Here is a 67,053-nt window from a genome sequence, read left to right as displayed (position 1 = left end):
GCTGGTGATGTGGACATAATGAGAGCATACAAAAATAAAACTCAGTCTTCTGACTGAATTGTAGATCCAGACCATTACCATCCTTTGGGAGTCAGTCAGTGATTCTTTGCCAAAGCTGCTGGTGTGAGTAATTTTTCATGGCAGTACTTCAAAGTCATCAAAGTCTGACACCAAAGGACACCTTGTGCGTGAGGCTCATATGCATAAGCAGCATCTGACAAAGTGGTGTTATAGTTTGTTGGTTGTTCCTAAAAGTGACATTTTGAATAAAGCATCTGCTTCACCTGGAATATTTGAATCTTTGACACTTATGTTATTGCGCCAATTTTGGGCACTATTCATAATATAAAATCAATACTGAACAATACATTTCAGTCTGTGATTGATTGGTGGCCCGTCTTCGGTGTCTCTGTTTGTCCTTTCTTTTGGTTTTCTGATGAGGACAGTCTCCCCAGAGACCTATTTCATGTGTGTGTCTTTCATAAACCTTTCACAAAGGGCCACTTTATGGTGATTGAAGTTGTGTTTACTAATGAATGCCAGACTGAATGTTCACCCACCAGCTCATGAATATGCAATGATGTCAAACCGGCGCTAACACCCATGAGTTGTCTTTACTATTAACCGCGACAGGAGGAGAAAACTGGAGCCCAGCTAAGAGTCTGAGAATTACGGGAGAAGCAGGAAGGAAGGAAAGGAAGAAAGTGAATGAGAGATGTAGATGCAGCATTGGCTCAGAGCGAAGCCGCTGAGATTTTTAATGTGTGTCTCTGAGAGTGTGTATGTCCCATAGAGCAGTATGTTTATAAATCACAGAGTCAGGCAGTGTGTGTCTTGCAGGGCCGGTGTTTCCTGCAGTGTAATCTGAGTCTCTGGTGGAATGTGTGAACCACATCCGACTCCACTCCACTCAAGCCCCCGACTCACTCAATATCCCACTGTAAACAACATGGCTTTGCCAGGGATTCTTGAACAGGACAGGTAGAGTCGCTATATCTCCCAAAAATAACAGAGTGCAGGAAATGCTTCAAAATAAGAGCATATTGGGCCCTGCAGTCAGCGAAAGTCACCCCTGAAAAGTGATATTAAACTTTTATTCACTGTGTTTTCAATGAACCTATGACTTCTTTATTGTGTGTGTGCATGTGTGTGTGTGTGAGTGAGAGAGAGGTTTAGACTAAGAGGTTAATTGTAGTGTGACCTCCCTAATGTCTTTCCCTGGCTGGTTATCTTGATTGGGTAATTAATTCTGGGGCCGCTCTCTTCAGGCGACCCAGTATTCACACACTCACAAGTCTCTCTTTCTCATACACACACTTTTTTTGAACTCTCCTGAACTCCAGCACCACTACTTTCCCTTAACCCTAAGGCTGTTCTATTGTTTTACTGTTACCTTTTCTCTTTATTTCCTCGCTTACTCGTTCTCTCACTCCCGCTCATGTCTTTCTCTTTTTCATTCAGTCATTCTCAGAGCTGGCTCATCTGATATTTTATTCTCAATCCTTCCTCACAGCTTGAACCCTCAGAGAACTGACTGAAGTTAAAGTAGCTGCACAGTATCAATACAGCAAAATGTACTGCAAAAAGTTGCAATTTAGGCTTTACTGTTGTAGCTTCAAACAAGTAGTTCTGTCTGCTTCACATTTCATACTTGCTTAGGCCTCGGTCACACAGGCCTAGTGACCGGTTAGCAAGCCCCGGTCTGGTCACTAGTGTGTTTTCCCCAGCCCATCGGCGAGAGGTTGTGGGAGGCTGCTGGTTCTCACTAGGTGAAATCAGTTGCAAAGAGGGTGCTGTACCAAAAACCTCACCGTGATTGTTTGGTTGCTAGCAGATTGGAGAGGTTATCCATAGTTTAAAGGAAGACACCAACTGAGCGGAACATTAAAAAGGTGTGATGCAACAGAGAAGCAGCCAGTGTTTTCAAAGTAAAGATTTTTCCTTACTGCTAAAAACAACTTGTAGTAAAAGGTGCAATTTTTACCTTGAGAGTAAATCTCCGTTTCTGGATTACATTACACCAGTGATTCTCAAAGTGTGAGCCGAGACCACCTGCTGAAGGTACTGCAGGTAGATACCACAAATTCAATTAGAAATCACTCAAAGTGTGTACAGCTACACTTTTATATGACTTGTATGATTTATATGAATGTATTTATTTATATGACAATTAAATTAAAACTGATAACAAGAGGTGGTTACTTTGAAATACTACTCATTACTGTGATCCAGATTTACTGCTCTTGTATTGAAGTTTGTGTCCCAGTGGCGCACACATTGGCCTTAACACTTTGCATATGACTGCGTAACAGTTTATAGCCGACAGCCTGTGTTGTTTATGTTTTTGAGTAAATTTTAAAGGATAAACATCACTTTCTCTTGTTTTTCGATTAGAGTGAAGATTTCAGACTGTAAATGTTTTTAGTTACTTTGAGGAAGCTTGCACTTCCTCCCCTCTTTCTGAATCCATAGTTTTGGAGTATGCTCAGTCTTCTGGACTGAGCGACCACTTCCTCTAAGTGGCAGACAGCTCACTGTTTTCTTCACCTTATCACTCTATCACCAGCTAACAGACACAGAAAGAGAGAGTTAGAGGACGAGAGAGCAAGCAAAGGAGCTCCTTTTTGCTCTCTCTCTTTCTCTCTCCTGTGCACTCTTTCAGGTTTGGCTCTCCCTGTTTGGGCACGATGAGAACAGCAGATTATTGGAGCTGATAAGATGAGGAATGCTGCTTAGAGAGGAAACGCCATTCTGGATGAGATGTAGCCTATAGAAGACTGTTCCCCTGTCCACGACATGTCATCCAACACCGCCACTGGCCTTTTCCTATCCTTCGTGTTATAGAGGCAGGATAGACATAAGGGAAGTGAGCCAGGATTGAAATCTATTGACCCAAAGCAGATGAGCATGTCCTTCAAGCCGCCCTTTTCCTCCTGCTTGCCCTCTGTCTGCCTCTGTCTGCTCCTGTTGTTTTGACTTCATTTCTCTTGAATAATAATAAATTCAGAAGTGCGTACCAGTGGCCTAAAAAATTTCAGTAAACTGTTGTCATTAGAACAAGTTTGTACCGAGAAAATGTGTTAATGGAGCAGTATGTGGAGTATCTAGAGAGATACTTTTGTCAAATTTAGTTTTTTACTGTATATGTGCTTGTTTAAGAAATGAAAAAAATCTTTAAAAATTCATCTCAAAGGGAGTGGAAGGTGGAAGTCTTTTGGTTTGTTCAGATGCAACTTTGTAGACCTAAGCTGTGCTGCCATGAGAGAAGAGGTTTTCTCTTGGAAACCCTTCCAAACAGCTCATATTGGTCAGTCTTTTTTCTAATTGTACTGTTATGAACTCTAGCATTTAACATTCCTACTGAGTCCTGTAGAGTCTGAGGTGTACAGCTTGGTTTATTTGCACTTTATCTGAGCGTTCCACATGTGGACTTTGGGCTGAATTTGGTTGGACATTTATTCCTGGGAAGACTGACAGGTGTATTTAACATTTTCTGCTTGTGAATCATTTTCTCACTGTAGAATAATAGACTTTAAATTGTTTGGAAATGGCATTATTACACATTCGCAGAAACAATTGTTTCGCTAAAATGATTGATGTCTTTCCTTGGCATTGCACTAAGACATACTTGGATACTCTAGACCAGCAACCTGCCAAAACGTCTGCTTAAATCAAAGTGTTCACACTTACTGCTCATCAATTAATCAGGTAATTTTGATTAACGTATTTATTATATCATATATTTATATGATATGATAAATATTATATATTTATAAAATATATTTGATTTGATTATTTTTTATTTAACATTTGAGTTGCCCACTTAATCCTATGGAATTAGTAACTGCATAAGACCTTTTTTTTCACATGACTGTAACATATTATCTATACTGAACTTATGAAATTAAATTAAAGTTATTTTTTTTCTAGAAGCTGGATTAAAAACTTCAGCTGTCTTGCCAGTGTTCTCTACTGCACCACGGTAAAACATTTACCTGCTGCATTTTGCAGAATCTGAGTTGTGAATTGTGGCCACTTGTTGAAGTTTTAAACCCTTGTAGATTCCTTATTGTGGTGCTTATCCTACTTTTTTTTTTTTAATTTTCAATAACCGATATTCCAATGTGGAAATTTTCCTTCCTCCCAGTGTTTAATGTTCATATAATACAAAGAATACTAGAAGAGTCTGAAAGAAAAACTATTTGTTTATTAATTTCTCATGATTTTCTTAGCACCACTGATCTACCTAAAACAGTGAAATGGCAGTTTGTGATCAAAAATAAAAAATATGTAATATGTTAATGTCTTTGATCATATTTTATTACAATCTTTGATGAAATTGTCCACTTGCACACATGCATGATACAAAGAAAAGCCCAGTATTCCTCTTGAACCAGAGCAAACCTGATTACATCCAGAAAGTGAGCAATGGCTGGTGAGAGTCACGGAGGAGAGACAAGGTTGTGTGTTAGCAGGTTCAGAGAGCGGCTGAGGTGAAAAACGGAGAAGGGGAGAAGGAAAGAGCAAGAGACTAATAAATAGTGTGCTGGGAGTTGAAAACTGCAGACAGAAGTTTTTGTGTGCGACTGCCTCGCTTAACCTCAACGCCACTGAAAGTTCAGCCAGGGCCTGAATTAGATCACATCAAGGGATCATCTCACTCTGTGTGCATGTGTATGCTAAAGTGTGTGTGTACCACATCCTTCAGCCAAAACTCACCTGTTGATCTTCATCCCACATAGCTGACATCTATGTCACCCGTACTAAAACAGCTCCCAAAATGAGGGCAGATATGTAACCTATACACGCTTGATGTGTGTGTTTGTATACTGTGAGGCCGAACTAAAAGTAGATTGTTTGTGTGATAGAGGCCAAGGCAGGAGAGAAGTTAGACGTTTTTGGTTTTGGCTCGTCAAACCATAATTTAATTTTGTTACCACTGGGCATATAATAACAGATCTGGACATCGGTAATAACAAAATTGTACTCATGCTAAAAGCTAAGATCTAGAACAAAGTCAAACAGGGCAAGAAATACAAGTTAGACTGTCAGACAGGTTTCAAACCCACATGTTTGCCAACATCACTTGTTCCCAGCACTGAACAGTGAAACGATCACACAAAAACTGGCTGACTTCTTGGTTCAGCTGTGACCTACCAGTCAGTCCTCCCGTACAATGAGGGATTACGCCATCGTTTCAGGTGTACTGACTTTCTGCTTTACCTCAAAATATGTTGGGTTACATAATCTGCCTAAACTTTTGGTTGGTTGAAAATCTGCCTGAATGTCTGACTTGTGGTTTTTTGTAGAAATTAGTAGAAATGACGCTGCCATGCTCTCAGCAATTATTTTGCTATGCACAGTGTTAAGCAATTGCACAAGCCTTCCAAAATAAGACCAAGGTTATAATTTGGTGTGTGTTTTTTGGGGGAAAAAAGACAACAGCAACACTTATGTGAAGTTGTGCAAGAAAACAAGTAAACCACCGTGCCCATGACTCCCACATTTAATCAGTTGAGGCTGTGATGTTATAATCATAGATAAGAATGCTGATTGTGCAGCTAGAAGACAATGCCTGCACAGTCCGGGAATGCAGGCAAAATCCAGTAAGCCAAACACAAATCTTTTTCTATATATTGTTCCAATACTAATTTTATATTGCATGTAGTCTTATTATGTTTTAGAATACCAATAATTGGGGTTGTTACTAAAAAAAAAGGTAGTGTTACACATTACACGTTACGCTTCTTAAAAGTTATACAGTAAGTTACTTAATTAGATGCCAGAGAATCTAATTTGTTACATTATTTCTCATTACTCCATAAAATAACCGTGCATTGTCACATATTTACCAGTTAACAATATAAAACGCTGGCTACAGTTCCCCACATGAACTGAAATCCCTAATGAGCACACACATAAGAGCTTTCCTTTTAGTGTTATGTATGAAAACAAAGCCGACTACAAAAAGCAAAGATGACAACCAGTCCAGATTTGAATTCGATTGCCACAGTGATTCTGCTGTAGAAACATGTACATGTAGTAGAACTGGAGGCTAAAATGTTGCAAGCCTGACTGTTCATCAGGTTTATCGTCAGCCTGCGTTCTTGGCTAGCTTTGTATTAGTATTCTGTCTGTGCAGGGGCTTCCAAAGAGCCAAAGATATATTAGTAGCATAATTGTTTCTATCCTGGATGCAGATTGCACTTTACCATCACGCTCTTGTCCTGTTGTGCAATAAAAAAGTATAAAAAGCAATGCCCATGTCTCTGCTGCAGGCTGCTCCACCAGCTTCCTCCTCCCGCACACCATCTGAAATCAGCTCATTGTGTTACAAGTGCGCAGGAAGAAAAAAGCATGTTGTCATTTGCAACACGTAGCAGTTGGCTCAGTCCATTCTGCTTCCTAAGTGAAAGGGCCTTTAGCTGTTTTCTTACTGTAGCAGATATGGCATGTCTCATTAGTACCATACGGTTTATGGAGATAGCTTGCTCATTATTTAAAACTCCAAATATTTTCATTTCTGCCTCCGAAACATCAGTAATAATTACATTGAACCTTCAAAAACCAGTGGGGGACATCTAGGGGTGGGTACCAAATTCAGCATTGATAAGGGTGCCAACTGAGCTTACTCTGGTAATACTGAGTACAGTTTTACACTAAATCACTGGGTGCCACTGTTGTTATCAGTTCATATCTGGGTTTAGCTGTTCCCACCTGTTCTTGTCACCCTTGCTAATGTTAGTGTGTGCCAAAAGTTACACATAATTGTTGGTGTGCAAAATGCAAAGCTGGCCATGCAAACCACATCTCATCAGAGAAAAAATCTGGTCAAAGCAGAGAGATTTGGTTTTGTGTTGTGTGTAAAGTGTTTCAAAGAGGTAAAATGTTTCAGTGGAGAAGTATAGACTCAAGAGAAAATTTTTAATTTATTATTTCGTTTTGAGCAAAGTCCAGAAAAACAGTTGTTATTCACTTCTGGTACCAAATACAGGTACCTGTACTGATACCAGTGTGTTTTAAATGAAAGGTACCCAGTCGTAGTAACGTCACAGTGCTTTTGTCCATCTTTTATATATAGTCTTCAATTTTAATGTGTAGGCTTGGGGTCTTAATGTTAATCTGCCTGTTACCAATGTCCTCTATACGCATCAAAGCTGTATCTAATGTTAGCAGTGTAGCTGTTACTTTAATCCATTTCAATTGTTGCCATATCAATCATATTAATTGGACCCAGACTTTCCTTCAGCATGGAGAATATAGAAACTACTTAACAGTCATCATCTGTACCAAAACACTGAGGCTGGGTGTCAAAGCCTAGACAAACCCCTCGATGCTTAACTGAGATTACTCAACAATTAAGATAAGAGAGGATGAGATTTTCCTCTCCCCTCAGTCTCTCACCCTCTCTCACTCAATCTTGCGCTCTCTCCCTCCTTTTTTAAGTATGATTGTAAAGAATGTTGTTTAAAGAAGGGAAATTAAGTTTGCCTTTGATGTCTTCTGAAATATGAAACAGCCAGACGCTTATAGAAATGTTAAACACTCACCACACACACGCTCACACTGACACACACCAGCTGATTTCACTGGAAGCCGCTGCCTCACCCAAACTTTATTATACAAATGCCCAAACAGACACTTACTTACTTTTCACTGGAAATTACTTAACTGCACAGTTTCAGTTTGACCTCAGTGGAAGTGAGCAGTCACCTGAGCCACCCCCCACCCCCTCACCCTCGCCTCCCGTAGTCTTTTCCCTCCCTCCACCTCTCACTCTCTCCCTCTCTCCCTCTGCTGCTTTCTGCTGACTCCTGGAATTATGATCTGTTTCCCGTCCACGGGAATAATAGAATACAGGAGGAAGAGGGGGGTCGGCAGCAGCTCTGTGGAACAGTAGTGAGGAGTCCAGCTCCACTGTGGTTGCATTCTGTGTGTGTGTGTGTGTGTGTGTGTGTGTGTGTGTGTGTGTGTGTGTGTGTGTGTGTGTGTGTGTGTGTGTCTGCAAATGCATTTATATCCAGATGTGCTAATGTGCGATGTTTTCCTCTTCATTTCCATAAACTTCACACATTAAAGGATTATCCTCGGACACGGACACACACATAGAAGCAGAACTTAAACTCCATTAATGCTCATAAATCTTAACCGTCCTCCCATTATCTTGACAGTAAACGCCTCATGTATACAACCACGCGGCAGGCAGTGGGTCTCCACTCTCTACCAGAGCCTCCAGGCACTTAACACTATCGGCAGTCAGATCCAGCCACTCCAGTGTGTTTGGAGTGTGTGTGGAGTGTGTCCTCAGCCGCATAAATATTTATCACACGGCTACCCCAGGAATTTTAATGAGCACTGATGGAGAGCAATCAACACAGTAGAGCCAGTAGAGAGAGAGAGAGGCGAGAAGATGACATGAAGTTAGAGTTTGTGATATTTTAGCTTTTAAATATTAACATGACTTTCACTGTTTTCCCGAGGAGATTCACACCCTCCTGTTTTTCTACTGATTTAGTTTTTGTGTGTGTGTGTGTGTGTGTGTGTGTGTGTGTGTGTGTGTGTGTGTGTGTGTGTGTGTGTGTTCACATGTGCAGTGTAGTATTGTACATACTCATCAAGGTGACAGGGCCACCCCTTAGAGGTCACTTAACACATTGTGTGCAGGCCAAGCTGCATGGGGAGTGAGGGAAGGAAACCTGAGCTGTAACTCACACAGCTCACTCGCTCTCCCCCGCAGACACAAGCGCATACATACAATAAGACACGCTGGACCTGGCCTTTGACATCTGGCTGGGAGCGGCTAATAACTGTCTTGGATTCCTAAAGACGCAGCAGCTCGGAGTTCATTGAAATTTACTGCAGTGATGCTTTATTGACTTGAGGAAACAATAAATATGAAATCACTGATTTGTGTTGCCACAGAGTGGCACAAATGAAACCCACAGGTCTTCGTTTCTTCTGCTCAAGATTCCAGGATTTCATAAGATGCCAGATAAATTACACTAAATAGAAAGTATGTCAGTTTGAAGGAGTAGTGCAGACAGAGGTAACCTACGTTTTTTTATGACTCTGGTTTCCATATTTTGTTCCAGTGTAAACAACATATTGTGTCAAAAAGAGCTAAAATAAGCGGGTGCAATCATGCAGACAATATTTCTTCTTCAAATGTTAAGTAACTGAAAGGAAAATATATGAGGAAAATTTTTAGATTTTAAGTTGTTTAAAATGTTTAACCCCCTACCATATAATAGTAAATCCCTCGTAATACTATTTTTAGTTTATTTAAAGCAATAAAGTAATAACTTAAAATATTCTGTATAATCGAACCTGTTGGCCTGAATTTCCGTCACTTTATTACATTCTCTTTTCAGTTCAGTCACAGTTATGTCTGCTAATGTAAGATCTGTGTATGTTTAACTTATCTTACTAATCACTTTGAAACCCACCTTAGCGATCCTGAGCCTCAGCCCCAGGCTGAGAAGCACAAGCTACTGTGCTTGAACAGATACTTCATGTCAGAGTCAACTTTTTGTATCACTAGAATTAAGTTATTAATTAAGTTATTACCAAGTTATTACAAGATTATGATGTACTGTGAATTTAATTAGAAAAATAAATTTTGAATGTAAAGCACTTAAAGAGCACCTTTTTAACATTCAGCAATCAAACTCTCAGCCATGTGATTTGTGGACAGCTCGCTCTCACACCTGAGCCATTAAAACAGAGACAACTGCTGTTGTACAAATTACTGCATCGGTCTCCGATTTCATCCCTCCCTCCTTCTTCCCTTCCCTTTACTTGAAACTGAGGGTCTTTTGTGCTTTAAAGGAAGTGATAAGTTGAGGCGATGCTGGCGGAGGTGCGTTAGAAATTGACCAGTGACAGATTTGTGACTGTAGGTCCAAGCAACACTGAAACGATGAAACTCACGGTTTTTGCCACAAGTATGTCCCCACCTGCACAGACACACACACAAATGCAGACGGCGACTCACACACCTGTGCACATTGTGTATGCATTAACTTTCATGTTTCTGCAGGCAGGCTAGGTATCAGTCTGCTCCTTCCTCATTGTCCCGCCTTCATGTCCCTGTCATTGTCCGCGCAGTAATTCATCCCGGGTTTAAAAGCCCTGGATCAGGGATGACTTCTTCCATCAAAATCCCACCGAGGTCAAAGATCAGAACATCTGGGTCTGGTTGGAACATCTGGGTCTGCTGGGGACATGGAGACCGTGGGCTCCAGACTCTCACAGCGTTCTCGGCCCCTTTATCTAATTTCCTTTGAAGTATTTGCAGCCTCATGTCCACTACTGTACAAATACCAGAGACACTACTGGACTTCCAAAACCACATCATAGTCTCCCAGCATGCAATCCTCAGAGCAAGAGAGAGGAAAGAGAATCGGTTTCTTGAAAATGTTTGATCTGGGTAGGTTTGCAGTCGGAAGAAAAATAAATGCAGCTTAGGGACATTTAGCATTTTTTAATCTATCCTGACAATTGTACTTGGTGTGTGTGTGTGTGTGTGTGTGTGTGTGTGTGTGTGTGTGTGTGCGTGCATATTCACACATCGCTGCCTGTTAGTGTGTATGTGCCCTTATGTGGGGGTCAGCCCGTGTGCTGTGTGATTTATTGAAAGGCCTTGTAGTGATACCAGATTCCTTTGCGTTAAATGCCTGCTCTGAGGGCCTCTTACTGGCTGTGTGCTTTATGGACCATGATCACACCCTATTTGTCTCTCACTTTTACATTTCTAAGGATTAATTTTATGGCTTCTCATCTTTATTAGACTGGATAGTGTAAGAAAAAGGGCAAAAGAGCAGAATGAGCAAGGGAAGGTCAGACCGCATACTTGAGGACATGTCAGGCTTTTTGTATTACGAGTGATTATTAGATTGTTTGACTGTATAGGTTACAGTTATATTTTGAGTCTTTTCAATAGTCATACTGCTTTTGTTTTATCTGATGTTTCGGTCTAGTCCAAAAGTACTTTTTTAATGAACAGAAAACTGTAGGAAGATGTTGTGGCTTTTAGATTGTCCAGTTAAGTTCCATTTATTTCCAGTCATTACCAGTACAGCTGATCAGATAAACTGAGCTGATCAGGAGAGGAAAGGACCACCGAGTGCTAAAATCATCAACTTCTATGCATTACCAAAGCATATTCCAATACAGCTGGGCATCGAATCCTAGGCAGGCATGTGATGAAAATCCTTTTACATCCCAGTCTCATAACTATTGCTTTGGAGCTAATATTAGATAAAAACTGGGGATGTTGTGGTTTTATTTCAATCTGCAATTTGAGTCTGTTCTTTTTCGCTTTCAAATTTTGGATCAATCTGGGATCGGTTCAGCCACTACAATGACTCCATTTGTTCCTGAGGAAGGTTTCTGGCTGGTGTGTTCCACAAACCAATTACTTGTGGCAGTGTTCATCGCATAATCAGGACAGAAAATCGTCTCAGAAACAAAGATCTGTTTTTTAATGCTTAGTTAAGGTTTTTAATTCAGAAACTTATAGGAATAACTTTGCAGCCATGAGCTGATGATCAGAATTGACCAAAATGATGTTGCCTTATTTGCACAACGCATTGTAAATAATAAATGTGACCCTCTTTTTACTCGTCTGACTAAATGAACTTCTTTCCTAATTCTTTGATGCTACTCACCTCAGTGCCCTTTCATACGCTTTAACTTAGTCTCGGTTGATGAGCGGGTGTAGATCATATTGTTATTCAACTTGTGAGAGCCACATTTTGTCACGGCTAATTTTTATTTTATTTTTTTAGATTTGTGCTGCTTAATTGTGTTATTGTGACTGCTACATATTTGCAGACACGGACAGAACGCTGAGTTAAACAGGACGTACCAAGCTGTTGGGTTTGGTTCCAAATCGGATCCATATGAAGATTATATTGTGCCCCCATCTGTTAGTAGTTCATGTTGAATTATTCGCTACATGCTCTGTTTGGGTGAATTCACTTGGCCACAGAACGCTCTTGTTAGCAGTTTGGACTCAGCTTTTATTTCACTGAGTGGTACTCTGCAGTATGAGCTCTGATGGTGAGGTTGTCTGTCACCTGTAGAAATCCTGGTTGACAAAGACCAGACGCTGGATTAACTTCCTGGATGCTGAACCGTGTGGTTACGTGCTAAGAAGGCAGACTTAGCAGACAAGAGTCTGATTTCAGCAGATGTTTTCCTGCCAAACTCAGATGGAGATTTCAAGCCTAACAGTGGTGGTGACAAAAATGCTGATTTAAATACAAGGAATGGCTCTGCCTTCTTCCTCCCAGCTTCATGTGTTGTTGGATTTACATGTATATATCATGATATTTCAAGAAAATTCACAGAATGATATTTCTGAAAAAACAAAATACTGAGCAGTCTCTAAACTGAATAGTCTCTCCTTCCTTGTAGCCTGGTTGTACTCGATGATGTGTTTTTTGCCTCAAGTGATCAAAAAAGTGCATCCACCTTTAGCAAGAACCGTTCTCCGAGGTTGTTACAGTAGTTTTACTTTATTAAATCCTCATTGGAGGCTTTGGTCATTGTGGCTGTCACTGCTGTAGCAGTGATATCGCAATATAACACTTTAATATCTCCAAAAAAAGAATAATTTCACCAGTATTATCGTGGATCGCGCACACCCCTCATTTAAATCCCACTCTGCTCTGTGCTTTAGAGCTTTCACTGTCTTAGTGAAGTTACTATTCAACAGAAAATATACAGGCGGAGAAAAAACAAGAGTACGAATACTTGCTCTAAAGATACATTCATCTTTGCAGATGTGTAGCTGGTTAACACATCAACTGGAATCCAACCATTTTTGACATCACATAAACTTGGAACATGCTTTAATAGGTCCTTTCCATTAGCAGTAAGTAAGGATTTATGTTGTCTGTTTTGGCACAGATCCTGCAAGAATTTCTTCTTTAATATTTAGATAAATTATTTAAACTCACAACCTTACGGTTACTTTAGCTTCCAGTCATATAAAACCACAAAACGATGTGATCTCTTGATGCGTAATACATATTAAGCACCACCACCGTGGACTGTAAATAGGGTATGAGAGAGATGTCCGTCATGCGTGTTACCCTTTGAAAGGAAAACAAAGTCAAAGAAGTAAAAAGTGTGCCATGTGTGGTCAAGGTTCACTTATAAAATTACCTCTCCTGACCATTAACAGCACTGTCAGGCCATCTATCAGTCACACCGAATGGCAGTAAAGGAGCTTGTATTAAGCTCCTTATGCAAAATGCTGCAGCTGGAAGTTTGGAGTCTCGCTGCTCTGCATTTCCATCACCCTCCTCAGTTTCCCTCACAGTTAATTTTGTGGTTCTAAAACTTGGTTTGCAAAGACGTATATAACCTGTGTTGTTGCTAGCCTGCATTACTGTTTCTACAGTGTTTGTAAGAGTGCTGTGATTTACCAGATAAGAAGAAGCTCAGGTTAAAGTACAAAGACCTCTCCATCTCCAGATGTGACATTATGTTAAGAAAACGCCGTCTGTTTTGGACTTTCGGGTAAATTTGCTGGTCAAAGCTGCTGGTCAAACCTGTACCTGTAAGGCAGTCGCAGGCTTTGGGAGCTCGCCTCTAAACTGCAGGTGCATGGATGAATTTGTCACTTGTCTCATTTAACAGAACGCAGACACAGTGACTCTTTAAAGATGGAGTCTGCGCTCCAGGTTCAGTCCATTGAGTTCAGGGGCAGGGGCAGCAGGTGTTGCAACTTCATATTTATTTCACTTCATTTGAACTACGTATGCATGCAGACAGAATCTAAACAAAAGGCAACTTCGGGATTTTTTTTCCCTGCAGGTCAAACTTCCTGCATTTGTTTACTTTCCCTTTTCAAGCATCTGTCTCCGAAACACTCACATCAGATTAGACTTAACTATCCTGCTGTTTAGCAAACCATCACTAACAAAGGTATAAACCATGTGAGTCTCCCTGATGTATAGAAATTATAAAGGAGGTGCAGTTGCTACTTGTTAATGTCAGCTTACCGCTTTTCTCTAAACCAGTTCGTGACTAGACCAGTTGATGTTTCTTTTATGCCAGCTATGAAATGTTCTCCATTACAAACCCTAATCAATATAATTATGAAGCAAGTGGATTATTTAATATAATTGTGGAGTAAGTCGCCCTATAATAATTACATTCAGCCTCATGATAAATTATGTCTCATTGCTGCAGGTAATTAGTCTGAAAATGTTTCCAGTTATGGCTTTGAGTGCCAAAAACGTTTGTGAGTAATGTACAGAGCTGCTCACATGAGAAAGAGCTGTTTGTCCTGCTGTTACAGACGGAGGAGAAAATGGGCTGAAGCTTTCATCTGCTCGGCTGTATATAGACCATGCAGAGTTAAAAATAAAAAGACCGCTCACCCAGAATTGAACCAAGTTTTCAACTCGGGCCGAATAATATCAAACTGAACGCTGTCAGAAACCTGAATCAGCCTGTACTTGTTCCCTCCGTGTGTGTTCAGTGTTCTTGCCTTTGTGTGTAATCAGAAGAGTGTGATTAAGCGCTGTGGAGCCTCTCTGAGATGTGGGTCCCTGCTCTCTAAAAGGCTGAAGTATGCCAGCGCTGCCGTGTGCGTTCCTCTGTAATAAGATCACCCAGAAAAGACGTTTTCAAGAGGTTCAGTGTCAGATGGTAACACTGCTCTGCTCGGTGCACTTTACCCTGGGCTGCCGTTCATAGGTGGGGTTTGGCATCCCGCTTCCGGCTAACAGTGTGTGCTATAAAGCGATATTCATTTCAACTTTGCAACAACAGTTTGAAAAAGAGCCTACTGTGTTTAAACGACAAAGCCAGGTCCGTAAAAGAAACGGTTTGGATGTGCAGGAACTTTACCGACTGCACCCCACTTTCAAAGTTTGCGCGAGAAGCGGGTACACCGGCTGTGAGTCAGGCCTCGTCGTTCAGCCTGAGTGTTGGACCTCACTGATGCTCATGTGGCTGAATGAAAGCAAATCCCCTGCACGTTCCAAAATCTTGTGGAAAGACTGAAACTAGAAGGGCGGCATCTGCACGCAGCAGCAAAGTCAGTTAAGTCTTAAAATGGTAGTTCTGGTTGACACGGTGACACTTAAGGTTGTTTAAGCTGGCAATACTAAGAGCGTATCGACCATGAAATACCCTTTTTGAGCTGAAAGTTTAGCGAGTATTTTAAAACCGGGATTGGATTTACCGTTCCTTTGGTTATTTGTCTTGTGTTGTATTTTTTAAGTAAAACTTGTTTTTCTTCATGGATTGCATTATCCTTACACTAACACTTACTGTATACGTATCCTCTTTCAAATTCCAGAGACCAGCTCTTTAGCTCTTCCTCTCTTTCAGGTTACGTCATTACATGTGATGTTCACACATGCAGGATCTTGTCCACTGAATTCCATCCAGTATGCGCATGCATCATTTTCTGTATACCTCTCTGTGCACATGGATGCCGTTTATTACTTATCAATGTATGTGCTTATGTGTGCCGCAGCTAACAGCAGAGATCAGCAGAAACACGATTAGCCTGAAAACATATATGCCAGGTTAGTTAAAAACAAATAATAACACCCTTTAGCAGCCACACTATGCATGCATGTAATCCATTGAAGCAATGACAGATTGCACCACTGATAGTACAGACTGCTGCCACAGTGAGTTTCAGAGGCTATTTTGTTTGGTTGTCCTCAGACTTTTGGTCTTGGAGCATTAGGAGGCCCGTGTAGTGCAGAGAGAAAAGAAAAGAGAGAAGCACAGGGGAAACCCAGCACAGCACTTTGAGCACTTCTTGAGAAACCACCACTGCAGCAATAACTGTGTTTAACACGAGCCGCCCTGTATAAAAGTATTAAAATCACAGAATCAGCCTTTCTTCGTCTGTGTGTTGGACACAGTTGTCTATGAGTGAGAATCTTTGTAAATATAAGAAATAGAATAGTGGGAATAGAAGTCGGAGAAAGGACTGAAGCTTAAAAAAGACACAAAGAAGAGGCTTCTCTCTCTTTCTTTTTTTTATTTGGACTCGCTTTGGTGGTCTGAAGCAGGGTCTCACTGGATCTTGAACCCGGTGCAAAACCCAGTGGGGGGGAGAATGAGTAAGGGGTTGAGGGGGAGAGGGTGAGTGGGGGGGGTCCTGAGCTAGGGGTTACGCCACCAGAGTCCCACAATTCATCATGCTCTGGCACCAACGGGGGCTGTCTGGACAGATCGGAGGTGGGGAGCCGAGAGGGGGGGATTGATGGCCGGGGAGACTCTGTGACCTCCTTTTTTCCCCCAAGAGAGGAGATAATGTGTGCATGTATGTGGGAGAGAGAGAAAGTTATCGTCACCCTCCATCCCTTGCATCCTGTTGAAGACATCAAGTTTGGATATTGAGTTTGATCCAGTACGTCTTCATATCGGAGTGACACATCAGCTGGGCTGAGGGGTCTCCTCCTCACAGGCGTCAGATCAGTCATGACAGATCATTTGTTTTTCTTTCTCCCCCTCTCTCCTTTCCCTTCTTTCTCCTTTTCTCTGGCTCCTCTCTGTCTTTTTACTAGGACTACCTACAAGGTGACAGCACCAAAGCCTATCAAAAGTTGGGTTGGAAGCCAAAGGTGACTTTTGAGGTAGGTTGGTTTGAGAACACAGCCGGTTGGTCCTGCCGGATAGCATTAGCACACATATAATAAATGTAATGGGAGTAGTTTTCCACGCATGTACAGACAATGGAATGACGTGATGAAATCAAAGGTGACTGAAAAAAAACACCAAATCAAAACATTTCAATGACAAATGAAAGAATGGTTTTGAAAGCCTGTAACGATTTCTAGAAACGCAGCCTTCTTTCAGCGAACTGTTAAAAGAAAATACACAAAGGTTCACTGCATCAAATCAACACGAAGCAACAGAAAACCAGCCAGCACATGAGTTTTGAGTCTTTTAGCTTTTAGATTAGAATTTTAGAATTTTATTACTGTGGTATATTTTATCTACTTTTCATTTTATGCTGCATCAGATTATTATAAAGCTCTTTGGTACCAAAGCTCTTTGTTTATTCCTTTCTGTGAATAGTGCTATAAAAATAAATACTTGCTTTATAACATTTTGTATGTTGTTTAGAAATCAGCCTTTTAATAAAAGATTATTAAGCAAAGACTACTATAAATTAAGCAAATATTTCTCAATATATATTTTTTGTAATTATATACTGAGAAAAGCACTTCTAAAAATATATATATATTGAAATATAATGAAATGTACTTCAAATAAATATTATACATATTTTAGAAAATTTAATTTTTGAAGTGCTTAGACGCTTTGATTAAATAGTTTCTAAGGCTAAATAATATATTAATAATGCATCCAGTGTTGAGAAAACACAACTGTATTTTTCAGTTAAACCTTATTTATTTTGGAGAAAGAAAAAAAAAGAAAACAGCGGTTCCATGTTTCATATTTTCTCAACTTTACCGGCTCGGGAAGTTTGGCTGAACTATAAAAATATAAATTCTGAATCTTCTGATAAACAAAAAACAATCTTATCTCCTATCTGTCGCTGCAGACACTCCAAAGCTCTGAGCTCTTATCAGTACAATATGACCCAACGACACGAAGCACGTTATGGATCATTGTCAGGTCCTAATACTGATAAACTCGATGTATTTATTATGTTTATCCAGCTGCAGTATAACTGTGTGTGGAAGGGAGGTCTTCACTTAGGCCGAGTTTAAACCGCGGGTGTAAACGAGCCTTACTTCATGTATTTTATGTTTGTGTCTTTACCTTTTAGAGATATCAACCTTTCCAAATATATAAATCTGATCCTGTCCCCTTGCAGGATCTGGTGAAGGAGATGGTGGATGCAGACATCGATCTCATGAAGAATAATCCAAATGCCTGAGGCCAAATCAGTCAGTCCTTACACGACGGGCATGTTTTAGCACTCCTGGGTTCTTCCAGTGGAAGACCCACCTTTCCTTTTTACCTGTATGACTCTTCCAAATGAATTGATTGTCTTGTTGCGGGTGTTCGAGTGAATAATGGTTGCTGTTGTATCTGGTGTCTGTTTCTCATATTTAGATTGATTAAATGCCTTTTACATTTTAACACTGATTATGTTATATTTTTATTACTGAGGGCTTTTTATTGTATTTTTTTTTTTCATTGTTTTGGGACTGTCAATGCTGAAATCTTTTCCCCTGAAGTGTGACGTGGAAAAAGTTATAAATGAATAGAAATGAATGGAGATTTTTATCTTTTATTAATATGAGCAGGTGATCCATTTAGTACAATAAAAAAAAGTCTTTTAACATGTGTCAGTTTGTTTTCTCATGCAACACAATAAATTCTATAGAAGGCCTAATTTTTTTTCTTTTTTTAAATTCTAAGGAAATGTGGGAAATAAAAGCTGCAAATCCAGGTTTGAACCGCAGGTTGCGTGCGCGGAGTGTGCATGTGCACGCGCATGGGATCCCCAGTTTGTGCAGAGGTCTGGCTCTTCTCGTGTCGTTTCTTTCCTCTCTGTTTGCTCCTAATTCCAAGTTTCTCTTTAGAATTTACCAGAACACTGCGCTCCTTTATTCTGAGGGAAATGCGTTTTTCTCCTGCTCTCAAACATTTACCTGGAAACATCTAGATCTGGATCGTGAGCGGCCTTGTGGCCTAAAATGAATGCCCGCATTTAAACTGTTGGCCCTGACTTGTTGTGGCCCTGACGGTGACGGTTGCTGGGTGTGTTGGACACTCGTAACTGTTCCCACTTTGCAGAAGTTAGATGGACCTCTTCTTCCTTAACAGCCACACTGTTTGCTCTTTGCTCGTCTTTATTGTTTAATTCGAGGAATTGAATCCAAAAGGGTCGTTTTCACGAGGGCACGTCATTCATACTTGTTTAAGAAAAAGAGTATATTTGATTAAAATGCTGCGACTGGAAGTGCTGTAGTGCTGTCAAGTGTCTAACAGCCTAGTCATCCATCCTCTGCTGTTATTGACTGTATGGGAGACCTGACGCTCTCTATAGATTACGTTATATTATTTGTTGTGTTAATGATGGGCCTTACTATCTTACATTCCAGCCCTCCTGTATCACACTATTAATAAAAATGAATGCAGACGCAATGTAGTGTGTTTACAGTATTTGTGGAAATTTAGCTCTGTTAAAAACAGTCGAACAGTAACTCTGCATTTATATCTTCAAAAATATAAAGTATGTGCGTGTAGCCAAAATCTACTTTATCTCAAATAAAAGTGCACGTGCACCAGAATGGCCTCTCTCAGATGTAGTATATGATATTTTATTAAAGTATTATTACAAATATTTATGAAACCGGACCTAACTGGAATGACTTTAATGTAAGGCGCCTTTTCTCAATTTCCCAAAAATCATTAAAGTTGTGAAATAAGTTTTTTGTTTTGTTTGAGGTTTTTTGGTTGTTTTTTTTAAGTGCAGCATCTTATTTCCACGTGGAATGCTAAATGAAGTATCTCCGATTTAAATGCAGCACTCGGGTAAATGTCGGTCCCTCCTCAGAGCACACTGCTGCTGTCAGGTTTTGACATTCAACTTGCGCGGACCCTGAAGGTCTCCGTGAGCGGTCTGTGGAGGGTGGGATCGCCTGTGTGTTTTTCTGGACGGCACCTACAGGACATTTAAAAGTCTCTGTGATCGTCCTGGACAGCGCTGAGTCTGTGCGGACTCCAGATTGGAAACAGATGTTGCTCTGAGGTTGTTTGGGCCCCCGAAAGCGCGCTGAGAGCACACAACACACTGAGCCCGCGGCCTCACACAGGTGCACCGAGTATTCCCCTTTAATAACACTTAGGCACGTTTTGTGATCGGCTCTGCTGTTGGCGCACAAACAAAGAAAAGATGACTGAGATTTGAACCGAGAAGGAGTCTCGGAAGGAGGAGGGGAGCAGACTTGTGCAGCTAAATAAACGTTTTTAAGGAGATTAAACGGCTCTAAAGTCACGATTTTCAGAATCCCTGAAAAACGCGAATATAATAATTTTCTGTCAAATCAAAAGTACGAGAGATTGTAGGGGCAGATGACCCCTAAAGTGAAAGCTGCAGGAGGGAGAAGCTGCTCCTTTCTTTCAAAGCTCCAGCTTTACTGAGCACATTTGGACAGACGGCCACAGAGTGGAAGACGGAGAAAAGGATCCGACCAGTGCCCTCTATCATTTGTTATTAGGAAGGGAAAATACTGATCTCGCCCCTGAATATCATCCGTCCATCCATTTTTTAAACCTCTTATGGAGTGAGCCTATCCCAGCTGACATATGAGAGGTACGGACAGGTCGCCAGCCCATCACAGGGCCTCACTGAAGATCAAGTTCAATTAAATTAACACGAATCTGAGCACTATCCCGGGACAGGGGAGGTCACCTGCTTGTCGTGTTACTGAGATATCAAGGACATAAAAGATATCCCATTCTTTATTATTACTGCTGGTCTATAGTGCAGATACCTTAAAATATTACGATTTTAAAAAAGCATGAAAACAGTGTAAATACACATAAAAAATAAAACAAATGCTGGAATTTTAGAAAATCTGAAAATTCATAGTGAGAAACTGGCAAACTACGTGACTAGAGCCTTCACCAAAAATCCACGCAGACAGCAGGCACAAAACAAGACGCAAAATAAACCGTTTACACTGAAGCCTCGATTTCAGCCCACTTTAGGCTAAATGGTGAATCCCCATTCCTTTAATTGGTTTGATATGTAAACTGGGCGAAGGACTAAAGTCATTAGGACACCATGGGCTTTTCTTTCTTCTTCTTTTAAAAAAAAAATACATCGAGAAAAAACGCAGGAGGCCAGATTCGTGCAGGGTTAAATACAGACGCGATTTCAATCACTGCTCCTGCGCGAGGGGATTTAGCTCTGCTCCCGCGAACACACACACAGGTGTGTGTGTGTGTGTGTACCTCTCACAGGAGAGGTGAGGAGTGTGTGAGGGGGGTACGGGCTTACAGTTTAGTCGGTAACTGTGAGATGGCCGCAGTTGCCAGAACTTGTATGCATATAACATGCAAATTTGAAGTATTAAAAAAATAAATAAAAACAATAACAAAAAAATTAAGCTGTGGATACAAAAGGTCTGTATGGGAGAATCTGGTTGGTAGTTTGGACGCAAAACGCGCAGCGAGTGTCACTGTGGAAATTGTTCCTATTTAATTTCAGGCTCAACCTTCAGAAATAAAAATTCAAACTAGAACAAAATGCATAACACCCGTGAAAATGCGTTAAACTCTGTAGAGATTTTTATTCTATTTTGTTTTTTCTGTGTGAAACAGAAAGCTTTTTAAGCAGTCAGTAAAAAATAGAGCCTCCTTATTATTTTCTTTAAAAAGCCCCCTTCAAATGTGTGGGGCACCCACATGTTTCCAGGAGCTTCATATGTTTCCCCATAAGCGCTCTGATACCTGCCAAACCTTTAGGGCGCATGCTGTGGGCTATCGGATTGCTTTGCCACTCGTGACTACGGCACTTGTGCAAAGATCTGGCCTTCAACGCTAATCAGACACTGGGATGAATTCCCCATGTAGAACATCTGCAGACAGCCGGGGCCGTAAACTACACCTACGCTCGTGTGATCCCTCGAGGCTACAGTCATACTAATGTGAACATTAAAGTATCCCGAATGCGGTATTAAACAATAATTCCTTAACCGGGGCTTCTGTGAGCACTTCAGTGCGCGCCTAAAGCTCCCCTTCTCTTCCGGGACTCCCTTTAGTTTGAGTGTTTGTTATTGTTTGATACACTGCAGGCCGTGAAGCTGCCACTGCCAGCCTGCGATGTGCACTGCATGTGAAGCTGCTTTAGATAAAGCAGGGACGGGCTTTAACGCAGGCTGCTCACCGTCCTTCCCTGAAGTGCATTGTTGACATCCTCTCCACTGACCTCCATCACCTCCTCCTGTCTTGTACTTGCAATGAAAAACGACTCGCCATCGTGACTGGCTTTTCCTTCCTGACTCTTGAGTGCTGATCAATCACAAAGACGTTTGTTTGGAGGGTATAACGCGTTTCTCGTATTAGCCTGCGCTCTGCGTGCAACTGGTGGTTATTTCCACATTTATTTATTTGATTTGTATGTAGTGCAGATTGCATTTGAACCGCAGTCTTAACATCACCTGCGTGGTTTGTAGCAGAGGAGAAACGGCACATTGTTTATGTTAGCTTTAATGAGCTTGACTCATCTGACTGCTGGCCCTGGGGAGCGTTTGCGTGCTGGATTTTTTTTTTCTTTTTTCTTTTTTTTTTAACTTTTACTGACTCATTAAAAACCAATCCACACGGGCCGAAAACTAACAGTCACGTTTAAGCTTCAACTACCAGCCATTTAACACACACACACACACACACACACACACACACTACTCTGTTTTGTTTTCAACTTTCAAGCCCTGCAGCTGGATGACTGCAGAGGTTAGAAGGCGCCATTAAAAGAATTATTATTGTTATTATTATTATTATTATTATTATTATTGTGTGGAGTATATGTACTCGCTAATAAGATTATTATAATAATAATTAATAATATAATTGTTTTGCATGATTAAGGGGTTCCCGCCATGAAGTTATATGTAACTGATATTTTTCCTGATTATTTTTTTCTAACTTTATATATATGTATATATATATATTTTCTTCTAAAGTCAGTTTTTTTTAAGCAGCCACAGGGACCATATCTAATTAACACTGAGCATGCGTTTCTCCGTGTAAAACTGCCTACGCGCATAAGAATGAAATTTTAAAAAGGCCGCTGTAAAGTTTTAATAGCAACCTTGTTCTTTTGTTGCTTTTTTTTAAGGGGGGGGGGGGGGGGGGGGTGTCCCCACGTCATCGGGGAATTACTGGAATAAACACGTGACACAGCAGCAATATTTCAATCAGCCAGAGCTGCGGTAAATCTGGAGCCTCCAGGAAACAAACAAACATTTAAAAATAAAGCAAAGCTGGCTGCAGTACATCCCTCTGTCACAGATCGTATCCATCAGGCCGTCATCCTGGTGCATCAACAAGGACCCCCCACCACCCCCACCCCACGCGGGGGTCTGCTCCAGCAGCAAAATTAACTCTGAAGACAAATCCAAAATCAACTGCATCCAAAAAGCTCCCATCATCATTCCCAAACAGCAGTCAGACAGAAGCCTGCTCACTTTGTAATGACTGATTTGTTTTGCTGACAAGGCCTTCAGTGAGTTCAGACCGCGTTGGTGAGCTGCTGCCACACGTGCATTTATTTACCGCCGGCGTTTACACTCCAGGACTGAACATATACAGCGCACAGGTGAGGCTGGAGCCTCGCATTAAAAAAAGAAAGTGGCATCTGCTAGGCTGCTTTCACTTTGAAAGGTAACCTCGGCTCGCCTGTGCAGGGCCACAGTCTGAATTTAACCGACTTATAAAAGCTTTTCCCTCAAGTTGGAAAATTTATGTATTCACTTAAATACTTTAATACACGTAAATGGGTTTTTATTTTGTTTATTTCTTTCTCTTTCTGTCTTTAAAAAAATCAGAACGTTTAGGTGAATTTAGCGCTTTATAATACATTTTTGAATTGAAATATATTTTAACTACCGTGCAGCTATTTCTAAATTCAAGAAATGTCCCTTTACTTTTCCTCTAGCGTTACTAATAAATCACTCAAATTCAAATAAACGGCACTTTATTAAACAAAACAAAATGTAATGCCTTCAAAATATTTTTTTAAACAAATAACACAAAATGAATAGAATAAGTCAGCAAAGGCTACACAGTCCCTCTATTTCTATACAAGAACTGGGACAATTAAAATGCAGCAATAAGAAAACTGCGGAGGGGAAAAAAGTGTTTGGTCCTCAATGTCCAACCACTCCCTTTTCCTAAAAAATAAATTACTATATTAGGCTATAATTTACAGTCTAGTCGTAACAGCCGGGTTTGAGCCATCTTTAGAAACTATTCTCGAAGTGAGAGGGAAGGAAACTTACGTGTTTTTGGTGTTACACAGCTCTGCACAAAAAATACAAAAGACAAAAAAATCTCTCTGAATCGCTTGTCCATTCGGAGTGTGAATGAAAGACCAAAAGTACAAAAAAATATATAGAGAAATTATATATTAGAGTTATTAATTTAAAAGATGCGCTTGGCTTTCAGAACTTGCTGCAGTCATAAACAAAAGCTCCTGAGGTGCGGTAGATGGACTGTCCGGACGGGAAGGCCATCTGACAGCTATTATTCCCGTTCACTGGAGAGCCGTTCAGCCCGATCCGCTGGGACTCAAACATCTCCCGCACCGAGTGGAAGTTCTGCTGCTGCGCCGGGTAACCCGGGCTCAAGTGACTCAGGTCCCCATACCAGGATGCGAGCCGACCCTGGTGCGCGTGGTGACCGTCCTGACCCGCCTGGCTCAGGTTTCCGTGCCCAAGTGAGGACGCGGTGGTCGTGGTGATGCAATAATCGGGCAGAGCCTCGTCCACCGTGGTTGAAGGGGCGAGGTGGCCGCTGGAGGATCTATCCCCTGCGTATAGACTCATGGCTTGCATATTGCAGTGATAAGTGGCGTTGGAGCTCGTGGAAATGACGTTCTGGTTGCAGGTCGTTGAGCTGTAAGCGGACGTCTGGTTCGGCGAGTAGCTGAGCGACAGTGAAGGGGCGATACCTGTCCGAGAGGAGGCGATGTGAGGTGGGGAGAGCTCGGCCTGCGGAGACCCCCGCATGGAGGTCATGATGTTATCCACGCTGAAGCCCTGCGCAGGGGCCTGGCCGTGGTGATGGTGCTCGGTTCCTTCGATGCTGAGTGACCGGGTGGAGGGGACGCTGTGCGGGCTGCCCGTTGACAGGCTGCTTCTGCTATCTGGACTCTCGATTTTGGGCACGGCGCCCAGGGTCGGGGATGCGGCCTGAGGCGGCGTGGAGTTCCCATTCTCAGTCTTTATATCCTGGATCCGCACCGGCTGGGAGCCCTGCATGGGCGGCTCGGGCTCCCGGCCCGCCGTGCGGACAGAGGGATCTTTGCTTTGCCTGTCCCGCTCGTCCTTATCCCTCTGCACGTCCTTCTTTTTGAACCTCTTCCTGCGCCGTAGAAAGCTGCCGTTCTCAAACATATTGTAGGAGTCGGGGTCCAAAGTCCAGTAGCTGCCCTTACCGGGCTTCTTGTCGTCCCGGGGCACTTTAACAAAGCACTCGTTGAGGGACAGGTTGTGCCGTATGCTGTTCTGCCAGCCCTGCTTGTTGTCCCGGTAGAAGGGGAACCTCTCCATGATAAACTGATAAATCCCGTTCAGGGTGATCTTCTTCTCTGGCGAGTTCTGAATCGCCATGGTGATGAGGGCGATGTAGCTGTAAGGGGGTTTCACCATGTCCTTCGGCTGGTGCTGAGGAGTGTACGGTCCGTACGGCCGGGCCATGCTGGCCGGGTACTGCTCGTGGGCTGCATGCGAGTACATGCTCATAGCCGCAGGCATTCCCGTGTATCCCCCGCCGGCCCGGTAGTAGCTCTGATCGCTGCTGATGTAGGGCACGACTCCCAAAGAATTGGGACTGGAGACGGAATAGCGCGCCTGCATCCTGCGCAATGCGTAAAACCTCCCCAAAGCGCTCTCCCTCCACAAACTGTCACAACTTCAGCTTGCGCTCCGATCTCTCTCGCAGCTCTCTGTTCACTGTGGAAGTTCCTTTTTCTAAGCCGCAGCTCGCCAGGGTGAACCGAAGAGAGCACGCACTGCTACAGTGAACATTTGGAAACTAAGAGGGCTGGAGGAGTCGCAACGAGGAACTTTTTTTTACCCTTCACATTTTTTTCCTCCCTTTTGGCTGCTCGGACTGCTCCACCCCGAATCCGAATGTGTGCTCCATTATCCAATGGGACGGCGAAATGAACCTGTGGAAACGCTGCACGGTGATAAAAGTTACTACCCCCACTCTTTCCTCCACCCCTCCTTCTCCTCCTCCCCCGCACTTCTTTCCCTGACTTCTCAGTTCAGATCACGGAATTATTAAAATGCTTTTCAGGGTGTGCCCAAAGTGCCAAAAGATTCATTTAATGGCCCAAATTGTGAGTTATTTATTATTTTATATTAATTCTTTATTTTGAGACTCGTAAAATAACTTCACGGTGAAAATAGAGAAAGTGGATTTATTGTGTATAATTGATCGGAATAAGTTTTTGTTTTGTTTTTTTGGTTAACACAAATTTTTAAGGAATTTCTCTCATAGCAGACACGAGCCTGATATCAATTTCCAAAATGTAAAAAAACGCGAACGTGCACAATTAAACCTGCAGTTAAATCCCTTCAGTGATGCACGGTGATCTGAGACCTGTCAGTTTTGTGAGATATCAGATGAGCCTGAGCCTCTGAATAAACAAGCGGACATGAAAGAGCGTGGATGCCTCCCCGCTCCTCCCCGACAGCGCCGGTGGGCGGTGTGCACAAACTAATTAAAGGCTAAATGAAGATCATTTGGCCCAGCTGGGTGAGGAGAAGTTCCCCAGGGCGCGAGCGGCTGCTGAGACGCTTTTGAAAGATGAAGACCTCCAAATGTCACTCGCACTAGACGGAGTGTTAACAGAGCCATGGAAGTTCTCGGTGATTTCTGTGAGGCTGGGGGTAAAAATAAAAAGTGTGAGAGGTGTTAGCCGAGTTCAAAGTAATTTAAAGGCTTTAGAAATTTACATTTGTTTATTTAGATATTTTTCAAATAATCTAAATTATTAAACTTATCATACAAACTAAGAACTTGATTGAAGATAAGATTAAAAAAACTAAACTATGTGGTTTGTTTTGTTGCTGATTTTCTGGTAAAGACGAACTTCCCGCCATACTGCTGTATTTCAGGCAAAACTCATATTTCTCTCATGTTTTTAAAGTTCAGTATTGTAGATAATAATTTTCACAGAGAAGTCTGTCATATTTTCTGTTATAAATCAAGTTTTTACCGGTGTTAGTTAATGAAAAAGGTGTTTATTATTACTTAAGAACTAATCTATATAAAAACATAATATTAAACAAAGCAGGCCTCCATGGAGCACCGCGTGGCTTTATCTGAAATATTTATTTATTTATTTTCTTAAACGATGCTTGTATGAAGGAGACACGAAACTCAAAGAATCCTAAACGAAAACCTTTTGGTGATCCAAGTATAAACAAGTGTTTGAAAAACCTTATTTGGAGGCAAAGTCAGCAAATTCTCAGGCAGTTTTTTTTAATTAAATGTAAACAGTGATTTTATATAAGCGGTTTTTATGTCCCGATGATATAAAAGTCAAAACTCAATATTTGATAATGCTTCTACGTTAGGCCTTGAAGTGCACAGAGACTCATCTCTTGAAAACACTGCAAAATGCAAAACAAAACAAAAAAAAATCATTCACGTCTCTGTGAACTAACTGCGCTAAGACCAGTGACGCTCTCAGTTTACCCCTGAGCAAACATCTTCACACCAACTTCCGATTTACAAAAGTCTGAAGTCTCCCGACAAAAGAGCAGGGATTAATAAAATAAACAGGCCTCGTGTAACAAACAGGCCCATGTCGACATGTTTATGCTGAGCTCGCTTTTGAAAACTGCCGAGACTTAAAAATTTTCAGAGACAGTTTTCACAATTTCATCTTTCCTGCAGCACAAGAGAAAAGAGGAGAAACTAGTTTTTATCACGTGTGTGTGATTATTCAGCTCTTTGTTCTGCTATTTGCATGTGTTTACAGGGCCAGAGGAGACAAACGCTGTCACCTGTGGGGACCACGCACTGTGTGTTTCTGGCTGACCGGCAAACACGTCAGCTGGCTCCGCCACATCCAAAGCACACCCCTCTATCTGTCACTGCTGACATCTCAATGAAATACAACCACACCCTGTAATAATAATGATCATGTTAATAATAATAATAAAAATAATGATAATACCCCCTTCTGTCAAAAAACACACACCAAATTCAAAGGTTCTTATAATGACCTGCAAAAGGTTTTAAACAATCTATATAAAAATGTTTTTTTGAGACATTTACTGAGTTCTTCAGCAGAGATCATCGCTGGTATCAAGTCGGACGCAGTTCTTCTCCTAATGTGAAAGAGAACAGCTCCCCCGAGTGGTCAGTACGTAAAAGTGCAAAATGCAGGCGTTTTCGCATCAGCAGTTGTATTAAGTAATGTTAGGCATTTAAACCTAACTACATTATAATTTGATTTCCGGTCATTTCGCTCTGGTAAGCCGCATAATAAACTATAACACAGCAGCTGTTCACAGGTGTAACACTTAAATGTATCCGACGACAAGGTTAACTCCTCTTTGAGCAGAGGCGGGGAACGGTGTGTAAACAAGAACACTGTAAATACGGCTGTGGGAAATTAAAAGTAGAATTCTGTAATTGTTGTCAAATGCTACAAATTAAAACGCAAACTGTAGATGCACAGAACAGCTACTGTATGCTATTTAAAAACATCAGAAATATTATAATAGAAATATAAGTTATGGCTGAGGTGCTGCGCTATAAATTACGGATACCCTGATTTATTTAAAATGTCTGCAAATGAAACGATATATTGCTGAAGTGGGACTGTCACATTGAACTTATATTTATTATAAGTATCGTGTTTAAAAGCGAAATGCTGATATTGTGTCAGTAATGCTAAAGTCATATTTGTGATATATGTGATGTTTTCAACAACAAAAAAAGACTTTAATAAACAAAGTAATAAGTCTGACCAATAGTGCGATTACTATTTATGTGTTTGTTTATTAATTTTTAAATACACAACATGATAATATTACATATCCTTTTTAGTTTCAAAATCTGATGTGTAATTTGTTTCATAAGAACTGCTGAAACATTTAGTTTTATCTCAGAAATGCAGATGAGCATGTGTTGCAGTCTATAGTAACAAGTATAAGGAATCCAAATATGGCGATATAATATTAACTCTATTTAGAATTAATATTCAATTCAATTCAGTTTTATTTATATAGCGCCAAATCACAACAGCAGTCGCCTCAAGGCACTTTATATTGTAAGGTAGACCCTACAATAGTGCATTGAGAGAAGACCGGGGAATACCGGGTTTATTTCTGGTTTTCATTGTCTGACTGCCTGATCTTCCACACTACTGATCCCAGTAGTGTATTATAACCATCACGTTTAAAAGTGAAATGCTGATATTGCGTCAGTAATGCGCATGTGATAACCTGATCATCTGCCACTCGTCTTTTTGTTTTTGTACAGTCGTGTTTACAGATTCTCTCACTACCTTCATGCCCGCTACTGATCCCTGTATTGTGGAAACAGGCAACAAAAACAGCTTAAATGACAGTTTTCCAATATTGCTTAGACACGTTTCTTGAAACCGTAAATACTTTTCTGAAAATATTAACACAAAATCCTTTTTTTACCCACCCACAAAAACCTCTGACACATTTGGCAGAATCCCATCCAAACAGTCTGATCTACGCTCCAAACCCACACAGTGTCTTCAGGTCACTCACACAACCAGTCAAAATAATAACATTACTGAGCATTCATTATGCACTACGGGTCAAAAAGCAAAAAGTGGACGCGCAGTGATCAGCGCACAGGACTCAAGTCACACATAATTCTAAGAGGTGAGCAGGAGATACTGCGCTTTAAGTGATTAAGATGATAGATGGATGAACAACAACATGGTCAATCACGGCATCTTAAACTGCTCTTCACCGTCAGCTTCCTCATCCTCCATCTATTCCTGCTATGAACCTGCAGCCACTCCTTATAATGAGTCATGTGACTCTATCTTTCATCACAAGTGAGTCATTATAGAATATGCGTTTTGGTGATTGAGATTGTGTTTAGAGTTGTGATTGATTTAATAAATTGGCTTTGGGACGTTTGGTCTTTGGGTTTAAATGGTATACTGGTTCCACCTACTGGCAAATTGATGCATGTACATCATAAGCAGCACAACATGAGAATTTACAATTAAAAAAAATGGGTTGCTTACCCAATGATAAGCTTTATGTATATTAGTCCTGAACCTCACAATAGTTTGCGATATTATGTTTAAGACGACTCCCTCACACCGGATTGACTGTAAAAAAAAAATTTGTAGGCACTTTAATGTGATCACCATTGTTTCTGTAAAATGCCTTATTAGATACAGATGAGTTTCCAAACCTCAGTCATCCATCGAGAAAGCACATTAACATAAATAGCTGCCAGTCATCCATGTGCAAAAGATTCATTTTCCCTTTGATTCTGTCTTTGATGCATCAGCCGTGATTGTTTTAGAGAGGGTAAAGCTGTTTTCAAGGCCACATTTGGTCGTTCCCCCCTCCCGTTTAACCCTAAACTGGACATTTAAGATCAGCCGACAAAAATAGCTCTCTGGAATCCCAAATAAAGGGTTTAATAAGAATCATATCAACAAGCAGTGAGCTGTTTCTGATTAAGTGACTCAGAGTATACAATCCATTTCAAATGAGATCTGGACTAAGAGAGAAAGTGAGCAGAGTAAATGATCTAACCAGTATTAACTACAAACAGAAAACATAGCTGAATAATTATCCGTCTTTGACTATCAGCTTTACTGGGATTTTGTACCCAAATTTTCTAGCATGAGGGAAAAAATGCCACTGGCTGCTTTAATTGTGTTGCTATTTTTAAACAAGAAGTATCTACAAAATCACCCCTATTGGTTACCATAGCGATGTGTTATTTATCTCAGTAGGTAAATAACTAAAACGCGGATAATTACTCAAACCAATAAAATCTGTTTAAACGAAGCAGGAATAAAACACGTTGCTGCTAAACACTGCCCCCTAGTGGTGCATTTAAAACCAACAACGAACTCCCATTCGTTTTTCTTTAAAGAAAGAAGCATGTCTGGTTAGTGAGTGTAAATGCGCCTCTCTTCACACTGCATGCAATATAGTCCTTTAACCATTACCTCTAATGGCAACTGATCCGGTCAATTCAAGACCTTAGAGTCAAAGCTATTCTTTGTCCCCCTCTTACCAGATCTTTCCCATCTGCTTGGTGAGATTCATTAAAAGCCCTCAAGTGCACCCAACACCTCATTAACTTCACGTACTATACTTGAGCAGGCCGTCAGTCTTGCTGCCCACACCCAACATCAGCACAAGAGTTTCTGCTTTAGAAAGGTTAGCAGCAAAGTAGTTTAACCTGCCTGTCAGATAAGAGCCACAGAACAAAAATGTTTCTATGATGCCAAGAAGTCTGCACCTGCAGGGTGTTTTTTAAACTAGTCAGATATGTTTGTAGGTTCTGTAGAACTGATTGACCTCTGCATTATCCAGTGGCAAGACGAGATGTCCTGTTTTAAGGTGCGTAACTGGTGACAGTAGCATGGTGTCGAAGCTCTGACCTCAGAAGCTGATGATATAGGGAGCAAAAACAGCCTGTGTCCTGTATGGGAGGAGTGTTCCTGGCTGAAGCCCATTTCTGTTCTAGGAGTTCTTGAAGTGAAGCAAAAGAGAAGAGCAACACCTGTGGTAACATTGAAACAAATACTCACACACAGCTTCACGCCCACTTCCAAAGTACGAGCCTAGCCCAGCCTACAGACATGTTGCCACATGGTCCGGTTATGCTTGACTGAAATCTGCCTATGAGGATGATAACCACAGTATCTATTACACTACAGTCTCTGTTATGATGTTTTTTTCTTGTGAGATATTTAAAAGTGTTGGAAAAGTATGCCAGTCAGTCAGACACCAGTGTACACTAATCAATGTAATTAAATTCAGTGTTATTCTTATTAACAATGGTTACCCAAAATAAATAGACCATTCCTCATAAAGCACATTTTCTTCTCTGCCTGAGCATTCAAAGCCTCATTAACCCATTCACATGGGCACTTTTTTCTAATTCCTTTTGGCTGACATTTACATTTAAATGAAGCCCTTTGGGGGCATTTTAGCGTTCAGTATCTTGCCCTAAGACACTTTGGCACATAGACTGGAGCAGCCAGGGATTGAACCAGCAACCATTCCTATTACTAGATGGTCTGCTCTGCTTCGTGAGCCACAGCCAAGATGCTTAATCCTGTAAGATGAAGACCCTACATTATTAGAGAGAAAGCCCCAATGGTCAGAATACTCCTATGATGAGCGAGGAAGAGGCTTCCAGCAGAACCAGGTTCAGGGAGGGGCAGACATCTGCTGTAACTAACAGCTGAGAGAAAAGAGAAGACAGAAAAGAGTAGTAGCTTATCAACATTAAGAGAACACAACTATCCACTTTGTGAAATATACACTACTACTTAAAAGATTAAGTGATACCAGCCAAGGAAAGAATATAGAATAAATAAATAAATAAATAATGGACCCAGGATTGAGCCTTGCGGAGCCCCACGGGTTAGAGAGGCAGTGGCAGAAAAGAACTTGCTCTCCCTAAGAGAAAAAGTCCTGTCAGATAAACATAAGGCAAACCAGTCCAATGTAGAGCCAATGATACGAGCCAAAGATGTAATCCTTTTCAGTAAAATATTATGGTAAGCATTATCAAAGGTTACACTGAGTTCAAGTAAAATGAATACAGAACCATTTCCTGCATCAGAAGCCATTAAAAGATCGTTGGTCCTTAAATAACAGATATGATCACTGCCAAACTTGAATCTGTGCAGTTTCTGTGTGCCTATGCTTTCTTAAACGTTAGCTATATCCACACTGGTATCATATCCCACACAACACACATTTAGTTTGGTGTGGTCTGTTTACCTGTAGAGCCAGTAGCGGTTTTAGATACGGGCGACACGGGCGGTTGCCCGGGGCGGCATCGTGGTGGGGGGCGGCATCACGGGCATCGGCAAAAAAAAATTGCTCGTACTCATGCTGCCCCGACATCATGCCAGCGCATATTGGGAATGGCATAGGCACCAATCGGTTTTCTATCGCCCATTAGCTGGGAGTAACGGCGCCCTCCGTTTGCGAGGTGCACCTGCTGCTTGCGGCACAGGGAGGAGAGGGCGGGGCGGCTGGAGCAGCAAAATTTACCAACTCGCAAAATAAAACAAAATAAAAACAAACCAACAACCACGAAAACAGCAGACATTATGATACAGGCTTATAATTTGCACCGATGTTTTTTAAAAATTCTATACGTGAAAAGTGAGCGCGAGAGCCCTCGGTGCGCCTGCGCGCTGCTGAAGTCAAAGTAAACTTTATTGTCATCTCCGCTACATACAGTCCAGTATATAGAGAGACGAGACGACGAGGCTCCAGTTACAGCAGTGCAAGTAAACAAACAATAAATATAAGAAGAGTAAGAAAATAAATATACACTTTAGGACTAGGGGTAAAGGGATCAATAACAATTTAAAATGTATATTTTATATTTTGTTGATTTAAAGTCTCACACACAACCCGTTTTTAAAGTTTAAAAAAAAAAGAGAAAAGAAGAGGAGGAGTGTAGCGACTTCCACAGTCGCTAGAGGCCGGGGATGGAGCCTGCCTATTTGCCTGACGCGCTGTCAACTGTACGCAATAATGCGAGAGGTGGAATTGCTTGCTTGTTTATTAAAGTGCTTGAAAAGTTTACAGAGCAATGTGATCGGCTCGCGATTCAAACTCTTAAAACATCACAGCTCTAATGCAACAAGGGGAAACTCGTTGTGCTGCGGTCAACAAAATCTACGGCTACCCAGCCCTCCTCTCTGTCAAAATCAAACCAGTGAATGACAGACTGACAACGCCCTCTTAATGTCACCGCTACCACCCACGTGACTCCCGTTACACATCACCATAGCAACCAAACAAATGAAAACCCAGTGATCATTAAAATTCAATACATTTAATTATGGCTCCTACAAGGAGGAACGAGCAAAAAGATTCAGGTCATGTATCCTGAAACATTAAGAATCAGAATACTTTCTTAATCCCTAAGGAAATTATGTGGGTTACAGTTCCTACAAGAAGAAATGGTAAAAATAGTAACAGTAACAGACTAAACTCCAAACAATATATACAATAATATAATATTAATTAGTCAGTGTCAATTGTTGATTTGTCCTGTTCTCATTGTATGACGAATTATGATGTCTGTTTAGTAGCCGTTTGCATACAATGCATACTCTCTCTCTCTTCATGTGTGTGTGTGTGTGTGTGTGTGTGGTAGGGGGGGGGGGGGGGGGGGCAGAGGGGGTGTTCGCCCAGGGCGCCAAACAGGCTAGGACCGCCACTGTGTAGAGCATAAACATCTGTATCTAATTTTATGGCAGTCCCTTCAAAGTTGAAACTTTCATTTCAAGCAAAAATGCCAATCTCAATGTGGTGCTAAAAGAACAATCAGGGAACTGTTAGCAGCATTACTAGACCAAATAGATCGATCAGTTCTGGATTTCTTCTTTAATTTTGGTATTTTAGTTTGCTCAGATATTGGTTTCTGATTCTCTCGGGTAGGGATGCCAAACTCATTTTACACTGTGAGCCATATACATCCCACTTTGTTCTTAAGAAACTCCCCCTTCTGATGACATTGAGATATTTTAATATAAAAAAGAAGTGTAATTTCAGCAATACGTCTCATTTTTTCTGCATGAAAAAATGTTGCTTTGGGCTAAAACTTTACGAAATAAATCTGTTCTGTTAGCTCATTGCACAGAATGCCCTGCAATCATAAAATAAATGCTTTTTGTTAACTGAGAGAATGTTGTTTTATGGTAAACCCACTGCAAAAATTAGACATTTGTCCTCAATGTCCATCTATTACCTATTTACTTTGGTATAGTATGAATGATCATGCAGGAGGACTTTATCAGTAGGAAAAGCTGTAAAACTTGTGAAAATGCAGTCAAGTCTAAAATGTATGCCCTCCTTCACATTTTCAAAACCGTCCAGCAGGCCCAAGATTGTAGTGTTTGTTAGGCTGATTCTGGCCCCCGGGACTTATGTTTAACACCCCTGCTCTTGGGTTTCCCAAACCTGTCAGTAAGTGTCCCTTTCAGGCCAAGCACTGTAGTTGTAGCAACTAAATATTTGTGAAACTGCATATGTTTTTCATCATGTGCACTTGATAGTGTAATTTCATTCAAACTGCTTTGACTTTTTGTCTTCAAGTATATCTTGTTTTACTTTAACAAATCCTTATTTGCAATTAACACCTCCATAAAAATCAGAGCACAGAAAATACAATGTGTTATGAAGAAAATAGCATGTCTCTTGCTGTGCTTTGAATTTACACTAGTTTTAGAACATTGCTAAACCTACAATCATCTAGTTCAAGATCTCTGCACACCTCAGTGGGCGACTAGTCCAGGGAAAAGTTACACAAAACAGTTAAATATACTGCTGAAAGGAACACTTTGATTTTCAGTCCTCTGTAGGTCGATCATTTCCATTTCCATCAAGATCTGATGTGATTTCAAAGTGAAAAACTGATGCAGCAGGTTAGTCAGTTTTGCAGAAATTTCATTGCAGCTAGTCAAAATGGTACTCGGCCCCCATGTCCTTGTATGCATGCCTGACAACATCAGGGCATATGTTGGTGCCCTGGGAGATCTCCTCTCGGATCTGGACCAGGGCATCTCTGAGCTGGACAGTCTGAGATGCCAGATGATTCTATTGGATTTAGGTCAGGCAAGCATGGGTGCCAGTCAGTAGTATCCTTACCTTCATCTTCCAGGAACTGCCTGCATACCCTCACCACATGAGACTAATCACTGAATCCAGGGCCCACTACACCAGTGTACCAATACCTAATGGCAGTCAAGATGCTGCTGCATATTCTTCTGGTTCTGGAGGTTATTTTGTAGGGCTGTGGCTATGCACTTTCCATTCCTCCTTCCACAAAGGAGCAGATACTGGCTGATGGATTACAGACCTTCTATCGCCCTGTCCAGCTCCCTAGAGTAACTGTGTGTCTCCTGGAATCTCCTCCATGCTCTTGAAACTGTGCTGTGAAACACAGCAGAATTTATGGTAATGGCAGGTATTGATGTGCCATCCTGGAGGAGATGGACTATCTGTGCAACCTCTGCAAGTTCAGGTATCGCCTCATGCTACCAGTAGTGATACTGAGCCTATCCAAATGCAAAACTACTGGGGAAAAAAAAAAGTTAGAAAAGATAAAGAGGGAATAATATCATTGGTCTCCACCGGTAACCCCATTCCTGGTTGGTGAATTTCATGAACATCATAACAGCTGATTAACTGATTAACACTCTCTCTTACTTCACTGACCAGATCAATAACCTGCAAAATTAACTGACTCGATGCTATACTCTGATTAAAACGTGTTCCTTTTGCAATCGTGAAATATTGTTGTTAGTTAGACTTGTTTGCTACTTGCTACTTTGAAGGCTATAATGTTATAATGCTTTAAGAGATGCTTTGTCAAAAAATGTAGTAATGATCAGTAAATTGATGCAAGTACTGGTAAGTAAAAAAAAAAACTAAACAAAACAAACAAACACCTAGATCTGGTAGGCAAACTGCTTTTTATATAAATACACATGTGAAATGAATTGGTCATCTGATTAAGAATGCAATGTTCTTGCTTTGGAGATGCAATTCCAAACCACAAAAACTGCCCAAGACCTCCACTGAACATGACAAACAGACCAAAATGTTGACTGGGCTCCCTCAAACCCCACTCCAATCAATCCTTTGCAGGAACAAGCATCCTACATTCATTCCCACGGAGGTCCCACTCTGCTGTCCCAAAGGACCCAAAGGAGCAACCACCAAACGTGGTTCCTGACACCACAGCGCACCTCCAGCCCGATCAGAGACATTCAGCGTGCATGGAGGTAGTTTACACAACATCGTGGTAGTTGTTTTTAATGTTGCGGCTGAATTGTGTAAAGTTGGTCACCTGGGTTTCTGTAAAAACGTCTCTGTTCTATGGCAGTAACCACTAGATGGCACTGTTCACCACTATATTGAAATAAGAGGCCGCTGGAAAAATCCTGTTTGGGAAAATGCAGCAGCTGCAGGGTCAGTTTTGCCACTTTTGTGTGACAATATTTTTAAAATAATGACTTTTCTGTCTAGTCAGAGATATTCTTCTTTTTGATATGTGGCTGCAGATGCTTGTTTGCTTTTGCTGTGTTGCCAAGAAGGAGCCCACTTCAGAAAGACCAGGATGACTCAGTCGGCCACTCTCCCATTGTGTTTTCCTCACACTGACTCTCACGCTCACTTACACAGAAATGATGAAGATTGTGAAAGGGTTTGTTGTGCAACTGCAGTCAGGTCATTCATTTTTCTCTGCAGTGTGATAGCAGCAGATTTCATCACGGGTGAAACGCAAACGTGACCACTGGTTTTTGCACCGGTTCAAATAAGAAGTGTGCCCTTTTTAAATATGAAATGTTATCATTTGAAAAGGATTCTTTACTCTCCAAAATTACATTTAGGTTACGCGAGAACAGGTTTTATTTCATTAAGGGCCAAGAGAAAGAAAAGAGTTTGCTGTCATGTGTTTAAAATGACAAACGGTGACGTGAGAGGAAAAAGCTTGTCTCATATCTTGTATTAAGATACAAGGTGTGACTGCACATAACAATCAAAGGTCACGTGATGCCGGGGTCCTAATAAGATGTGTAATCTGTAGGATGCTGCATTTGATGTGTGACCAAAAACCATGCAGAGAAAGCAGAGTAAGGGCACAAGTGCGGCAGCCCGAGTCTGCTTTGTGTTTGTGTGACGAGGCAGCTCTGTGTCAGTCTGATCTGTTTACCGCACTCTAAAAATACCACTTTGTTGCATTTCCACAGACTCGGGCCCAGTCGTTTCATTTGTTTATATGGCGTCTTGAGATGTTGGCAACCCTGGATGACCACATGGAAAGGAGCAGCCTCAGGATGCAAAAGATTTTCAGCTGCCTTCCACGGGCTAGACACGGCTGTGAAACATGTGAAATGAAGCAACGTTCAAACCAAGACTGGTCTGAAGCAGTGATCATTCCCCCCTCTGATCTTAGACTAATAATTTTCCTCCCTCCATGTTACATCTGTTTTATTCAGAGCGTTAACAAGAATCCCGCTTCTCTTATCCATCAACATAATTTAATATAATATACAGTGGTAGCAAGTGCCTACATATATGCACACGCGTGTGCTTTTAAAGGCATTTTACTTTCCTGGATTTTCTCTTATACTGAGCTCCGCTACATTTTTCATTTTTACTGTATTTATTTAAAAGCTGTATTTACTTTAAACCCGTGACTTTATAAACAAAATAACTAGTAAAATAAGAAGTATTATTTTAAATGTAACTACTTAACAGGATATAAATAAACTTCATATCATCCTCTTGAAATATTTATAGTATGTTGATCTTGAAGCAGTGCGCTTAAAATCCAGTAAAATACAAAAGGTGCTCACAGGACTGTTATACGTTACATTGAATGTTATGAATTATACATTTTTCTGTTAATGTCTTGACTTAAGGTTTAGATCTGTGATCCAAATTTTATGTTATATATTTTAAATAACTGTAATCCCTTTACTTCAAATAAGTAAAAACTCTGTAATTACAACTACATATCCGAACAGAAACCAGTAAAATGGTTACTAAACAACAACAATAACAGAAAAAAATCCGATCCTCCCTCAAGTGTACACTTTTAAGCAGAAAATTAAAATAAAGGCAATTATTGATTTCTTTTCTTGACAACTAAGATTCTAAACAAACATTATAGGGTTGTATACTGTATGTTACTGAATATTCGCTGGAAATTATTTTAGAGAATAACAGAAATTCATAGCCTGACAGTTAGTGCAGGAAAATGCACTGAGATCCTTTAAGATAAAGTAGTTATGCAAAAAATGAATAGATGTTTAATAATAAGCACCCACACTTTAAGGAAAAGTAGAAATATTACCATGAAATTGACCTAATTTATCAAAAATGCTCAATGTGCTTCTGTATCTACCTTGTCCGTATTTGCAGACCACGTGCGCTAACTGTTAGATGTATTGGCGCATAACACATAGGTGACACTTTATGATGTAATCTAAATAGGTTTAACAATTTTAGTAAAAAAAAAGCAAAAGTAAAGAATCAGAAATTTGGCCAAGCACATGTCAGGCTGACCAAATAATCCAAGAACTTTCTAAAAGGGCCTAAAAGACAGCTCTGTTTAATTAGACTATGTGTCTTTGCTCCATGCAAGCTCAAGATCAGCTCGTTTGAACTCAAGTGAATCGATTTCGTTCCACGAAAATGTGATGGATACACGCGCAGGGAAAGACTGACGGAATTTAGCCTAAAATATATATCAGCTTTATTGAAACATTTTACAGGACAAAACAAAAAGAAAAAATGGTAAAAGGATTATACAATAAGTGCAAGGTTCGTTGCAGTTCATGAAAGCCTAAAGCGTTGTGTGTGTAATAAGATACAGTTACATGGAGTATAATTGGTTTGCACGTGTTACAAAAGCAAACGCATCGAAAGTCGTGTTTCTGAAACTTCTCTTGAAGAAGAAAGCTTGTCAGGGTTCATATAGGCGAAGTGGTACTTCTAAAGGCCTCTGGAGTTTCTTCATTCATGTTTTCTTCAATGCATAGTTCAAGTCCAGCAGAATTAACAATAATAAAGATATTTGGCTGCATAGGAGGCAAACATGTGAGTGCGGACTCCACCATCCATGCTAGCACGAATCCTTCAAAAATTACAAAAAAGACAAATAGACAAAAAAAAAAAAAGTCTGCGTGTTTGTTCAGATGTGGCTGTGATGCCTCTCTTGTTTTGAAGTCCGCAGTGACAGGAGAGCTCACATCACGCAGGGTTTGATGTCCTGACAGACGCTCTGGGGGTGGTGGTGGTGGTGGTGGTGATAGTAGGATCCGCCGGCCGAGGGGTGGAAGGAGGAGATGCCGTTAAAGTTCAACACAAAATCTTTCCTGTCGCAGACCGAGGAATGGCTCTGATAGCGCGGAATCCCCACTGTGGAGAGGCGGAGAGGAAAGGTTTTTAAATAAAGGAACACATTTCTGATCACTGTCAGGAAATTAACGGTGGCATTAAAATATTCTAAAAGAAAGAAACAAAAACACAACAGCGTGGTGCTTAAACGTTATGAGCTGAACTTGCTGTCTTATTTAATCTTATCGAAATAAAACATACACTTTTTTCATATATCTAAAATCAGTATTTACTTTGATTCTACATTTTTAAATTAGAACTTTTGAATGCAGAACATGAGCCATTCCTCTTTTAAACAGTGCTGTTGATACTTTTGTGTGGCTTTAAAATCAGCACAATTGTTGATGGCGTAAACTGTCCTTCTATTGTATTTATAAAAATAAAGTGTTTACGCTTAAATTTTCAGTTGCCATAAAAATCTAATATTTCTTAACATAAGTTAAAAAAAACCCGAATTCTTTAATCACAATATTTTTTCCTTTTGCAAGCCTCCCTGTTGGCTCACAGCGCAATCACACATCCGTTCTTTTCAGTTTCTTTGGCTTCTTTAGCGTTCTTATATGGATGCTTTCAGTTTTCTATCCAATTACATTTTATCGTTATTTTTTGAAAACACTCAGAATGCTGCGTTATTTCAGGCAGATTCAGTGGCCATCGTCTGTGTCTGTGAGCGAGGCTCTGTTTCCAGAAACAGAAAACTAAAAGCGGAGACTGCGGCTCCGTCAAGGTCATAAGGACTCCAGATGTGATCGTGTTTTTCAGGGGGGAAGACAGCAGGCTTTATCCTCCGGGCCACAGCTCGCTGCCCTGCGCCCGTTTTCATAGACAGCACAAAACACACACACACACACACACACACACACACACACACACACACACACACACACACACACACACACACACACACACACACACAAGCCTCTTTGACTGACAGTACTGTTAGCGAGTCTGCTGTGTACAGTCCAGCACGTCTATCCTCCGAGCAGGCTCAATTAGAACGCTGCATAAAGTTTAACAAGGCCTTCTGTCTCTTGTGGATACGCCGTGGTTGAAATCCACCGCCAGTGTGGTCCGACCTGCACAGTCTTTGTTTGGTTAACCTCTGGGACCCCTTTCGGGCTCCAGCATGGGTTTTACTCGCCTCGGTTAGATCCCCAGATTTTCGTAAAGCCTGGCTGTGTTCTGTTAAAGTAAATGAGGTTGAACTGGGAGGTGACTTGAGAGCGCAAAATAGTTGTTTTTCGTAATCTAATAATTCGCCGAAATATCCCGTGACGTGTTATAAACATGTGACTTTATGGAAATTATACAAACTGTGGATGAAATGACGCATTTTCTGATTGTTAATGAAGTTACATACACAGCAAGAAATGTCACTATATTTACTGAAATACCACAACAAAGCGCTGTCTGGCTTTGTGATTCAGCCAATAATCGGTGCATCTTTGCTGTTTAACAAAATTAATGAAAACATTTGTTCTTATTTTGTAACTAGTGTGTTCGGGTTACATTTTGAGGCAAATGATGCGGAAAAAAGTCTGCAAACAGATTAAAAACAATAATGGTAAATTCTGTGTGTGTGTGTTTTTAATCGCTTTGCACAGATATGAATTTCCCTTTAAGAATCTTTTTCATCTTTAAATACAGGACAATCATCTTTATATATATATATATATATATATATATATATATATATATATATATATAATTTCTGTGTAGTATACAATTTCATAATTACACGTTACAGTTGTCACACGGGCCTCTGCAGAAGAAAAACCCACTCATTTAGAGTATTGCGCTTTAAATGTGCTTATCATGCAGATAAAACTTAGATGCAGTGAAAATTGTTATTATTATTATTGTTTTGGGGGGGGGGGGATCCCAGAGATTTTAATCCGGATTCATCTACCCCTCTGTAAGCCTCGAGTTATTCTGTGGTACCTGAAATATCAGTGGAGTGGCTGTCCCTGCCATTCTGGTGAAGATAACTCTGCTCCAGGGAGTAAGGCGACATGCCGGAGTGTAAACCAGAGGATGCTGGGCTGCTGGAGGCTAGAGGCTGTTGTTTGATGTAGGGGGAGCCGCCGGAGGACGCCCAGTGTGCGGATGTACTGGCGTACGGGGAGTGGCCGTCCAGCGCGCTGGCCATGGCTGGAGAGGATGGAACAGGACTGCTGCTGCTATCCGGCCCATATTCCCCGTTAGGAGGCACGGGACAACTCGCCATGTATGTGGAGCCGGGACTCGGGGACATGTGAGGTACGTGGTGCCCGCCGCTCAGCCCGTCGTACCCCCCGGCCATTGAATTGCTCATCATGTCCAAGTTGTAGCTGTTACTGTGACAGGCGAGAGTGGCCGATGGACCCTGGAAATCAAAACTCTGTGGAAGAATTGAGGTGCCGAAGCCTATGCCATTCATCATCCGATACATGGGCTTCAGAGCTTGACATTTTCTTCTGAAGCCTCTGGGTCTGCGCCGAAATGAGCCTTCCTCGAACATGAACTCACTGCCTGGATCGATCGTCCAGTAGTGGCCTTTCCCCGGCCTGCCCAGCCCTTTTGGCAGCTTGATGAAGCACTCGTTAAGCGACAGATTATGCCGGACAGAGTTCTTCCAGCCCTGGTACGAACCCCTGAAGAATGGGAAGCGAGCCTGGAGAAACTGATAGATTTCACTGAGTGTCAGCCGCTTGGTGGGCGAGCTCTGTATTGCCATAACGATGAGAGCGATGTAGGAGTACGGCGGCTTTTCCGGTCGCCTTAAACCGGAGCTCGTCTTCTTTCCCTTGACGCCATTAGAAGAACTTTCTGTGGCGGCTTGTGGGCTCAGCATAGCGGGATGCAGGACGCCGGACGCCGGGCTGGATCTCAGAGGAGGCGGAGGTTCCAGCTGCTGCTGAGGGGTCTCGGTCGTCATGTCAGCTCTGACGTACAACTGGCGTAGAGAGAAGAGAGGGGAGGGAGAAAAGACGACCTGTGAGGTGTTTCGGGGGAGAAATGTGCTGGCTCCCAGCGGTCAGTGTCCTTGCAAGTGAGCGTTACACCGCCAGCGGTCCTCAGAATCCCAGCGCAAAATGGAGTGAAATCTGTCTCCAGTTACGCACGACTCTCCTGTTACGCACGGTGCTCCTTTGACGCATGCAGAACGCACGGCTGGTACGCACTGACAGAGAGAGGAAGAGGAAGAGAGAGTGGGGGGAGGCGGTTATCCACTGGAGACTAAGTGTCCAGAGTTGTAGCTAGACATAAGGACTCCACGGGGTGTCACAGCAGCGCTAAGTGGCGCTGTGTGACGCGCCGGGTGGCCATCGACCGCCTATAATAATCCCTCAAGTGCAGGAAACACGAAAACCCTTGGACTTATTGCGCGCAACAGTCCAGCCAAACAAAGTCCGACCACCTATCATTGCATAAATCTTTCTTCCCTCTGCTCGAGCCCCCCGCCTCTTCCCCCGACCCTTTCTCCTCATCCGCACTCTGCCCCTGCAATTCACCCTGAAATCAGTGTCGAATAGTCTCCCCCCCCCCCCCCCCCCCACACACACACCACCCCCCTCACCCGCCCCCATGCCAAGTCCATTTACCGTGCAGCAGCCTTAAAGCCTCTCATTCTCTCCTCTCCTTCGTCTTGTTTCTTCCCCTCCCACCACCTCTCTCCAAGTTCGGACTACACGCAATTAAGCCATCTATCAAACCTCCCCCAGACACTCCAATCAACAACGCCACACGCCAGCCGCACAAGTTTAAAAACGAGCTATCCCCCCGCCTCTGCTCCTCCATATATGAAGCAGTGATTTCGTCCCGATGTGCCACAGAGCATAAATTTCCTCTGACAAGAATAAACTACCGCAATATGTGCAAAATGTCCAGCTTGCATCTGAAACCGCGATGCCCAAAACATTCACACGGGCCCTTACATGATGTCCCCCGGCAGATAATACCCAAGCACATCAGTGTGAAACACCGACAGAAAAAAAGGCCACATTGCGTTATTTGTATTATTTCGCTCATAATTTCCTCCCAAACTGGTCCAGAGGATAACAAAAACAAACTGTCGCGGTGCCGGGCTGGGGAGAGGAGTGTGAGAGATGGAGAGGTGGTGGTCTTTACCGTGCGTGTGTGTAAGCGGGGGGTTGCTCTGAGTAAATGACTTTGACATGAGTGGAAGCAGGCTTTTTCCATCAAGCCCGGCCCTGGATACCACACACAGCGCGCCAGTGTCAGCTTACCGCCCCGGGCCAGAGTCGGTCCCATGGGCCCCACGTTCATTAGACAGAGAAAAGCGAAATTAGGCGAGCGGGCGTCGACAGTTTCCTCCCCTATGGAGACATCACACACAGATTTGTCCAACATGATGGAGTTATATATCCCATAAAGGTAATATCAACATCCGTGCTGCGACAGAGCGGAGAATATTGGGCTTTGAAGAACAAAAAAAAGAAAAAGGTTTTACTTCTGGAGTTTTTAGGTTGAATTGTGTATGATTGTAAATCTCCCCCCTTTCTAATTTTTTTCAGTCACGTATTTGTAATATTTCAGTGTAAATTTCAGCCGACTTCAACTTCTCCCCTCATTTCCACAGAACCCCGCACAAAGGGAGAAAAATAAAGCCCCACGCAATCAAACTTATAAATATCCACGTTTTCCCCTCTTTTTTAATTTCCCGCTCAAGTGTGTCTGTGCACGTGTGTGCCTAAGGGGCCTTTAAAGTTTAGATATAGCCTGGAGGATATAAGCAAACAATAACCAGACACACTAACCTTTGCACTTTGCAGAACAAAGGATGTGCGGATAAAATCGTTTTCCACTGCAGCTTCGAGGACCTTAACGGCCCCAGAAATTTCCTGCGACATCAAAACTTATGACCCCCGCCGAGATCAGGATGCCTTGGCTTGGAGAGGGAATCTTTGTTCTGGGAGCGCTTTGAAGACAGCGATCCGGTTGCTTTTTTACGCGTTGATCTTATAGAGCTTCTAATTTGGTCTTCTGGAATATAAAGCTATCAGCTGCCAGCGCACAAACTAGATGTGTTTCTGTTTTTGCAGCACGGCCACGACTGGAGGCTGATATGAAGTCACTGCGGACATAATAAGGACGTGTGTTTGTTTGCATGTTTGGACGAAGATATATGATTATCCCACAGAAAATATCAGACAGGGTTAAGAAACGGGCCTGCTCTGACCTCAGGTAACTTACAGGCCTCCTTTTTTTCTTTTTGTTTTCTTTCTTTCTTTCTTTCTTTCTTTTTTAAAGGATAAAATCAACTATCCTGCTTCTCAACACAATTTAGAAAAATGTATTTTTTGGACGAACATTTTGCACTTTCATCACTGATTTTATTTGTTAACTAATATAACCGAACAGCTTTAAAAAGAAAGCTCATTTCCGAATGTCACGCAAAGGCAGTGTGTAACAGTTAGCTCTGTCTCAGTTGTTTTGTATGCTCCTTGTTTGTGCAACAGGCCTGAAGTAAACAATATTCATCAAGTGAAACAATAACAAATACAGATTTCAGGTCTCTCTCTCTCTCTCTTAAAGGTAATCTAATATTCTTTTGGCTGCTCGGCTCTTCTCCTGCCTCTCCGCCTGCGTTTCCTGTGGCGGTGCCGGGAGCTTTGGAGCTGGCTCTCCGGGACTCTAGGAGGTCAGGCGCGGTTCAGTTTGCCCGAGTGACAGACTGTTTGGACTTCCTAACATTGTGCCTGCCTTATAGTTTTGTTTCATAACACCGCGGCTCCGAGGCTGACTGAGAGCCCCCCCCCCCCCCCCCCCCCCCCCCACACACACACACACACACACTCCCACAGTTTTCCCTACAGAATACGTGATGGGTGCAGAGAAGAGACGAAGGCTGAAGTGGAAAAACAGAGCGTTTTCAGCCTAAGATATGCGCCTTGGTCTCGAAGTTATTAAAAATGTAAGGGTGCTGAGATGACTGGGGCCACGTGACAGGCTCTGAGCGCGACAGGTGTGCTGTTCCGGTGTTTCACCTGCAGGTTGCAGCATTGTCCATAGAAACAGGAACGAGTCTCACCTGTCACCTGTCTCAGCTGCTGAGTGAACCCTGTAAACACACACCTGCCCCCGTACTGCCAGCTCAGTACAGGGGCCACGAGCATATGAGCTACTGCACGGCTAACTCAGACTATACACTTAACTATATAAAATATTTTGTTTTATTTATGTTGTATTTATTTGTTTGTTAGTTCGTTTATTCCTCAAGATGCACGTAACAAAAATAGCTACGTGAGATATTCAGATTTTTTTCTCGAGTACAGTCAAAGTAACCTCCATTTAAGAAATTCCAATAACTCTTATCACTTTATAATTTAGTTGCGCTGAACATCTCTAAAATAGAATTGATCCACTATGTTGTTTTTTCCACCCCAACAATGAAATGTTGCAGTTTTGCTATCTAAAGAAAGTTTAGTGCACTACGGTCTTCAATAAATCACTGACACCAGGAACTCTTATACTGTGAAATGTGTCACCAGGCTTTGTGTCAGAACTGTGTATCTTTACTTACAGCTGAAGTTAAACACAGCAGAGTGTGTACGAGGCGCAATTCAAACCGAAACGTTCTGTTTTGTATTTGATGGTACAACAAACAGATAAACCCAGAACGACAGAATCAGAGAGAAAGAAAATAAATCAGTTGGATTTTTATTTTTGAACAACTGGTGCTAATCAAGAAAACAAAAAATATTATTACAGCTTAATTTGAGACACTTTTACTGAGTTTGGGCTAAAATCGTCGACGCACTGATCAATTATTTTGTCTGAGCTCACGCGTGATTTTTTTTTTTTTTTTTTTTTGTGATCAACACCTCGTTAGGAAACCCACGGCCCAGAGTCTCGGGGTCCGTTTCAGGACCGAGGAGAGCAACTAAAGGCTCCTGCAGGGGACACGGACAACAAACAGCCCGCGTGTTTTTAAAGATCCTGATATGCGTGTAAATCTCAGTGTGGTCACAGAACATAAATCATAAAAGGCCTTTTGTAGATGGAACAAAACAATCAATTGAAGATAAATAAATAAATAAATAAATAAATAAAAAGGATAATTGTCCTTCTGTTGTTCGGTTTAGTTATTTATGGATTTGTTTGTTTGATGAACTTTTATGCAGTGTATATAATACCAGTAGATTATTTTAAACGTTGTTTCATTGAGCCGTGTTGCTCGTTTATGTAAAACTTAAGATGGCTATTACAAATAAAATAAGTACAGAAATAATAACCTTTTTAAAAAGGTCTTTTATTTTGATACTTTCTTGTGGGTGGAAAATAAAACCCTTCTTGATTTGGGATGAAGTCTGTCTGTGAGGCAGATCTGGCACATTTGTTTGAAATGTAATGTGAGACGTTATGTTGTTACCTGACAAACTCCTCACCGCTGCGGAGGTATTTTCTTCCATTTGGACTGAGTACAATAAATAAAGTAAATGGAAAATAATACGAATAACAACCATCATCACAAAAGCATTTCATATTTAACATTTATTAACGATGGCTGACTTTTATTTTGCCATTTTACTAAGTAAATACTCGCTTATATTTAGAAGTTTGGATAAAAGTGCCGCACTAAACGCGACATCGTACAAAGAGCCTAAAGGCACCAGACTGAACATAACCTTTGATTGTATATATTTTATATAACTATATACCTTTTGACTTTGGTAATTTTGTTATTAAGGTTTCATTTTCAAACGAAAATAAGACCAACTTATTTTCATTTTTGGCTCTAACAAGAGAAACCACAACAAATACCTACAGCAGGTGTGAGGCCCTCCCTCTCCCTCCACCGCATATTCATGCACCTGCTTCTGATCTAACAGCTGCCTTCCCCCCTTTCATGTCAGCAGTGAATAACTCAGTGAACACCAGGGTCCCATTGTTTCACGTGTTTTGTTTATTCATACAAAATAACAGGCATGCACCTATCAATCAATCAATCAATCAATCAAACAATCAATCTCAGGAAAACGGCAAATTTTTCCAAGCGTTTCTTAGTGCAGCCACGTGATTCCTAACGCAGCCCAGTCAATAATATTATACAATATTTATACAGCAGGTCATACAAAACATGAAAATATAAATAAAGTGATACTTTTAACAGTTTTAACGTGGCACTTTGCTGCCGTCATACAGTAGAAATGACCAATGAACCATAGATACGAATATGAATACTCTCTCTCTCTCTCTCTCTCTCTCTCTCTCTCTCACACACACACACACACACACACACACACACACACACACACACACACACACACACACACACACACACACACAGTGGAATGTCCTACAATGACTCTAATGATTTGCTTAGTCAGCACACAGTTATATCTAGATTAACAACTCGGCATGTTTGTTTTATTTTTCTTTGACTGAAGCTACAGTAGTCATGATGAGACACACCGACTCTCACACAGTAAAACAGTTGAAGCACTGAAAGCTGAGAGTGCCCACCAAAGTGCACAATGTGGGTGAGAACACACAAGTCCTGACAGCACTCTGGATGTCTCACGACAGCAAGGAGTCTATATGAAAGCCTCGCGCTTTGCTGGGCATCCTGAATGCGGCCTCAGGTGCAGCGGTGCCCGGTGCTGTGTGCTGGAGGTATGTGGGTGCATCTCTGCCGGGCTCTGTGCCGCTGTACGCCGCCTCTGACATGTAAGTGTGCTGTGCCGGATAGTTCAGATTATAGGGCAGTACGTGGGCCACTGGGGGCCAATACAGCCGGGGGCCGGGGTGCTCCACGCACGAGCTCTCCTCCCTTCGTTTGAAAGGTGTGCCGAGGATGCTGTCGATGGCGAACGGGCTGGAGAACTTGGCCCCCACTCTCTCTTCCGGGGCCGGGAGGCGGGTGTCCTCGCTGAGGATGTCCGGGCTTTCCTGCTCCTTGAGGGGCCTTTTGGCGATGCGCTTCCTCCTGCGGCGGAACACCCCGTCAGCGAAGGTGTACTCGCTGTGTGGGTTGAGCATCCAGTAGTTGTCTTTGCCCCAGGGCCTGGACGGGTCCCGCAGGACTTTAAGGAAGCAGTCGTTGAGCGACAGGTTGTGGCGCACGGAGTTCCTCCAGCCGGTATAGCTGCCACGGAAAAACGGGAACTTCTTCATCAGGTAGTCATTGATCTCTGCCAGAGTGAGGCGGCCGCTGCTGGACTCTCGGATGGCCATGGCGATCAGGGCGATGTAGGAGTAAGGGGGCTTAGGTCTGCGGGTGTAGGGCTTCCCTTTGCCGCCATCGCTGCTCTGTGTGACAGGTGCCGGGCTGTTGGCTACGCAGTCTCCGTCCGAACCCAGCTCGTCTCCGGACAGGGGAGAAGGGATTCCCGCCTCTGCGTCAATGCACAACTCCAGCGGCTTCTGCGCATAGTGATGCGCGGAGAAAACTTCAAGTTTCATTTTCCCAAAAAAGGATAACCGTCTCCTCTCGGTAACCTTGCCGTTTGAATGGTCTCCTAGGTGGGACTCTTGTCTCAGCTCAGAAGCACAGCAGGTGTACGAGTCCTGACAGCAAAAATGTGCCTGAGTGTTTGTTGTGTGTTGTAAAGGCTCGTGTGGAGCGCTGGAGGCACCCTGAGCCTCAGTCTGGGGCAGCAGAACACAGATCTGTCTCCGGAGACACGCTTGTCTTGTTATAATATAACGCCTCGGAAAGGGACGGCCCACAGGCGGGGTTTCCAACTCGAATCCATTGAAGCGACTAAAGTAATATAGTATATGTATGTTTACAATTGGACGTTACCATGCCACGCCAGGGAAGAAAAAAAAACAAAAACAGGGAGGATAAGTGAGGCGAGGCAGGGCAGGTATGACAAATATAATTAGCTTCAAACGCAACCATCTATCTATCTGTGAATAGCTCGTTATTTCTAGTTACGAGTTGCTTTTTATGGATTCAGTCAAAGTGCAATAAAATAAAGGCGAATAATACAATCATTTCTTCCTCTTACTTCTTTTTAAAATAACTTCAGCCCATTAAGGTTATGAAATTAAACACGTTTTTGAAATCAATAAATAAAAACTTGGACAATTTTACGCACAACAGCAAATCCTTCTTGAAGTGTTGAATGCCTTGGCTTTTACACAGAAAAAAGAAGACGACGCAGAAAAACCCTAGATAGATTAAAAAAGGTGACACGAGAGTTGATAGAGAAAAATGCTGTTGGCTGCTTTTCACTTGAACCTCTCATACCCATCCGCCGGCGCTCCGGCGGAACGAGGAAGTAACGCGAAGGCTAAACTGAAATAAAAGCGATAGATTTTGGATGAGTTCCAATTAACGCACACTGGATGACGTGTAAGTCGCCACACGCAATAAGACAGAAAGAATTCATAGAAAGTTCGCAAAGATTGCCCTCGAGTTCACGGGGAGTTCAGAGTAGAGAACCATTGCACCTGCATGCATGGAAACACCTGAGCGAAGAGCAGAAAAAAATACACTTACTTCTGTGTCTGAACATGTGATGTAAATGAGCGAGAGGGAGGTATCCACTGTCTCCGAAACTCCAGAACCCTAATTTACTGGAAATACATCACGTTCTTGGATAATTATATTATACGCAGCATTTCCTTTAGTATAAGGAGTATAAGGAGGCCGCGGCACTGACTGCATATCTGTACAAATAGATATGCACTTCCATTAGAGCACTCAGACACCTGGGCCTTGCTGCTTTAACTTGCTGTGCGGCAAGCTAAAGCAAACAGTTGAAATAAATTTTATTCTATTTCAACAACATAAAACAATTGCATAAAACAAAGCATTTAAGTTTGTAAGGTAGATAAATGATTATGCAAAGATGGATTTGAAGAGAATTTAAGAATATCAGGCTTTTTTGTACTTTGTCAGTGTTGCAGTACAGGTTTGGTGACAGAATATAATAACGAGTTAATATCTGAGCTATAAATCACAGCTCCAGTCGAGAGCTTGTCAATCAGTTACAGAATGGAGCTTACTTAAAATCTACTGGAGCAGGTTTTAAGTAAACTGACGCCCCTGACACCTATAAACCGAATATGTTAGTGGCACTAACTCTTTTCCTGTCAGCGCCTCGGCCATGTGACGATGCGGAGAGCAGCTGGAGTTAACATGAGTTATGAGCCTTGCCTCAGGCCAGTTAAACTGTCTACTCTGGCACTCCTGTTCCTTTGTACCTGCTCGGACTCTTCGGGGCCCCCAACAACACAGAGCAGGTTCAGCTTCATTTACCCTAATGCATGTGTGCGTGTTTACATAGTTCTGTTGAAAATGTTTCTATTAGTAGTTCCTAGTGAAAAATATAAGATAGGGTCACTATAAACTACCTACTGCCTTCCAGACAGCAGAGAGCACTGAGATACCAATCTGTGTTTGACACCCTGAACAGTTTGTGAGTCTACAGTACATGTTTATATGTTATCACATAATTATCACACTGGGTATACATGACAGGCGTGATTAACGATAGGACCCTGAACTGTTTGTGTATATATGTTTGAGAGAACATGGAAGGTATGCATATCAACTATATGAAGCCTGTCTGTTTTTCCAGTTGTGTTATGACAAGCCCGATGGCAGCTTGTTTCTTGAAAACATAGTTTCTGTTGTTTCATTCCTTTGTCAAATTCAAGGTCCACTTGCCTGCTTTTAAGAGGGCAGGATGTAGGAGCCTGCACCTGTAAGGGCTGTACATGTCATCATTTCAGAGGTGCTGGTGGTTGATTATCTGAGAGCCCAAACTTTCTGACAGCCCTATAAAAATACAATATATTGCACACAAAAATCACATTTCATTATGCATTCTAAACAAATCTTCACAGTTAAATGTTAAATGGGTTGCCGTGTCATTTCTATCAGAACCCTCTCTGCCACATTTTACATTTTTCCTCGCCCACTTCCACTGAAAGTTTTTAAAGGTTTCTCTTGATGGATAATTTCTTTCAGAGGAAAATCTGCTAATACTTTGAACTCATCTAAATGCACTTTAACCAAAGCATTGAAGTCAGAGAGGACATGTTTATATTAAAGTAATAGATGCTGAACTAGATGCTGTACACTCTTAGAAATATGACTATTGTTTACAGTTAATCTAAAAAATATACACACTCCAAATCTGATTATTAGGATTCTAGGTAGCCACACCTACCAGCCACTTATCAGGTACAACTTGCTAAAGACACCTTTTGTCTTCAGAATTAAATTAATTCTTCATTGCAGAGAATCAGAAAGGTGCTGAAAATGGTCTTCAGACATTTTGGCCTATATTGACATGATAGCATCACACAGCTGCTGTAAATGTGTTGGCTGAACACCCATGATGTGAATCTTCCCTTCCATCACATCCCATAAGTGCTCGACTAGATTGAAATCTAGTAAATGTGGAGGCCATTTGAATACAGTGAACTCATGATCTGAGCTTTGTGATGTGGTGTGTTCTTAGCACTCCTTTGTGACAGGAAAGGAACGTCAGAGAAACCAAAGGTTGTCACATACAAATTTACATTCTGGAAACAGCTTTCTTCTCTCTCCGGGAATTCGGGGAGCAGCTGGAGAGCTGAAATTGTTTTTTTGCTGAAACTCAGGAGGCTGACTGCTGAGAGCCTAAAACCAGAGCTGAGGAAATCAGCGGCATGTGCGCTATCATTAACGCCATCGCTGTACAACAACCTGGCGAGGCGCAAAGGGAATTTTACACTGCTTGGCTGGTGGTAGTTGTGCCTGCATGATTTTTTTTCTTTTTCTTCACAGGAGTGAGATGAGGCTGTATACGATTTCAGGTACTCTGCCAAGGCAGCTACACACACCTGTGCCAAAGTGATGTGGTGTGAAAGGAAGCACACCTGTTCTCAGTTTTTTTGTGCGTGTTTTATTCTTTACATGGCAATTTGAAATCACAAGTGGAAAGACTGTTTACCCAAAGGGATCAATAAGGTATCACATTATCGTTTCACTCTGCACATTCGGATTAAGGTGGAATTCAAACCTTCAAATCGCTTGAGAAGGTCAGGCTCTTCTTTCACCTTTAGGCCATAATGAAAGATTATATATTTAATGCATTAAATTGCTTTAACTGCATTGTCATATCAGCAGAGTCAACTCTGCCCCCCTGTTAGGCTAAAGAGATGCGTTATGCTTATATAACCTGTTAACAAGTCTCTTCTAAAAATGGCAACTTGATGGTTTGGCTCACCTGTTAAGAATTAACGTGTCTTCTTTGAGCAGCAGAACGCTTTTAAGTGCTGACACGAGTGGCATTCCAGTTATGTAAATTGACTGGGTGAATCCCTCACAACTCCAAAAATAGCCCCACCTCTGCAGCGGTCGGCGCTCACACGCTAACCCTTGTCTGCAAGTCTTCGGATGACTTCTTACCTGTATCTCATCTTTGTTGTCTTTCTTCTCTGTGAGTGAAGGATGGCCAGCCCCCATGTCTTTGTATAAACAAAGTGTGAGCTGTGTGTGTGTGTTTTTATGTGTGTGTGTGAGCAGGGTAGAGAGGAACGGCAACAAGAGGCCCTGCGTGGCTGAGATTCCCAAGATTCCCCGCAGCAGATATAGTCTGACAGAGGCCGCCGATAGTAGACATGCTTCACTGGGGCGCACAGGTAGGTACAACAATGTGTCAGCTTCGCAGCCAACTCAAAGATCAGACATTCCACATAAGCTCCACTCATTCCTGCAGTCTGCTCAGTAGGCACCAGCTCAGGGGCGTGTGTGTACTGGGGTGTTTGTTTGACTGCAGCTGTTTGTCCTCTCAGGTGTGTGGGTGTGGGAGATTGCGCATGTGCTGTGGCAAAATGCAAGAGCAAGACGCATACGTTCCATCTAGTTTATTCTTCAAGCGGTGATTACTGTAATTACCCTACGATGTGGCCTTCTAAGCGTTTGCTGCCTGCTTTGTTGTGCTTCTGTAGAATCAAACCTTTGTGTTTTGGAAGATAAATTGGTAGGGGGGCGTTCAGCCCATGTAATCAGAGGCACACCTGAGCACTTATCAGTGACAAACAAAGTTCCCATGAAGCTGTTTTCATACATAACCCAGGAACTTTCCACACTGAATGCAATCCGGGAACTGCTGCATGTAGCATCGAAAATGTATCCGTGACACCTGATAGGCAAATAAACAGACGCGAAAACATGCAGTGACTCACAGTTTTCATAAGCACGGTCTGATGTGCATAAATCTGTGCAGCATGTGTGTCAGCGATTAATAAATGAAATCTGATATATGTATAAAAAAAAAGAAAAAAGAAAAGAAGCAGCATATCCTGGAGTCAGTTGGCAGCTGCAGGTTGCTATTTTGGGTTTTCCTGCATTCTTACCTAAGGTGTGCACACCCTTGCCAGACCAAGAGAGAGAAAGAGAGAGAAAATAGATACATATAAATAAACAGAGCCAACAAAGGTATAATTAAAGTAATTAAAGAAAGAGGTGAAGCACAGGTGAAGTACAGGTGAAATGCAGCCTGGCACTGGTAGCACCTAAAAGTCATGCAAAGTCATGTGACTCAGTCCCCTGTAACACCCCCCCCCCCCTCCCCCCCAACCCAACCCAGTTACTGTCTCGATATGCGAACACATTTTTGGACACCCACAATATGTTAGTGCAGTAATTCTGAACTGCTATTTATTCTTTTGTTTTATGTTTTGCATCATAGTAGAGTCATTTCAAATAGACCGTGTGCTTATTTGGGTGGTCCAAGTGTGTCATTAGCAAAACAGCTCCTTTGTTTCACCAGCTCCTGCTCTAGATGTTCCCCTCAGATTGGTGCAAATGACACCGATTGGCTCACAGGTCCCTCTGGCTAGCAAAAGAACCAAGTGCATGTCTTGGTGTAAGTGTCCATATAGAACCCTACAGAACCTCAGCGATTTCATGTGGTCAACTCAAATGACCTTATGGTAAGCATCTATACATTTTTGATTGTATCATTGCTCTAATGCTCGGCCCAAATTAATAGCAGATTAACAAAACAGCTCCTTTTGTGACCTGATCCCATGATTTAATTTATCCTATAGTTTGTATAAATCTGAAGAATGGTAAATGCACTGGTTCATATGTAGAGCTTTTCTACGCAAGCCTTATAAGTTTTCAACATACCTTAGTCACCCATTCGCATACAAGTCCCGTTTTCTTTCTAAGTGCTTACTAATTTTCACATACACAATGCATCAAAGAGCAGCTTGGGGACTGGAGGATGCAGGTTGGAGCAGCTAGGATCAAGCCACCAACCTTCTAGTTTTTAGAGGCCCTTCTTTACCTCCTGAGCCACAGCCACCCCACTCAGCCAGAGAGTGTTGCTATGGTAAACAATTTATATCATAAAGCTGTCAATCAGAAGAAAACCTTGTTTTCAAAACTCGGTGCTAGTTAACAGTTAGAACTACTTGGCTAGGTTTATGAAAAGGTCATGGTTCAGATTAAAACACAACGTGACCTGGAGAGCTCATTACCACACATCTGTATGTGACAGACCCGGCTCATCACCGCAACCAATTTGCAACCAAAGCCTGCACCATCACTAGAACACTTCCAGTAAGTAAGTAGACGCTGATATCAGATGGTAGTTGGCCATCTCCAAAAATTCAAAACATACCCCCTCAAGAGAACAGCAGACCAAAGTGAACTTCTTAGTCCTGCCGGTAAAATGTTACTGTTAGGGCTTGTCTGTCAATGAACCTCAGCCATGCGGGCCACGCGGGCTTCATACCTCCTGCCGTATCTGCCGCTATCGTCCATTTCAACTCTTCACACGCTAGAGTCCCCTCATAAGCTGAGGTAGAAGGCATGGTGGGGGCTATAGAGAGCTGGAGGTTAGGGGATGGTGGGGTGGGGGAAAAAAGGAGCAATGATTGATCTCAGCCATAGACACCTTGCTTTATCGCTGCAGCTGATAGGACCTAATTCCATTCAACTGCGCTGTAGGCTGTTTGGTGTAAGCATAAACACGGGGCCAAATCAGTACCTGTGCTGCTCTGTTTACCTGGCAGCCGTTCAGCTTTTTTCTGTCTAAACTTGAAATAGGATCCAAACACTCTACTCACGCATAGTGGTTTGCACGAGATGCTTTGCCTGCCTCTCAACCTACCACGAGGCTCCGCAGCTCTATTTCTGCACTGTCTGAACCTTAACCGCCCCTCTTATTTCTCTGATTGAGAGGTGGAACATCTCGCTTGAGGGCTTTAACTGCAAACACGGCGCTGAATTTGAGCAGTTACTAAGGAATTATCCCATAGTTAACCCCAACAAACACCTCGCTGATTGATAACATTAGCGTGTGGGTTGTAAAACGAACTACTCCAAGCCTATATTTTTCTTTTTTTTTCTTTTTACCTTTTACTGGTTAGTCAGCAAATCTCTTTGTATTTTTATTAAAAGTATTTCTTAAGGGTCTTGTGTATTTGTTAGAAAACATACAAAATACAGTTTTTAGGAAAAGCCTGTATTTAATTGCAGGTTAGATTAGTTGTTATTTCTCCTGTCATTCAAGTGAAGTCATACTAATTTGGCACTAAATATTTTTTTTATATATAGATGTTGATTTTAAGTTTAAACAGACATACTGTGATGAACTCTGTGTCCATAAAAGATACATTTCAAAAGTATCAAAAGAAAACTATGTTCATCGCATAACACAAGACACCATTAACTAATATGGTGGAAAATTTAGGATCCAGTGTTTTGTGGGATTCACATCGTAATACTAAAAATCAGTGCTGTTAGACATTCTGTCATACATCTGTTTTATACAATAAAAAAATACTAATCTCAGTTTATATATGCAACCAACTTTGAATGCTAAGAAATACTTTGATTTTCAGTGAACCAAGAAGCAATTCAAGGTGTGGTTCAGTAGCTGTCTCTGTTACCAAGGAGCACACAAATGCAAAGTCACGCTAAAACATTTTAGTTTCAAAACTTCTTCTAGCTAATAGCGTCCACACTATTTTGGTGCTTATGGTGCCTCTAAAAGTGAGTCTCCAGTTCAAACACTTTAGGATTGTATTTAAGAGTATCGAATTCCCAACTAGACCTTATTAGTCACCATTGTGTTCTTCACATATTAGTGTATACATTGAGCATAAAATATCTATGTAGCCACCATAACTTCACTGGCTGGTTTTGTCTCCACATTTGATTCAGCAGGAACATGCTGATGTTGTGAAGTGACCACATTTGGATGTGCAGTGGTAACGTAATAGCTAATGATGGCTAACTCCATTAGCAAGCTGTATTAATAAACTGTAGGGTTGGAAAATACAGCTCTACCAATTATTACTAAGTAACAGATAAGAAAATACTAGAATTTCTTTCCCTCAGCAACTGAACTCAGTACTTTATAGAGTACCTATCAAAGCATCTTCAGGTAATTAATTAATTGGTTGTGTTATTTAATATGCAATGTATGGTAAACAGATAGATTATGCAAGGGATTATGTCTGAAACGTCTGAAACCAAGAATCATCTATTGCTACTATATTATAATTTGCAAAAACTGTGGCAGTGACATCAACATCACAGATGTTATCAGAGCACAACCGAGGCAAGTAGAGTGGGTAAAATATTGTTAATACATTTTTTTAAAAGAGTATTTGGTGAGAGAAGTTTTTTTTAATGTAGTTCTTCAAAATGATTAAATTACAGAAAATGGCACCTTTGGATAGTTGTACTGGATTCCAGTGTGTGGAAAAAAAAGGCAACAACAGCACAATTGAGACTGGATCAGTGATTTGAATTAGTAAAGGTAAAAGCTAACATACAGCTATCAGATACACTTTTCAGCACACCTGACATCAAGTAAAGTAGACTTCTAATCTAAGCCTAGTAGCAGTGTAGTATTTAAAAAAAAACTATTCAAAGAAGTCATAATTGTTGAGTGGTCATTATTGGAAGTGTGGTTTTTGGTATTTTATGTTGCCTTTATTTTCCCCTAATGCTGCTACTTGGACTATTCCCACCTATAAATAAATAAATAAATAAATAAACAGTGAAGGAGGATGTTAACCTTGACAAGAGAGAATAACTGGATAACAAATTATGGGCATTGTTGACCTTGCTGTCCAATCTAGCAGCAGCTTTTCTTGTTATTGTTAATCTGCACCATCATACCACTGCTGCCTTATATGTGCGGGACAGAGGTCATGGTCATGGTCATGTCATGTCCAGCTTATTCCCACAGCCCGAAAACATGCAGTTAGTGGGGTTAGGTTTACTGGTTATTCTGAATTGACCATAATCGCGAATCGTTCTCAGTCTCTCTGTGTTAGCTACGTGACAGACTGGCTACTTGCCCATGGTGCTCCTTGCCTCTCGTCCTATGGTACCTGGGAATGGCTCCAGTGTTTCTTATCAACCAAGGAAAGAATTTTACTGTCGCCCACTTTCCTTCTTTTTAAGACTCTACCAGACTGTTGATTTGGCATCTCATAAAATAATCATTTTGACAGGTTTATTTTGCTTTTTCAAGCTCATGATGGCCTCCTGCACTTGAATCCACATTTCTTTAAGTTTCTTATTGAGGATTCCAGTAAAAAGCTGCAAAATGCAAGTCCAGCATGTGGAATCATCTCCAGGTGTCACATCTGCTAATTTGTCAGGACATAATAAAGGAACAGACCTCATCTGGCCACGAAACTGCTTGTTAGCCATTTACCTTTGAGTTTCTGGACACACATGGACTTAGTACAAATATGGCTGCAATTCCTGTAATGGCTATCATTTTGTTAAACCCCTTAAATTAACATCAGAATCTAAATCACATATTCATTATTGAATGAAAAACCCATTGTGGAGGTAGTCTGAGCACAGTTTAAAGCCATCAGTCATTTTCATACATCATAAAGATATAGATTTAGATTTTTAATAGTGAAATGAAACAAAATGAAATTCTTAACAATTTCAACTTTGATTTTTTTTCTTTTGGTCTGATTTTCACTCTGTCTGCCATTTGAGCTAACCTTTGATGGGAGGAGAAGAAATTCTGGACTTATACTTTTTTTTATTAACTCAAATGTTAAATGCAGAGGGGTTTTTTTTTTTTCTTTCCGTACACGGAAAGAAAAAGTCTCCGTACAATCTCCGTACACGGCTCATTGCAAGGGCAATTAGAAACCTGTGCTCCTGTGCAGATGTTACTGTTTGTAGAATGTGCTATTAGATATTGATCTGGTGATAATTTGTAAATGAATACTATTAAGGATAGGAAGTTTGCTGACAAAAAAGCCTAATCACCTCCAGCTGGCCCAGGTCTTGTAATATGTCCTGCCTCCGCTCCAACATTGATCCATGGGAGTAAACAGCAGCAGTCTCACTGCAAGATACAGAACTTATCTGGTGGTTAAACATACCTGATAATGTAAGAGGAGAATGTGTATAAAAGTGTGACATAAATATTATTTTGTAGAGAGCAGATTATGTTGATGAACATTTATTTTATATTGCAAAACAATCCTTTGCCTTGTGTTTGTTCTATCAACAAATCAAATGAAAAAAATCAACACAGTGGATTTATCCTACTGAAAAGGAAGGTGATGTCGTAGGTATAGATTACTCCATGCTACCATTATAAGGACCCCAGTATTTTAGAAGTGTAACTATTTCACATTTCTTTAAAAAAGTTCAGTAAGATCTGCTCGTAACCAATAATCAGAGATCCAGCCAGCAGTCTTTTTTATAAATGGCCATATTATTTGTTAGCTGACGCATCAGTTTTGCTCTTGTATGTATTATACAGGGTGGGCCATTTATATGGATACACCATAATAACATGGGAATGGTTGGTGATATTAAAGTCCTGTTTGTGGCACATTAGTATATGTGAGGGGGCAAACTCCTCAAGATGGGTGGTGACCATGGTGACCATTTAGAAGTCAGCCATCTTGGATACAACTTTTGTTTTTTCAATAGGAAGAGGGCCATGTGACACATCAAACTTATTGGTAATGTCACAAGAAAAACAATGGTGTGCTTGGTTTCAACGTAACTTTATTCTTTCATGAGTTATTTCCACGTTTCTGACCACTTATAAAATGTGTTCAATGTGCTGCCCATCGTGTTGGATTGTCAATGCAACCCTCTTCTCCCACTCTTCACACACTGATAGCAACACCGCAGGAGAAATGCCAGCACAGGCATCCAGTATCCATAGTTTCAGGTGCTGCACATCTCGCATCTTCACACCATAGACAATTGCCTTCAGATGACCCCAAAGATAAAAGTCTAAGGGGGTCAGATCGGGAGACCTTGGGGGCCATTCAACTGGCCCACGACAACCAATCCACTTTCCAGGAAACTGTTCATCTAGGAATGCTCGGACCTGGCACCCATAATGTGGTGGTGCGCCATCTTGCTGGAAAAACTCAGGGAACGTGCCAGCTTCAGTGCATAAAGAGGGAAACACATCATCATGTAGCAATTTCAAATATCCAGTGGCCTTGAGGTTTCCATTGATGAAGAATGGACCCACTATCGTTGTAGCCCACATACCACACCAAACCATCACTTTTGTTGTTCCAACAGTCTTGGAGGGATCCATCCAATGTGGGTTAGTGTCAGACCAATAGCGGTGGTTTTGTTTGTTGACGTCACCATTCAGATAAAAGTTTGCCTCATCACTGAACAAAATCTTCTGCGTGAACTGAGGGTCCTGTTCCAATTTTTGTTTTGCCCATTCTGCAAATTCTGTGCGCCGATCTGGGTCATCCTCGTTGAGATGCTGCAGTAGCTGGAGCTTGTAAGGGTGCCATTTGTAAGTAGCTAATATCCACCGAAGGGATGTTCGACTAATGCCACTCTGCAGTGACATGCGGCGAGTGCTACGCTGTGGGCTCTTGCTGAATGAAGCTAGGACAGCCACTGATGTTTCTTCATTAGTGACAGTTTTCTTGCGTCCACATTTTGGCAAATCCAACACTGAACCAGTTTCACAAAACTTAGCAAGCAGTTTGCTAACTGTAGCATGGGAGATGGGTGGTCTCGTAGGGTGTCTTGCATTGAAATCTGCTGCAATGACCCGGTTACTGCGTTCACCAGATATCAACACAATTTCGATCCGCTCCTCACGTGTTAACCTCTTCGACATGTCAATGGCTGTGAACAAAGAGAAACTTGTAAATAACTCATGAAAGAATAAAGTTACGTTGAAACCAAGCACACCATTGTTTTTCTTGTGACATTACCAATAAGTTTGATGTGTCACATGGCCCTCTTCCTATTGAAAAAACAAAAGTTGTATCCAAGATGGCTGACTTCTAAATGGCCACCATGGTCACCACCCATCTTGGGGAGTTTGCCCCCTCACATATACTAATGTGCCACAAACAGGACTTTAATATCACCAACCATTCCCATTTTATTACGGTGTATCCATATAAATGGCCCACCCTGTACAATACCAAATACTGATCACATTTCTTACTTCATTTAATCTTTTTAATGTTTCTGTAGATGACAATACAGAAGATAAAATGTTCACAGCCTTATCCGTGCTATGTTGAAGGTGAAACAATTAATTAGTGGTCGGTGTTTATCTTTTTGAGTTCATGGTGTTGTTTTTGCATAATCCTCTTACTCTTGTTTAATCGTCTAGATTACTGTAATGCTCTGTATTGTGGAGTTAGTCAGCATCTTCTCTCTCGTCTGCAGCTGGTCCAGAATTCTGCTGCACGACTTTTAACCAAAACTCGTAAAAGAGAGCACATAACTCCCATCCTGGCTTCACTCCATTGGCTGCCTGTATATCTTAGAGTTCATTTTAAAATTCTCATGTTTGTGTTTAAATGTTTAAACGGTCTTGCCCCAACTTACCTCTCTGAGCTTCTGCATCCTTACTCACCCCCCAGGTCCCTCAGGTCAGCTGACAAGCTGCTCCTGGAGGTACCCAGGTCCAAGAGGAAGCTCAGAGGGGACAGGGCCTTCTCTATTGCTGCTCCTAATCTGTGGAACAGTCTGCCCCAGCACATTAGAGAGGCCCCTTCACTGTCCACTTTTAAAACACATCTTAAAACCCATTTTTACTCCTTGGCATATGACACAGTCTGACCCAATTTTATTGATTTTATTGTTTTGATCTAATGTGCTGATTTTATTGTTTTAAATGTAATTCTCATCATCATTTTTTATACTATTTTATTATTGTCTTTGCTATTTGTGCTAATTTTATTTATTTTAATGTCATTTTAATAATCATTTTATATATATATTTTATTTATTTTTATATTATTATTTTTCTTATTTTTTAACATGTTCAATGTATCACTCTGGCATGTTAAGTGTACAGCACTTTGTGTTCAGCTGGGGGCTGATCTGAAAGTGCTATATAAATAAATTGCTTGCTTGCTTGCTTGCTTGCTTGTTTAAGTAGTAAATGGGTCTGGCCTGGATGTATTAAGTCTAAGATGTGTTACCTCCAACTGCATGCCAGAGAAACGGGTTTAGCCATTGGGACCGCCAGGTGGATGGTGAGAAGGGACAAAGGTTTAGCATCAGAAACTGCAGCACTTGCTTCTCTGCTGGGATGGGCAGTTATAGGTAAACTGCATGATAACCAGAGTGTGATTCTATCCTGATGCCTCTCACTGAATTGACCTTCAGCTGCGCCACAGTCAGAGTCTAACACAGAAAAATACTCCAGTTTAAGTGCTGATACGAGAGTATTACCAGTTCACAAAGGGGTTAGAGAGAGTAAAAATAGAATCATGTGTCAGTGAATGATGCACACCTCTCTTAAAGTCAAGTTCCACCATCTGCAATTATGCTAAAAAAGAAGAAAAGCATAATTGCTCCACTGTGAAGCTGGGTCATGTTGAGAGCTGTGTCTCTGCCACACCACTCTAATTGAACTTTCTCTTTAAGGCGTTGTGAGAAAACAGGCGGTAACTATTTATACAGCTACACACCTGACCAGGCATCTATCCAAACAAAAGGTCTTGAACCCAGCCCTTGCGTGCCTATCCAACCCAGACATCTGATTAATTATAGTGTGGCCGTTAAGGCAAAGAAAAACTAGCTGATGAAAAGTCAGCGAGTCTGCAGGCTCAACCTGCCCAAACAGCATCATGCGTGTTAGCTTGTAAAAGCCTCCGTACCGCCTCCCTCCCCCGCCGCTCCGTGTCGTTCCTCCCACACACCCCCTGCCCCCCACCCATCCCACTGCCTCCCTCCTCTGCTCCGGGCCCATTCGTGCAGACGAGGTAAAACATCTCTCTCGCTGTGTCAGAGCCCCGCAGGTGGGCCCCGCGTTCTCAGGTAGATAATATCACTGTTACTATAGACCGTGTTTGGGTTAGCTCGAAAACACTCTTCACGGCAGGAGCAAAACAAAGTGCTCTGCAGTGCGTGATAACAGTCGGAGCTGCTCCCTACAAATTAACCTGTGGAAACACTTTGGCCTCGCACGAAACTCATACGCATAATACCTGCTCCTCCTACCGGCATTGAAGAAAAAAAATCTAAGTTTACACAATGTTCCTCTAGGATCATGGAATAATTTTGTAAGATTTCAGGAGATTTAAGAGAGTTCTCTTATATGTAATCCACCAAAGCACTAATGTTAATCCAAAACAGTGAAATAAGCCTGTAATGTCCTTGTGGTTATGTTATAGGACTGAGCTGCCTTATGTCCAGATTGAAAGCATTGCCCCGGTTGGACAAGTCTCTCTGTTTCTAATCTGCATACTGCCTGTGCAGTAGACTCTATAAATTGACTTTCTTTAAACAAAAGCGGCATGAATAGCTCGAATGTGCTCTGGGCCAGAAGCTGGGATGGCTTCCATAAACAGATCACCCAGGTGGTCCATGTGTGAGAGAGGGAAAGGAGCTTTGGTTGAGAGGCCTGCTGCTGCAATCACAACCCCGGATCTTCTTATTTCGCTAACTTGCCGTCTGTGTCTCGGAAAAGTCTGAATATCAAGTCCCATTCATTTGCAGCTGCTGGTAACAAAACAATATACATTTCATCTTTGATGTGTGGACTGCGTGGTGTCAGCAGCAGTGCCCCTGTCACTTTTCAAAGTTTCGGGTCCCTGCAGCTGTTGCCTTTTCTAGAGCCAGTACCAGTTTTTCAATGTAAAACACCTACCTTTGTCTTTCTTTCATCTTCAGGAAAATGTTTTTTGTATCTCTATATTTCTGCTTAATCTGATCACTCATAGAAAGTCCTGTACTTTTGGTAAAAAATTAAAGGTACAATGAGTCTCTGGGGACACCTAGAAAAAAGAAAGACCACAGAGAAGATGGATGTCATGAAGGCGAACATGCTCACGGTTGGTGAAAATGGAGGCAGATGATCCACTGTGATGACCTCTAAAAGAAGATAACTCTTTTGCTTGAGTATTTCTTTGTCTACATTGTCTACTTCGCAATTCAGAGGGGGAATAAATAATCCAATATCACTGTCCTCTCTGGTTTTATCACACCCAAAAACACATGGCAGTAACTGCAACACAAGACAAATACTATAGGGTTTTTGGCCTGAAGTGCATGTTTGTTTGTTTTTCTTAAACTTAACACGATCCATTGCCTCTGAATGCTCATTTCTCAATCATTGTGCCTGACTATAACTGTGGCAATGCGCTTGTTCATGTGACCAAGGCCATAGTGGCTCACGATTTACCAGATGGAAAAATACATTCCTTACACCTACACACGTCGCATGACAAGTGTATTTCTCATTTTTAAGGTAGGTGAGGGTTCGCTCCAACAATAGCATACACCTCACTGCTTTATGCAATGTTTAGGTAGCATTTTACGTAACTCGCCTTGCGTTTTTTTTTCTTTTTCTTTTATAATCACAAGTTGAGCATGTTACCTGGACTGAAATTGTCCCTGACTTCCGTCGTCCCATCAGCCCCTATCTTATCACGCTGACCTGAGTTATTGTAAGGAACAGTTGTGCACGGCGATAGTTTATGTACAGGGAGTGTGACAGATCATTTATCACATGCAGACTGGTCATTCAAACCAACATGTCCAAACATACTTGTGCCATTAGCGGCTCACTCATGTTTGTCTGAAAAAAGGATTAGTGTGAAATATGAGGAAACAGTGACTGACAGTATGGGACTCTGAGGGTAACCCAGCTAGTGTTTCACAATGGTAAATAGTGTCAGGTAATAGCTGTGAGTCACTGTTGAGAGTATACTATCGCGTGTGTGTTAAGCAGTTGAGGTTAGGTCTGTGTGTGTGTGTGTGTGTGTGTGTGTGTGTGTGTGTAGGTGCTATTAAAAACTGGTTCTCGTGTAATGTTGTTATGACAGATATCAATAGCACAGGGATCACCAGATACAGGGGGTTCCCTCCAGTCAAAAACAAAGCTAATTTTAAGTTCCTTGGTTTTACAGTATTTAGTCTTTGCCTGCAATCCTGGGCAAGTGAATCAGGTCTGACATTACTCACATGGGTTTAGATACAAGGTAACAAGTACATGTTGTCTGTGTCTTAAGCTCTGCAGAAGTTTCTGTTGTTTTTATTCTACATGCTAGTGCTCTGACTGCAGCTCTAAAAATAACACAAAGCCCGTAATTATGGTTTTAACTTAAAGCCCCCACCCATTCCTTCTCCACTCCCTCCCATTCTCTTGCTTAGCACCTGTGCTGATATATGGTGTGTGTGCGTCTGTGTGTATTTTCCGGATGATTTATTGCATTACTGCTGTCAGATTTTGCGCAGGAATGCAGTCTATGATGTCAGTAAGAATTGATTCGATGGTGTAACAAACCCAGTGACTTTATAGAAACACTGACGATGACATGAAAGTCTGGGTCCTCAATAATAGCGATTAGTCTATTTATAGTGCCACTATTTTTTTTTGAAATGTGAGGTGTGGCACGGAGGATTAAATAGCCACCTCATGGAGTTCTTCTAACTTGTGCCTCAGGCCACGTTGACAATAAATGAGACTATGGCATTCAGTGTAAAGTCACAAATGCACATTTATTTTGCTCGAGTATGCCATAATGATCGCTTTGGCAGAACTAAGGATAAAACTTTGAACGTACTCTTGGATATACAGATTACAGTGTTGTGCAAAAGTTTTTTGTGCATTAGGAAACAGGCTGATTGATTGAAACAAGCACACAGAAATATATATAGGAGCACATAGTATATAAGGTAAACAGATTTCCGAAACCTACTTGAGCGCCAATAGTTTTCATGACCGCCTTTGTTCTTCAACGCAGCCTGAACTCTCTCAGGAAAGCTTACTTGTATTTTCTTTAAATAGTCTTCAGGAATAATTCTCAAGGCTTCTTAAAGGACACAAGGAATCTGTTGCCAGTCAGATGTTTTCCAGATGGTAGTGCAATGTGGATGGTGAATCTGACTCTTCTGCATTTACATTCATAAATTCATCAATCCACCTGAACCAAAAAATTCAAATTTCATCACTCCATAAGACCTGTTACCATTGATTGCCACACTTTAGTCTAGTTCTTGTGTAATTTTAGCATACATCAGCTTTTCTCCCTGTTTATCTTTGTTAAAAATGGCTTCTTGACAGCCAGTCTTCCAATGAGACCATTTGTGATGAGACTTCAGAGAACAGTAGAAGAACTAAAGAGCCAGATGAATCTCTCAGGTCAATGTATGACTTTTGTTTCTTAAAGATGTGACTTTTAGACACTGTTCATCTGCTGTAGAAAGTTTCAGGCCTGTCACTTCTTCTTTTGTCCTCCAGTTTCCTTCAAATTCACTAAGGACATACTGCACACCATGCCAAGATATGCCAGATTTTCAGCTAATGGCTCTTTAGAAATCACCTTGTTGGTGCAAAAATACTATTTTATGCCTGTCAAACTGTTATGTTAGGGATTTTTCATTGATTTTGTTAAAGAAATTGGAACAAATTGTGAGGTACAAGGACTGGACTGAAAACATAAAGGCAGCAGAGGGTCCTGTCCTCCTCCCATCACTCCCAACCGGTCTTGCCAGATGGCCGCCTCTCCCTGATCCTGGTTATGATGGAGGTTTCTTCCTGTTAAAAAGGAATTTTTCCTTCACACTGTTGCAAAAACACCTGGTTATAAGGGGTCATCTGATTATTGGGCATTTTTCAGTTTTTTTTCTGTAGTATTGGATGGCTCTTAGCCCACAATATCATCACAACTGGCACTATAGAAATAAAACTGAATTCAATTGAAGTGCATGACTAGCTGTTTGATTTTATACATCTGTGCAAAGGGACCGAAAATACCATAATTCACAAATGAAGAGGTCTGGCACAATGCTTTT

The 67,053-nt window shown here is 41.6% G+C and overlaps 4 protein-coding genes across 4 annotated transcripts in view; 1 reads left to right on the top strand and 3 right to left on the bottom strand.

Annotated features, from left to right (window-relative positions):
- gmds (GDP-mannose 4,6-dehydratase) overlaps positions 1-18,284 on the top strand; it is a 171,618-nt gene extending 153,334 nt beyond the window's left edge. Inside the window, exons 10-11 of the mRNA XM_063460414.1 lie at positions 16,551-16,619; positions 17,831-18,284. Of these exons, the coding sequence (XP_063316484.1) occupies positions 16,551-16,619; positions 17,831-17,893 (132 nt within the window). The 3' untranslated portion in view covers positions 17,894-18,284. The remainder of the gene's footprint in view (positions 1-16,550; positions 16,620-17,830) is intronic.
- A 5,245-nt stretch (positions 18,285-23,529) lies between these two features.
- Positions 23,530-25,834, bottom strand: LOC134646987 (forkhead box C1-A-like). Its single transcript, XM_063501070.1, has one exon. The coding sequence runs from the start codon at positions 25,551-25,553 to the stop codon at positions 24,138-24,140; it is 1,416 nt and encodes a 471-aa protein (XP_063357140.1). The 5' UTR covers positions 25,554-25,834; the 3' UTR covers positions 23,530-24,137.
- Positions 25,835-39,159: 13,325 nt separating this feature from the next.
- Positions 39,160-43,270, bottom strand: LOC134615587 (forkhead box protein F2-like). The gene is made up of 2 exons (XM_063460131.1): positions 41,784-43,270; positions 39,160-39,863 (listed from the first exon to the last, which is right to left on the bottom strand). The coding sequence occupies exons 1-2, from the start codon at positions 42,757-42,759 to the stop codon at positions 39,691-39,693; spliced, it is 1,149 nt and encodes a 382-aa protein (XP_063316201.1). The 5' UTR covers positions 42,760-43,270; the 3' UTR covers positions 39,160-39,690.
- Positions 43,271-47,731: 4,461 nt separating this feature from the next.
- foxq1b (forkhead box Q1b) lies at positions 47,732-49,447 on the bottom strand. The gene has a single exon (XM_063460132.1). The coding sequence runs from the start codon at positions 49,248-49,250 to the stop codon at positions 48,366-48,368; it is 885 nt and encodes a 294-aa protein (XP_063316202.1). The 5' UTR covers positions 49,251-49,447; the 3' UTR covers positions 47,732-48,365.
- Positions 49,448-67,053: the final 17,606 nt, after the last annotated feature.

This window comes from Pelmatolapia mariae, linkage group LG17 (assembly GCF_036321145.2).
Source record: "Pelmatolapia mariae isolate MD_Pm_ZW linkage group LG17, Pm_UMD_F_2, whole genome shotgun sequence".
In the NCBI taxonomy this organism is placed as follows: Eukaryota; Metazoa; Chordata; class Actinopteri; order Cichliformes; family Cichlidae; genus Pelmatolapia; species Pelmatolapia mariae.
The sequence above is the reverse complement of the archived record's forward strand: the minus strand, read 5'-3'. Positions and strand labels throughout refer to the sequence as shown.

Bases quoted from the DNA above. Each gene is read 5' to 3' on its own strand.
- LOC134646987 (XM_063501070.1), bottom strand. From the start codon at position 25,553: ATGCAGGCGCGCTATTCCGTCTCCAGTCCCAATTCTTTGGGAGTCGTG.
- LOC134615587 (XM_063460131.1), bottom strand. From the start codon at position 42,759: ATGACGACCGAGACCCCTCAGCAGCAGCTGGAACCTCCGCCTCCTCTG. The intron at 39,864-41,783 runs GTACCACAGAAT...GCCTCTCCACAG, and splicing joins CCACTCCACTGATATTTCAG to TGGGGATTCCGCGCTATCAG.
- foxq1b (XM_063460132.1), bottom strand. From the start codon at position 49,250: ATGAAACTTGAAGTTTTCTCCGCGCATCACTATGCGCAGAAGCCGCTG.